The sequence below is a fragment of the Cavia porcellus genome, unplaced genomic scaffold (assembly GCF_034190915.1).
Source record: "Cavia porcellus strain 051 isolate PalLab524CR breed Dunkin Hartley unplaced genomic scaffold, mCavPor4.1 scaffold_18, whole genome shotgun sequence".
NCBI lineage: Eukaryota > Metazoa > Chordata > Mammalia > Rodentia > Caviidae > Cavia > Cavia porcellus.
Genome location: NW_026947501.1, coordinates 45536789 through 45608877, shown reverse-complemented (window position 1 = coordinate 45608877; position 72089 = coordinate 45536789). Strand labels below are relative to the sequence as shown.

General features: G+C 48.8%; 1 long non-coding RNA gene across 1 annotated transcript; it reads left to right on the top strand.

Annotated features, from left to right (window-relative positions):
- The first annotated feature begins 55130 nt into the window (after positions 1-55130).
- LOC134471338 (uncharacterized) lies at positions 55131-62165 on the top strand. Its single transcript, XR_010040732.1, has 3 exons — positions 55131-56059; positions 59264-59403; positions 60487-62165. It is a non-coding gene; the product is annotated as an uncharacterized LOC134471338 (long non-coding RNA).
- Positions 62166-72089: the final 9924 nt, after the last annotated feature.

Sequence of the window (72089 nt, the reverse complement as noted above, 5' to 3'; positions counted from 1 at the left end):
CTCACCAAGGAAACTGGCTGCTCTGACAAAAGCGTTGTCATGGGAGGAATACAACAGAACCCAGGCCTGTACACAGAGTATTCACAATACCCAGAATATAATCCAAAAAAACTCAGTGCATGGACAAGCAAGGAGATGTGACCCTTTCACAAAGCAAAATCTACCGCTCATCTTCAAAATACTGTCTTCTCATTCAGTTATTTTCCTGATGAATTAAATTAAAGCATACATTTTAGATACCAACTGGAAAATACATTCATTATATTTACAAGACATCAGAAGCCATGTACCTCCTCATGCCTGAAAAGCACTGGACGTGTGTGCACGTGTGTGTGTCAGTGTGCATCACACATAGTTGGGACACTGCTGGATGAAATTGAGACTGGGTTTCTAACAGGATCACCTACATTTCGGTCCCTGTAAGAGGTCAAGAGCCTTGTGAGCCCTTGTCCCCATTGTTCTTCACCCTCCTTTGAATTTGTCCTTTGTTCTGGACACTGCTGACTTCCTGAACAAGTGAGGTTGCTTTGTGACAGCTCCACATCCCCGTCAAGGCCTCTGACACCCAGTACCTGAAATGCACATTCAGGTGACCCAGGTTAGTGCCGCATCCTTGGGTCAGTTCAGAGGCCTTGACAGACGCGACAGAGTGGTGGACGGCACAGTCACTGGAAGGCTGCAGAGATGGGCCCGGCCACTCGGAGCACAGCGGGTCCAGAGAGTTCAGTCTTGCTAGGGACAGTGCACCTGCGCCAGGCAAATCTCACATCCGCCCGTACTCGTGGGCTCCCTTCAAGCAGTAAGCAAAACTCCACCCTGGGCGCTCTGGCCCCCAGCTGCCCTTCCTCAGTCCGTGACCACAGCTGTATCTGTGCGCGTCCCTGCTCCACACGGCAGGATGATGCACAGGTGCTTTCATGACTGGTTCCTCTACACATTTCATTTCTGCTCATGCTGTTACATTATAAGTAACTTTATTTTCTGCTTCACTGGTGTGCAGCTTCCCATTATACGGCTATTTTGCCATTTAATTTACAGACACTTGGTTATTTCCAGTTTGGTAATTATAATTAAAGTCGCTGTGCCTGGTCCTGCAAATTCATTCACATACTTTTATTTTACCATCCCACGAGTGACAAGAAAATTGTGCAGATCTACTTTTAAAATATCTACTATTTTTTTATGCTCTTCTTTGGAAGAGTAGATCTCAATTATTACAAGATAATGTGTTACAAAGTAAAATTAATATTTAATCACTTTAATCTCCAAACAGTCTGCTGAATAGCTAAACTGGACATGACTGCTGAGTGCTGTCCTCCCTCCTTCCTCTTCTCCTTTCTTTCTACTCTTCCTTCTTCCCTCCCCCTTCCTTCTTTCATTCTTCCTCATTTAAGAGCAAGCTTCATGGATCTCCCCCATTTTAGTTTCTTTTCTCGTGGCTGTGACAAAATACTCAACACTCAAAATTTGTGCAGGTTTATAAAGGTTTCAGTCCATCTTCAGCTGGCTACAGGGTAGAGGGAACAGTTTGTGGTGTCAGGAAGCCCACAGGGTGGCAGAGCCCCAGGTTTTCTCAGCCCACTGCTCCTGTTCCACTCACACTAAGGCCCGCCCAGGCCAGAAGCCCAGGAAGCCCAGGCCGGAAGCCCCAGGAAGCCCTCACCCTCCTGATGATGTCTGCATAATGACTTGCCTCCTGCCTGCTGTTGGAGAAGCAACCAAGGACCTGCAGCCTGGCCCTTCCCATCTAACCAGTCACCGAGCCATCCGTCACTGCACCATCAGTCACCGAGCCAGCTCAGCTGTGTCCCTGCAGCCCAGTGCCAGGCCTCATTACTAACTGTGACTCCTCCTCCTGGAATAATGTTGCTGATGCTGCTGCCGATGATGATGGTGACGGCAACAGTGATGGTGACACATGGAATCGCTGTGCTGAGCTCTGAGTCTTGCCCCTTGCTCAGCTTAATCCATCCAGTCTCACAGGCAATGTATACTGTTGTTCTCCCAGTGAGGAACCCAGCATAGCATCGAAGATTAACTGCAGCTTCCCAAGGGGAAGCGCTGCTCAGTGAGCAGTGATCCCGGCTCCTGGTCCGGCTTCACACTATGGGTGACTTCTTTGCTCAGTGACTGCCTCAAGCAACTTTCACACCATGACTGCACTGCAGCACCATTGCCCTTCTCTCTCCTCCCTTGCCCTTCCTGTAGAATTCCAAATTCCTCCAGAGCTGTGCTCCTGGCCTGGCCCCTAGCCACTCCCAGAGCACCCTGGTCCCTCTCCCTCCATGTCGCCTGCACTGCCCACTGTCCGGCCTCTAGGACCTCACTGTGTTCTCCTTCCCAACCCCCAGGCACCTCCATCAGCAGGTTGCGTGGCCATTTTCTGGTTGTTTCTCAAGCGCAGATTCGAGTGAGCTTCCCTGGCAAGTCCTCCACTTCCTCCCAAGGCCTCTTGCTGCCTGCAGCTGCCAGCAGATGCCAGGGCTGTGTTTTCCCTCCCAGCCTCCTGTCAGAGCCACCTGCTTGCTCCACTGTCCGAAGGGCTCCAATTAAGCAGAGAGATCAGATCGCCTTTGTGGATGACAGTGCCACAACCCTGCCTGGAGAGTAGATGTGGCTGCCTGGCAGACGTCATAACCTTGGGGAAGCCCTGGGGGCCCAGCCAGCTCCCCAGCATGCCTCCTTCCCACCTGGGAGATCATATTTTGTGCCCCGGGGAACTGGCCATTTCCAGGGATGAGACGCCCCCACTTCGATCACACACACAGTGGGGTCACGGCCACTTTTGTCTCAATTGCTGTTAAAGGAGCCTCAGTGGTAGAGGGACTTTGGAGTCCTCTGTGGAGAAGAGACACACCTGACTTTCCCATGGGAGTCTGGGAGCCATGTCACGGGACTGGGCATGGGAACTAGAGTCTCAATGCTGGATCTCCCCATCTGGTGATATAACCCTCTTTCTGTACTTTCCACTTCTTCTGTGTCAATTAGCAGTTTATTAAACATTCTTTTATTGCCTTGTGTTAAAGTCTTGTATTGTGTGCCAATCCGGACCTCTAAATCAGTGAGCTCCACCCCAGGGCCTCTGTGAGGCTCCACTGCTGCCTCTGTGCTTTATTACCCTGCGTCTGCGGTCAGCGGTCAGCTCTGCACCAGGGCCTCTGTCAGGGCTTCTCAGCCGAGGTCTTTGCAGGAACTGTGGAAGTCATACAAGTCCCATTTTACGTTGTGAGCTTATGTACACGGGATGTGCACTTTCTTGGAAGCATGGGAATAACTGCTTCCTATGATTTGCCACCAGGTAGGGCTGGGTTTGTGGAGGAAAACATTTGAGATTCCCCCAGAACCTTCCTATAGCACCTGCTTCCTGGACAACTCACACCCTCCCGGGATTCGCAGGTCTTCTCTTCCCAACGTTTCTACCCCACATGCAGCGAGCTGGTCATGCTTTCTCATTCTGTGACTCTGCTGGCATTAATTCAGGAACGAAAAGCTGAAACCAGGAAATCCAAGCCATGTCAGTTAAAGGCCATCACTGCTCAGCTAGGAATTGCAGGGGCTGTCACTGAGTCCCTCGAGAGTTGGAACTGCTAGAAGCAGGCATGGCAACATACCTGCCCACAGGGACGAGGCAGGCGTGAGATTGCAGAGTTGGCCTCGTTGCTGACCACTGCAGGTCCTCATGGTCCTCTGGTGGAGAGGGAAGACAGGCAGGAGGCCCAGCCTGGTCCCTGTGACTGGGGTCTCCCAGCTAGCAGGATTGGGCACCACACCCGCATCATCGCTGCTGAGGCTGCTGGAGGCGATACGTCTGCTCAGGAGAGAGCTGCATGCTTCCCACTCTGGCCTGGCTCAGCAGAAGAGAAACAGCATGTGAAATCCTCGGGAACAAAGGAAATCCGTGCCCCCATGACGCTGAGTCACCTCTGTCCTCTGCTAGCGCAGCCTCCCTCCTCCCTCTGTACCTCCAAATGAGTTTGTTATTACCGCTTTAATGACAGAACTGTTTGGAACCAGTTTTCCATTAAAAAGACAAGCTTGAACAAGTCCCCAGCACACAGCGCCATCTTTGTATGCCAGAACATTCCTGTTTGCCAGGGTCTTCATGTCCTCCCTGTCCAGCTGAAGGACGAGAACACATCAGTCACTCTTCAGCTTACTCAGGGAGGAGTCCTCCAAGGCTTAGCATCCATCCAAGCAGCACTGTGTCCCCGTGCCACTCCTCAGTCTCCCCAGACACTGGGTCTCTCTGCATAGCAATCAAAGCAGCAAAGAATCCTGGACTACAGTTCACTTGACTCCCAAAACCAGCCTCATGACCTCAGGGGCTCTCTTTCATCACCCAGGGCCCCTTCCTGCCCACCGAGGGTCCTTTCCAGCTGGGCGTTGCATTTGTCAGGACAGGAAATGCCTCATCTCCTTCCCAAAGGTAACTTGCCCCTGCTCTTCTGCACCTCATTTTCCTCCAGGGGGCAGAAGTAACCAGGCACAACCCACACACAGCTATTTCCTGCAGCCCCCGGATTCTTTGCCCTATCACATTGCTGGCTGCACAGAGGCTGGAGCACTCAGGCCATAGCTGAGTGGACCACAGGACCACAGGACAGTGCTGGGTCATGCAGCACCGGATGTCAGATGATATTTTCCAACAACAATGAGCCAAGCTCAAGCTACAGCTGAAACTGGGCCCTGCACTCCACTCCAAGCAGGTCCCTATGCTACTGTGTAACAGTTCTGGGAAACAGCTCCACCAGGCCATTTGAGGGGTGAGGAAGCTGAGCCCGGTCACAGTCACTGAGGATCGAAGCTCAAGATGCCAGGAAAGCCAGGGCTGCATCGGTGCTTGGCCAGACCCCTCCACAGCTCTGTCCACATCCTGTCCTGCGTCTTACCTCACTTCTCTTGTGGGTACACAGCGTTTCTACTGTATCTGTCTGTCTGTCCATCTGTGCATCCTCCTGTCCCAGGCTGCTGCTGCTCCAACCTCTGCCAGTGGCTCCTGTGCCAAGAGACTTGGGCTCTCTCTCTCTCTCTCTCTCTCTCTCTCTCTCTCTCTCTTTCTTTCTCTCTCTCTCTCTCTCTCTCTCTCTCTCTGCCTTTCTCTGTTTCTCTGTCTCTCTCTCTCTCCTTTCTTCTTTGTTGTTTTTCCCATTTATATTTGTTTAATTTGTACATCTTTAGTTCATTATTAACACCTATTAATTCTACAAAATGTTGGGTCCTACTCTTTACCTCCTTCCTCATAAATGATGTGGGCACCTTCTTCCCATCTTGGACAGGTTACACTGTGTGACAATGCGCCATGCTCCCTCAGTGCAGGCTCCACCTGGACCCCAACTCACTGCGATGTAACACAGTCCAGACACAGCCAGGCACCTCCCACTCAGTGCAGCAGGGTGCTATGTCATATGGCTGTTTCCCTCAGGCCAGCAGGCAGCCCCATTACACCCTGAGTCACTTTCAGTCCCTCCACCAGGCTCACAGGACAGCGAGTCCACAGCCAGCCGGGTTTCCTCAGAACCAGAGGGCCAAGTGTCAGTGACCAGGTAAGCATCAGCAAAGACTCAATTGTGACAGAGACTTGCCCTACATTTTCAGTGCGGCCCTCAGGATTGTTTGAAGCTCAGATTCAACTCATGTCTTCTGACTGGGTTGGGAAACAAAGTCAAGCAATACAAGCAGCTAACAGAGGCACTGTGACCAGAGCTTACTCTGGTCAAACTCCAGCATGCTTGGAGTTTGACCAGCCTAAGCTCCCTGAGCAAAATTATGAAATCCATGAACAACCAAGGACCAGAAAAGTAGGGGCAAATAGAATCACCTAGGGAGGGCAAAAAGGATCTCTGTATGAGATCATCACATATAAAACGAAATGAAGGCGAACAGAACTTACAAGGAGTAAACCAGAGAACTGATAATATAATCCAAAGTAAAACACTGTCCAAGAAAAGCAGGTAGACATTCGCAGTGTGAAAACAACCCAATAAGCGAAACCTAAAATGCTTGGTGGTAATTACATGGCAAAGTAGACACCAAGAATGGAGGAAACAGTGATTCTCTTAAAAGATAAACATGTATTTGAAAGCTAGGGAAAGTAAATGTGTATATACATTTAATGTAAATGCATATATATGAAAGTGAAGCCAGGAGATTGGTGGCTAGGATGATAAGGTAGATCATGTTTCAGAAGAGAAGAAATTAAATGTGGAAGAAAAAATATTTTTAAAAGTACTAGTGACACAACATAGACCTGTAAATTCTGTAAGTAATGCTTATGCTGTAGCTCTCTCCTAGCCTTCAAATGAGAAGGGAGATGGGGCCAGGAGCAGGCGGGGCGCAGGTGGATAGAAGGTGCCATTCTGGCTCAGGAAGAAGGGGCATTTGCTGATCCACATGGCCATGTGAGGAACAGACCTGCACATACAGACTGAAAAGAATATCTGTGCAGAGTCAAAGCTGAGAACATAAACACAAAATAAAGGGTCACACAGGAACAGATTTTAAACATGTGTTAATAGATTTGATCACACAAAAAATGTAGCATGTTTATCAACAGCAGCAGAAAGTTGTGTGTGTGTGTGTGTGTGTGTACATGTGTGTGTAAGAGAGAGAAGGAGAGAGGAGAAAAAGGGAGAGAAAAAGAAGATGAGAGAGCAGATAGAGACTTAACATTGTGAGTCATATATTACTGGCAAAGAATCAATATCTGGTTTATGCTTTAAAAACATACCGAATAGAAGTATAATCTACTCAAGAGGAAACCGAGGAAAAAATAATGGAGATAATAAAGTGAAAGCCAATTTTAAAATGTAAAATCTCTCAAAGTCAAATTTAAATCCATGCTCACCAGAGAGCATGAGAGTTGGAACAGCTAGGAAGAACCAGAGCCCTCACACAGGGCGAGTGGCGGCCAGACAGACACAGATGGGGGTGGAGGTGTTCTGTGTAGAGACACTGGTGTGAGCAGGGAACACAGCTTAAGTCATCTACTCCAGCTCTGGGAGTAGACAGAGGTTCCCAGGTGGACAGAAGGGTGCAGAGTTATAAAAGCGTCACGGCATCCAACTCTGCAACGTGGACACATTGCACCTTTTCAACTGTTGTGCAGAGTCACTAACTCAGCAGGGAAAAAGGAACAGACATGTACTTGTCAGTGTGCGTGTGTCAGCATGAGTGTGTCAGCAGTGTTGGCATGAGTGAATGGGCCTCCAAAATAAAATACGGAGAAAATAATTCAAGTTTAAAAATGAAGGGTTTAAAAACATTCAGAAGATTAAGCATATCTGAAAACTTGTACTTAGCATTATTCTGAATGGTTAAATCTTGAACCTTTCTCCTCCAGGTGAGGGACAGAAAAAGGATTGCCCCAGTCCCAGGGAACAAGCAGGAAAGGCAGCCAGCTGGGCTTCAAGTCCTTCCCAGGGCACCCGGGGACATGAGGCTTTCCCATGAGGCACTATCCAAAGGCCCCACTGCCTCCTGTCAGCGACTTGCACTGGGGCGCATGCCTTTGATTCATGGGTCCTTGGAGACATTTAAGATCCAAAGCACAGCATCTTCCAAACTGACCTGCAGGTGCAGTGCAACTCCTCAAAAGCACATCGGACTTTTTTTAAAAATAGGAATTGGCAGCCTGCTTGCAAATGTCTGGGAATGAAAATGATCTAAAACAGCAAGGTGGTCAGGAGAAGTCAACAAAAGGGGAGGGCGATGCTGCTGATTTCAGACTGACTCCCAGTCTGCAGGAATGAGACAGAGTGCTACATGCAGAAGCAGTTGGGGGCCCTGGAGGTTCAGGAAGGACCACGCATGGGCCATGGGTTTCTCTAAAGGAAGAGAAACCAAAGCAATCCTGTTGGGAGCAAAAGTGTCTTACCAAGAGCAGTGCGGAGAAAGCACCACATCCACCAGGGACAGCCATTAAAACTGGAGTTATAACCCATCGGATCCGCACACAACTACACAAGGAAAACACCAAGGCAAGCTTTGTCTTTACAGAGAGGAAACTGAAGTCGGAAGGGCTGGGTATCTTGACTGAGGCCACAGCTCACAAGAAGCCATCAGCAACCTGAATGGGCAGCACAGAGGCTCAAGACCGCCCATCAGGAGAGGCCACCTGGGGCCCAGAAAACACAGAAAGTGGGCGTGAAGGGCCCTTTTCCCTGGTTTTCCTGCTTCCTTTGCCGCCTTCCCGTGAGCCTCGGGAGTCACCCCTGGGGAGAACTTCAGTGTCTTCATCAGCCTGGGCTGTGGAAGCTGAAAGCACCATAGCTAAGGCTGAGTCCTGGGTCTGAGCTGTTGGGTTGTGGCCCTGCCCATGGGGCAGGCATCGAAGCCTGGCCCCACACTGGGCTCTCAGCAGTGATGAGGCAAGGACCCACCTGAGCCAAGGGAATATAAGGCAGGAAGGGAACCCAGCAAGGGCGTCAGGCATCTCCCCGATCGTGCGCCTCCAAAAATAGGGAAACACACTCAAACAAAGGTCCCTTTGTGAATCACATTCACTTGAAGACTACTTAGAACAAACTAGATGTATACACATGGAGGAATGGCTGTGCAAGCTGTGGTCCTGTTAAAGGGAATACCGAGCAGCGGCACTAAAACGCATTACTGTGTGGGAAAGGAAAGAGAAGGTGTGCCGAACCGCCCTGCACCTAAGAAGGAAGGGAACTGAAATGATGGCGTGCAAAGCATTACAGGAAAGAGAGCCCACACGCGAGACGCCCTGCTCTTGCAGGGCATGGAAGAACAGAGTAGGGTTCAGAGGGAGGCGTGAGGAAGAGGGAGAGGACGTCCTGTCCCCCACGCAGCCTTTTTAATGCCTTTGATGCCTAAGACCACAGTAATGATTCACATTCCCAAAACAATAAATGACAATAAACCAGATGTGCATGGAGTCCAGAGTAATGTGAGCTGTCGCTGGTGAGCACCACTCTTTTACAAGTAAAGCACACAATCACAGCCCAGCGGGTAAGGAAAAAGGACTGATCTACGTCACTGCGGGAAGATTTTTAACTGTGCACTGTGGGGCACGGGACAGTAACTGCACACAGTAACTGTGTTCAAGGTAGTAAAGAAATTCCTCAAAGGGGCATGGATAAGAAACCAGGGAACCCCTCACATGGCAGGTAGTGCTGCATAGGAAAGGAAATCCACAGTGATGGTGAAGCCAGGCCTGTCACTGCTGAGAAAGAAGTTACAAATACCAAAAGGACATGCCATGAGAATGTGTAAGGAAACTGCAGTGGATTCTAGCCAGGCTCCAGGATGATTTACAGTTTTTAGTTCAGATAATATCAAAGCACAAATAGAGAAGTGGTGTGAAATGCAGGTGCTTGGAAATCTACATCAGCTTCCTAATTCTCTCTGCTGGGAAGGCCTAGAAGCAATGATATCCTAATCGCAGTGAACATACCTGACACCCAGCATCTGTCCACAGAGCCCGCTCTGGAATGGCATCTAAAAGCCCTGTTTCATGAGTATCTACCTACCAAAGAAATGGGGCTCACATACATTCACCCCTGGGAAGGCAATGGAATCCTGTATTCCTCTCTTTTCATGAAGTTACTCAGTTAAAAATACAACTTTTTTCATTCAAAATTATAGTTTTTAAATGTATTTATACAGTGCATGTAGCCATAATGAATACACTGTGTTCACCCATTTAAACTGCTACAGGGAACCTTATGCCAGTTAAATAGTGCACATAACTATAGTGAATACACTGTATTCATTCATTTAAACTGCTACAAAATATCTCATGCCACTTAACTAATCTTTATTGGTGGAGAACTTGGTTCCTTTTACTTTGTATCCATTATAAACAAGATTGGGAGGAGAATCCTTTCTATGTTTCCGTGGATCCTGTCGGGGAACTGTACATGTAAACAAATGAACACAATGAACAATCGAGAACATGTTCTGTAATCCTATCTATCACATTAGATGATATAGAGAACTGGCCTTTACCTACTTCTTTACTTCTTTCACATAGAAAAGGAGAGAAAAAAAGGTAAAGGGGAGACCTAAGCCAGAAATTTAAAATTGCACTTCTTTAACAAATACTCAGCAGAATATGTCAAAGTGTTAACATATGTTCAATTGGAGTGGTGAATAACTGAGTCTGGTTTTGCCCCAGCATGTTTAAAACATGTAATGATTAGAGAAACATACTGCCAGCTGGACCAGAACCATTTGGATCACTGTTGACCATTTGACAAGTCCTTTTCTCAGGTCCTTGAATCCTCAGCACTGACCCCAGATATCTCTGCACACAAACCTGAAGTCTATTTTCCACAATGCATTTGCAAGGCAGGCCTGGGAGGGTCCTCAGGAGACCCAGGAGCTGTCTTCCATCTGCTCCAGAAGCACCGCTGGAAGCTGCTCTTCCTAAGACCTGATGCTGCATTTCTGATGCACACAGCAAACTGAAATGGGATAGGATTTGGTTAATGGAGCACACCAGGAGTAATTCCATTTTGTGCTTTATATCATAGCAGGTGGTGGGGTTTTTTTGAAACAACAACAAATTAAATAAATAAACAATGATAAGCCTGATGCAAAATAATTGTGCCCTATCATTCAATTAAGCGCCTTTCAGTGCAGCCTTCTTTTTGTCAGCCCTGAGAACCTGAATTTCATGACAACAGCAACAAGAGGCTTCTCCTCCTTTTAAGTAAGTTTACTTTTTGATTTAGAGCGGATCATACTGACAGTCTCTCTAATTCTCTGAAAGGTCCACATTTCACTTTGTATTTATCTCCTTCATACTTGCAAAAGTTGTCCACAGGAAAATGTCCTGTGACTGACCCCACAGGAACACATGGTCTGCCAATGAGTCCCACGCAGCAGGCAAACACTTCTCTGCAAGGCATACCCTGCTTCTGCTCACAGACCATAGCACGGTTTTCTGAGAAAGCCAACATACCACACTCACTTAGTTTATTCTGCTATTCTATGTGACATTGGAATCATCGTGTAATTGGTCAGAAATCTTGTGCAAGCCTTGCCAGCTAGACACCAACATCCCGTTTCCCAGTGTCCGTGGTCCCCTCTCCAGTGCACAGCAGAGAGACACACAGGTCTGGCTCTGAAGGTACCATGCCTACCCAACACATCAACCAGGGCGTTTAGATGTGAAAAAGTACTTATGGTGCAGCTCAGAAGAGGTACTCAGTGAAAGCAACGTGCTTCAAACTTCAGGTCAAGTGACAACAAAACACTAGGTTAACACAGTTTTCTTATGAGCCCTTCCCCCTCATTCAGGCCATGCCCATAGGTCAGGGCTGCTTGCTATGGTTACAGAAGGGTCCCAGGGGCCCAGTCCAAATTCTTGCATCTTTCTAGGTACAGTATAACTATTATGGTATGGAACAAGGCCCTTTCTTCTGCAGTGACAGGTAAACAACTTTAGTGTACATGTTTTGGAGACAGAAAAAGCAAATCTTTAATAGCATTTAACCAGTCTATGAAGCAGATGATTAGAAAAGCAAAATATGCCCCCCTCTCTTTTGGAGAAGAAAAGGAATATAGTGTCCCCACTGTGTGTCCTGTAACTAGAAGACCTTCTATTGTTCCTTTATGACAAGGGGGCCCCCTCTGAGATCAGCACATGACTTCTTCATTCTGTGCACCACACTGAACGTCCTTACAAAGGATCCAAAGAGCTCAGGCATTTGGTGGAAATCAAGGCTGTATGTGTGTATGTGTGTGCTTGTGCATACACACAGGCACAGTCTTCACTTTGAAGTTGGGAGGCCTAGAGAATCTCACTGCCCATCAGAGAGTGGAGGAGGGCTCCAGACCCCGGGTGCCTCTCTCCCACCCCCCTGCACTGGATCCAGCAAGGAATCCTAGCCTCTGATCCACCCCAGGTCCCCTGTACCATTTCCCCCACTGTGAGCACCGTGCATGTAGGAGACATCATTGCTGTGAGTTCACAAACCAGCAGAAACCAGGTGCTCACGGTGTTCACATAGAAAGGACGGCAGACATCTCAGAGCAGAGCAAGTCCTGCCTGTGGACCCCACCAAGGACACAGTGCTTTCAAAGAAGAAATGGATCCAGAGACCCTCATGCCTTTCTGGCCCATGATAACACAGCATTTGCGTCTCTCTTGAACTTCACCTGCTCACCCTGCTCTACCCTGAAGTATGGGTCAGGGCGCCAACAGCAGCCCCCAGGGATGCAGCATCTCCATGCATGCTGCTCTGCCTTGTCTCCTCAGGTGCTGCTCTCCATGATCCCACACAGCCACCACGACAGTGCCCAGATCAGAGGCGTGAAGATGTCAGGGTCACCTTCAGCAGAAGACTAAGGTGCCAAACCCAGGTTCCCCTACTGCCCCAGAAGCTCTAGTCATGGCTCAGCAGGGACTCTGGGGGCTCTGGCCAGTGCTGGCAGGAAAAATCCCCACCTCGTGCTCGGGCCCCTTCATCTCCTCCATTTCACACGTTCCGTGCTTCTGTCCTCCACCCCTGGCCACAGCCTGGAGTCACCTGGGTAGACTGTTTTCCAGAAACCCAGACAAGTCACATAAAATCTCAGACACATGGGATCTCCTCCTGGCTCTCGGGTTTTGCTTTGAAAGCTAACAGCGTTAACATTGAGATGGAAGCAACTCTTAAAACTCAACAGCAGAAAAGCATCCCACTAGCAAATGGGCAGTAAGTTCATGCACACATGTGCAGGCCCCCAAATAAGAAATAGGATGCCCACGAAGGGTGCAGGCAGGTGCTCAGCTCTGCCAGGCCAGGAAATGAAGGGCCATCAGTCCACACCTGTGAGGAGGGGAGGGAACCAAGGCATTCAGACAGATATAGCCATCATTGGATTCAGCCTGCCCTGTGACACAGCTTCCCTGTCCTGTCATGGCCCAAAGGTGAAGAGGCCACCACCTGCGGAGGCACCCGCACTCCCCGGTCCAGTGCAGCACTGAGCACAGCAGTCACAGTGAGGAAACAACCTCAAGCCCATCAAAGGATCTGTGGATTTAAAAAGTCTGCATAGATGCAGTGGAGTATTATTCAGCCTTCAAGAGGGAAGAGATCCTGCCATTCACCATGACATGGACCAGTCAGCCCAAAGGATATTATTCCAAGAGGAGTGAGCCAAGCACAGAAGAAAACCGTTATAAGGTCTGTATGACTTCACTTATATGTGACATAGGGGACAGAGAGACAAAGGGTCTGAGACAGTGAGCTGGGGCACACAGAGGAGAGGGGTTTGTTTCTGCAGCAAGGGAGGAGGAGGTGTGGGTCTCTGGCTGTGGGGTATAGGTGCCCAGGATGGTGAGCCTGGAGCCTGGAGCTGAACGAAAGCAAGCACATGGCATGCAGAGTCATTAAATGAGTAGATTTCACCTGCTCCCTTCAAACAGAAATCAGCTTCCTGGGAGGGGAGCCTGGTGTGCTGAGTTGGCTCCCCCACCACGGCCCCACAGCATGGCTCTGTGAACCCCGAAGACTCGTGGTACTATATACCTCCAAAGAACAGACTTCCGCCTTTTCTCCCCCAGTGAGGCCCAGTGAGTGGCCGTTGCTGGACAGTTCCACGCTCTTGACAATCAATGACTGCAATGATTTGCAACTCTTGCCTCAACCTCACAACAAAGGTGGACTTGGACAACCCTCAAGGACCTCACCTGTGTTCCCATCCCCTGAGTGGACACTGGTGGATGCCATCTCCCTGGGCCCCTTCTGCTCTGTGTGTGCCCATGTCCATGTCACCGGGGTCCTGCCCCTCACAGCACCATGGTGACACCATTTTCCTGGGTGTCTTGGCATCTGGCCCACGTCTTTGCTTTCTCTTCCCATGCCAGGCCACATGATGCCCATCAGCAAGCCCATCCCTGGTGGCACCAGAGAATGATTAATGTGTGTTGTTTCCACAATTAGGACTTAATGTCCCCTTAAGTGATTTACTCTGTTAGTTCTGGGTGAGTTGGTTTTGTTTTTATATTTTCTCATTACTAACTTGTATTTTTGCCAGCTTTCCTTAGGAGAGTATAAAACAGAGCTGGCACATGGCAAATTACTGCGAGATGTGATTCAGATTGCATCTGGATGCATATATTTTAATTTACTACAGGGAGGACAGAGATTCCTGAGGTATTGGCTCAGTGTGTGGCCCAAAGGCCCCTGGGTATCTACAGGCCAAACACTTACCCCCTGCCCCCCCTGCCGGGAGGCCCCACACCAACCATGCATCTTCTCTGAGCTTTCTCATGGCCTTGGCCTGTTGGGCGGCACCGTGGGCCTCCCGAAGGATGAGCTGGACGCACCTGCCCACTCTGCTTCCTCACCCTACCTCCCAAGGAGCAGCAAATTCGGCTAACTGAGAAGCGGAGCAGGTTCTTATTTGTCCTCAAAACCACCACCACCAACACAGAGGTCTGTGCTCGGGTCACTTAAATATTTCATGTAGTAAGCAAGTCCAGGGCTCCTGCCAGCCTGGACCTGTGCCCCCTCTCTGTATCCACAGACTCACTTAACAGGTTGCATCCCTCAGGACTCCTAGAGAACCAGAAGCAACAGGCAACAGCTGTGTCTCTAGGTCTACCCATCTCCATGGCAACAGAGACGGGAAAGAGATCCGGGTGAGCTCCTATAATTCTGGAGTGGTCAAGTCTGGACTCCACAGCTCTACAGTGCCAGCCTGGGGGTCTCACTGTCGGGCTGGCCCTGCTGTGGGTCTGAGAGCAGCGGACACTCCGGTTTGAAGGCCCAACAGGAGAATCACCTCTTCCCTAGGCAGGGTTGGGGAGGACAGATATCCATCTGTTGTTGGCTGGACCTCTTCGGGGCCTGCTGATCTCCTCCATACCTCAGGACACACATACGCAAAACGACAGCTGGCAACAGGTGGGCTCCTGCCAGCCCTAAAACCTACCCTCCTGCAGGTCTGCACCTGCCCCCTGCCCCATGTAGAAATCACACCTGCCAGGGCAGCAGAGCTGAGCAGGAATGGGCAGGGCGGGGGAGCCTTCTGTGTAGCCCAGCGAGTCCGGACTCAAGTGCGAGAGAGCATAGTGCATGGGATCCGCTTGCCTCTGCCAAGTCTGCTTAGTCACTGCCATCCTGGGCTGTCCACCCTGGGGTCAGCAGGTTAGCAGGGACAGAGTCCAAGGCCCTGGACCAGCTGTTTTATTTAGAACATGGAGGTCCATCAGCCTAGGAATCACAGGCCATCTCCTGCTGAGACGCCGGGAGGCACTGGAACCATCATGGAGCTGCCTCGATTTTCCCGGGATTCATTCCACGTCTGGATCACCTGGCACAGAGGGGTTCCTGAGCCTCCTCTGCAATGCTGGCTCCTGCTGCTCACAGGCACAGCCCTGGGCCTTCACCTCAACTCGAGCGACAGACGGGAGGAAGCTGTAGAGGGCTGCGGACTTGTGTCCAACAGGAGGGCCTTGGGTGTTTCCAGATGTGCTGGAGGACAAAGGAGCCAATCCTGTTATCCAAAAAACCCTGGACATCACCATTTCAAACAAGCCATCCTGGAACCAGGCAGTGCCCAGAGGCAGAATCACATAGAGCTACCTTCTTATTCTCGGGAAGTGAGCACAGTGACATGGGCCCAGGCTCGCTGTCAAACCTGCTCTCCTGAGTACCTCAGGAAGTGAGCAGCAGAAAGGGACGCTAGCAAAAGATGCAGTGAGCAGTGGAGGGGGAGGGGGCTCCATGGGAAGCTTCCCACAGGTGGGGGGGGGGGACTGACAGCCAAGAAAGGGCAGGGCGGCCCCAGGGCAGCTAGAATCACAACACTCTGTCCTCTCCCCTTCCTAGAAGCAGGACCATGAGGCAAACCACTATGACAAATTCCAAGAAATTCTATTATTTCTCATCAAGGAGGCCCTGGACCACAGTGCTGAGTGGATGTTCATGTGCCTGTCCCATGCTGACCCTCAGAGGCACAGAGCCCTGGCCGCATTGCTGTCCCCGGGGAGCCTGGCAGGCCTGGTGAGCTGGTGTCCTGGGAAGGCCAGGACCGTCCCGCACACGAGGGGGCTCAGGTCTCCCTGGTGGCCTCAATCTGGCCAGAGAAGATAAAAATGGAATGACACAGGCCTTCATTGGAGAATTAAAACAGGAAAAGTCACCCTCGCCACACTGCACTGGACAACTTCTAGCCCCGACAGCCTCCAGGTCAAGGCCGCACAGACAGATGAGAGTTGGTGTCACATTGTATAACAAGACGTGTCCCTCCAAATGATGCTGTGTGACTTGGGAACAAGGTTTTCCAAATATCCACTGCTGGGTAGGCAGCATCAATCCTGAGAAAGGATCCATTCAAAATGTAGGACAACACACAGTTCTATTGTAACAGGGAAGGAAAAGGCTGATTCCACATTCTACACCGAAGCCACCTTCGAAAACTACTATCAGCCAAGTTTTGGTTTTAGTATCAAAAAAGAGTGCACTCATCGATCTAAAAAGCCTGTTAAAATCCAACTTTCTCCCAGCTACAGACAAAGAAGCTGAATTTTCATCACCTTCAATCAAGCACACATTGCAGTGGGCGGACCCCAAAGAGCTGGAGGTGATCAGCTGCTGCCCAGCGTGGGGGGCTTTGTAGTCTACCCAGGGCTCCTTCTTCACACCTTGTGTTGTGTTGTGTTGTGTTTTGAACTGGCAAAGTTCTTCTAAGAGAATAAAATGCTTGCACTAACGTATTATTTTTGCTCTACAAGAATTAGTGTTTAGAACAATTATGCTTTGATTTGTAGTGCACTAAAAATATAGATGGATACAAGCAGCTAAGCAAAAGCTGTTTCTGGAGCTTCCAAGTTTGCAAGGGAGTGAAGGGGTCCAAAGGCCAAATAGCTTGAGCAGTGTCAACCTCAGAATAGATGAAAACCTGTACAAAATTGGATTTCCAGCGCCGAGGGTGCTGATCAAAACCAAAGAGAGGCTTTAAAACCTCTCTTTATTGAATCTCCAAGAGGCCACCTAGAAGTGGATATTATTATTGAAAAAGTATTTATCTGAAGTTTAGTAGTTCATTTTCCATCAATTTTGTTTTCTTTAATAAAAGTCAGTAAAAATTGTCCCTCTCATTTCCAGTAAAATCAAATGGCACACAATTTATAAAAGGAATATATCTCAGTGAACTTCTATACAATTCTTTTTTCTGCCCATTTATCTGTCAAGCTGTGTTTCCACTCTTAAATGTGTACAGACACAGGATTTGGAAATATGTTTATGAAGTACCACCAGGCATTGCCCTATTTTTGGGTCTGGGATGATTTTCCCTTTTCTTTCCTGGCTTCTCTGCACTTTTTCTGAATGAGTTAAAGTTTTTGAAAAAATGAAATTACAACATTTGAGTGACAACTAATTTAAGCACACACACATAAAGACACATACCACTTTCACACACACACACAAACACTCACACACACATACACACACACACAAACACACACACACACACACACACACACACACGCACACACACACACTGTAATGACAGGTCAGACACAGGTCCTATAACAGACACCTTTCCTCTGCAACAGCCCCCACTTAGCACCTTACTCATCCTCCTAGGTGTTAACTAACGATGACTTAGCTCCAGTCACAGTGACTATGTACCAAGCCTTTCCAGAGTAGCACCTCCCATGGACGCACACCCCTGACCACCTCCACTTTCCTAGTCCTCTGAGGCTCTCGTGCATCTTCAGCCTTGTTGACTTGGTTTTCTAATTATGATCATGTTCTGGTTGGATGACAGGAAGAACTGTCTGTGTAATCTCAATGAATGCCATATCATTTCTGTAACTCAGCCCCTAACAGAGAAACATTAGGAATTTAAAATTCTGGAGGAACTTGCTTGGGTGACACCACCACCCGATAGCTAGTTCTAGGTGTGGCCAGCTTGCAAGAAACCCAAGGGTTGCTAGTGCTTCTGTGGTCACTTCAACTCTACTGTGTTTTTCTTCTGAAAGCAATCAGCCATCAGTCAAATATTCATTTATTCAAAAAGAAAAAGAAAAGGAAAATGTGTGAGAATGTTAAAAGGCAATGTAAGTGTGCCATTCCTCCCTGACAGAGAAGACACTGTTACCAACAGGATGCTTCAATTACTGGGCACCTGGTTGGCTGGGTGAGCACTGAAGTTCTGGATAGTAAGAGAGGGCCAGGACTTGAAGAACCACAGTGACCCACAGGGAGTGTGGCAGGGAAAGGAAGGAGCAGGGCATGAGAGGACTGGTCCTCCAGCAGCTTCTCCATGGAGTCCCCTCCAGGGTCATGAAGTTTCCTGACTGATGGTCACTGGTGCTCTGACAGGCTCAGAGTTATGGCAACTTCTCCAACTTAGCTCCCTGCTCTCTTCTTGTCCACACTCGTGTTCTTCACGGGGCAGCCAGGGTCATGACTGAGATCCCACTTCTGACAAGACCTCCACTTCTCTCTTCACTTGCCCCCAGCAGCTCCTGTGTCACTCAGAGGAATGGACAAGGTGTCTTAAGAGCCTGCAGGGTTCTTCATCATCTTCAGCCCCTCCGCTTGCACTGAACCATTCTGACTCTGGCTCCTCAACATCTCCCATACAATTGCAGCACTTGTGGCTTGTCTTCACGACATTTCTACTTGCTGAGACAAAATAGTTGAAACCAAAGTTAAATTGGGAAAGATTCATTTAGCTCCTAGCTTGTAGAAGTTTCAGTTCATAGTCAGCCAAGCCAGGGCATCACAGAGGAGAAACAGTCCCTAGCAGAGCAGGCAGAAGGCGGCAGCAACAAGCAGTAAACCTTCCATTCCCCTTTCTCCCATCCAAATTACAGGCCTTTCAGGTGGTGCCACTCACACCTGGGGTGGAGTTACACTTTACCCACACCCAGAGCTATGATAAACCCATTAGAGACTAACACCTTAATCCCAGCATGACTTACCCTAGATCCGGTCACCACTGAAAAGCTCCACCTGAGCACAAGAGGTTTCGGGGAGGTCTCTAGATACAGCCATAACACTGGCTTCTGCTGCCCTGCCGTATGGGCCACATGACAACCTCCCCACTTCTGCCCTTGCTTCTCCTTCTGATCCGAGGGGTTCTTCCCAGTTATCTCTAGGGTTGGCCTCCTTATTATCTCCCATTCTTGGCTTCCATGTTTTATTCCTATCAAGCCTTCCATCCACATTCCTTAAAAAATATTAATTTCCCCATGTTTGGTGATCCCACCTGTTGGGGACTGAGCTGTACAAGAGTTAAACTGCTGACCACCATGCTCTGAAGTCAAGATGACACCACAGCTGAGGCAGCTGAGGACACAGGCTCTCACTCCCTAGTCCGTAACAATAACTGTCAATCTTAGAGGTAGGACAGTTCTCTTAACTGGCAAAATGTAATGCCAGAAAAGTATTTGTCCTGACTTCTCAAAGTCCTGCTCAGTTTCTCACCTTTACCTGAGTTTTTCCTTTCCTTTCCCTTCCCTTCACAACCCCTGAATTTGTTTAAAACTCAACAAATGCAGACAATCAAAGAAGTCTTTGTCTTAGTTCCTAGAGAGTTCCAACCTTCGTGGACTGCCCAAACATACTTCTTGTCTCTTTACTTCAAGGAGACACTCATGGTGGGAGACTGGGAGCCTGGCCCTCGGTACACATCAACATGGCTTTGCTGACTTTTCAGCCTAGTGCTTTTCCCTGATCCAACCCATGCCCAGATGCTCTTTGGAGGTAGTTCCTTGAGGACAGAGGGTTTGTCTTGTGATTAACAAAACTTTGCCACATGACTGGAAGAGACAATGCAGGCAAGAATGAAGGAAGTGAGCAGGTGGGCGGGAATGTGAAGTGAGGATGAAGGGAAGAATGGAAAGTGCTGCACTGACACAAAGCGCTCTGAAGGAGACCTCAGCCCTTGTGTAGCCTGGTGCTGTGCGCTTTCCCTTTCTCCAGATCCTCAGCAGTCTTAGCTATGTCATACTGAATAGGGGGAAACTGAAGGTGGGGGCTCAAGGAAGACAGGATGCGCCATCCCAGGAGGGGAAGAGAGGAGTGAGGGAAGGAAGTGTGGAGACTGCAGGCACTCCCCGTCTGCACCTGGGGAGCCTGTCCTGTGCTTCCTGCTTGTCAGAGATGTGTGATTTCTACCTCACATGGCCAGAAGGTCTTTCCCTCCCCAGCTGCTCAGAAATGTGGATCACACTGAGAATACATGCAAGCTTCTGGTTAAGATAAACCACCACTCTGAATCTTATAATCTGAACAATTACTTTTACGATAACAATATGCAGTATATCTACAGTGTTAACTTCCTATTTTTTTCTTGAATTCTGCATTGTTTTTATCCTTTTGTTTTTGTTTTAAAAAAGAAAAAGAAAAGAAAAAAATTGAGCCAGGAAGGCAGAAGGAGGAGGAGGAGGAGGAGGAGGAGGAGATGATGATGATGAAGAAACCACTCAGATAGAATTTTCAATAACAACAGGTACAGGAAAACTGGGAAATATCCCTCATCATCAGAGAATGCAAATTAAAGCCACATCAACCATCTGCTCACAGCGGTTAGGATGGACATCATTCAAAAGGCCGAGCAGGCAGGCAAGGATACAGGAAGGCCGGAACACTCTTGGTGGGGTCAGTCTGGTGCAGCCAATTGTGGAAACAATGAAATCATCTCCACAAGTTAGGATGGAACCCGACCCCACAGTCCCCTGCCAGGTACACATCCAGAGGAACTGCATTCCACCACTGAGAGGCGCTGGTGCTGTGTTTACCACAGCAAGATTCGCAGCAGCCAGAACAGGGCCAAAATCAGACCAGGTGCCAACAGCAGGAAAGCACGTGGAGGAAACACAGAGGCACAGGCATGATTGCCAGTGAGCTTAGAAAGAAAGATCCTGCCACACACTTGAGGCAATGCAGAGACCTGCAGGAGCTTGTGCCAAGCGGCTGAGTCTCCCAGGGGGATTGCGAGGTGCAGACAGAGCCAGTGGAATAGCAGGGAGCCCTCCTATCTGTTCAGCCGCCAAACGCATCCCTCCTTTGCTCTCTAGCTGTGTTCAAGATAAGTGAGATGCAGCCAGTGGACCTGTTTGTTTTCAACCCTAAACACAGTTCACAGGGAATGGAAAGGTTGAGGAACGAGCTTTGAACACAAAACAACACCAGAGGCTCTGCACTGAGATCTTTATCTTGTTACTGATACTGTGAAGGGAAAAGTGTAGGTGTAATAAATCAAACTCTGAAAGAAATTCCAGGAAGAATCCACTATCTGGTGAGTTCTCTCATGCCCAGGGATGTAGAAGACCAGGGCTACACTGGCCTTTAATTACTTAGCTGCCTAGGGTGCAAAAATACTAAGCTAATCTAACTCTGGGTTTTTCTGATGGAAACTAAGGGGTCAATAGTGGCTCAGTGGGTGAACTTTAATGCTGTTTTCAGATCCAAAACGGTGCTTGTGGGACATCTTGAATGACAATAGGAGAAATGCATGTGAAAAGAAAAGCTTCAAAAGGCATTGAGGACAGCAGAGTCACTGAGTCATTGCAGAAGTAATCACAGGAGGCTACAGGCATCCAGAGGGGCTATGTCCCAGGCTGGGAGCAGCCACCTGAGCAGGGAATGAGGGTGGACTTGGAGAGGGTAAGGTGGAAAGGCCCCAAGCAACAGTGAGCTGAGTGAGGCCAAGCTGGTGCCAGAGACGATGGTACTGAATGCTGGGAGTTTTTTCAGCTGAGTGTCTTGGCCTCCCTGCAGCCCAGGGACCGCCAGCCTGGCACTCACAGCTCCCAGCCACAGGGGACACATAGCACAGCTGTGGCACCACTGTCCCTCCAGGGAACAGGCCTAGGAGGGGGAGGAGGGTAGGAGGGTAGGAGGGGTTGGGGCTGCAGGGAGAGCTGATGAGGAAGGGCTTTGAGAAACCCAAATTTGTCCAGAAAAAGACTTTGCGTGGATGGAAAAAGAAAGAAATCATTATCCAAAAATGAAAGCCTTACACATGCAGAGCTCACAGGATTTAATCATGGACCAAAACAGAAAGAAACGTCAGCAATGAAGCTCAGCGATGCGTGTTTTCTAAAAATCCAGGACAGGGGCAGCTCTGGAGGCCAAGCACCCCATATCTCTTCCCCCCAACACCCACCACCCAAATGTAGCAGGACCATCACCTCTGTCCTGAGCTGGCTCTCATCTCCCCTTTCCTTCACTGTGGCTCAGGTGACTGTCAGCAAAGGTGCCCTATCCTCTCTAGGAACAACTTCATCAGGATATTGTCAGATTCCGGGACTTCCTCCTCTGCCTGGCCAAGACCCTGGCCCTCTGCATCCTGCTCTACCTCATCCCCTTCATAAAACCAGGAGAGGCCCCAGCCCAGCCCTGAGCACCCTGTTCTCTGTGCTAGAATGTGACACCACCACCCTATAGCATGATGGCCAGACACCACTCTCCCACACAGGACCACATGTCACTCAGACTGAGAATTTCATCTTTTTATGTGGCAATTGCCACAGTCCACAGATTTTGTTTTGTGTCTCAATATGTAGGTTTCCTCTGCTCTGTTTTTTAAAACCAGAAAATATAGTTTAAAAAGGTATAAATATCAGAAAAATTAAAGCAAAATTTATAATAATAGTGTCTAGAAAATGGACAATTTATTTTCTCCAAGTGTATTTGCATTCAACAGAGAATAGTGCAAAAGTCCATGCTTGCAAAACTGCAACCATGACAGAGGGAAGTAACCGTGTCACAGGAGGTAAAGAAAGTAACAGTGTCACGGGAGGTGAAGGAAGTAACAGTGTCACTGGAAAGAAGGAAGTAACATTGTCACCGAGATGAAGGAAGTAACATTGTCACAGGAGGTAAAGGAAGTAACAATGTCACCAAGATGAAGGAAGTAACATTGTCATCGAGATGAAGGAAGTAACAGTGTCACAGGAGGTGAAGGAAGTAACAGTGTCACTGGACATGAAGGAAGTAACAGTGTCACCAAGATGAAGGAAGTAACAGTGTCACAGAAGGTGAAGGAAGTAGCAGTGTCACAGGAGGTGAAGGAAGTAACAGTGTCACTGGATATGATGGAAGTAACATTGTCACTGGACGTGAAGGAAGTAACAGTGTCACAGGAGGTGAAGGAAGTAGCAGTGTCACGGGACGTGAAGGAAGTAACAGTGTCACAGGACATGAAGGAAGTAACCGTGTCACTAAGATGAAGGAAGTAACAGTGTCACAGAAGGTGAAGGAAATAACAGTGTCACTGGACATGATGGAAGTAACAGTGTCACCAAGATGAAGGAAGTAACAGTGTCCCAGGAGGTGAAGGAAGTAACAGTGTCATGGGAGGTGAAGGAAGTAACAGTGTCACGGGATGTGAAGGCTATCAGAGCAGCTTATCCAAAGCACCCTGGGAAATAGGTGTCATTTTTCCGTTCCAACCAGTAATAAACCATGGCTGAATAGAAGCATGTTGGGGAATTTGCTAGCAAGAGCTGAAAACCGGAGCCACTGGGACAGCCACCACCAAACCTCCTCTTCAATGGTGGGGACACTGCTGAGCAGCTGGGAAGTGAACCTCACAGCCCTCTTTGGGACTGGGGAGCCACACGTTGTCAGTAGCTTATGCACAGAGCCTGGCCCAGACTCCTGGGAGCAGCCTGGTGTTTGGCTATGAAACACAGCAGCCCTGAGTTGTTGGGGCCCGGAAGCCAGAGGTGCCATCTAAACCTAAATGCAAGTGGCAGTTCAGTTCCTCATGGCACCAAACCTCCTCAGAGCCACATGGGGAAAGACTGGGGTGCTGGAGGGTGTAGGTAGGCAGCTCCCCCACCACCCAGCACCTCTTAGACTGGCTGCCTAAGGAGCAAGCAGCCCAAAATAGAGCAGGCTGTGAGTGATCTGAACACCTCCAGCTCAGGGAATGGGATGTGGTAAGGACAGAGGGCTCACGGCTCCACACTCAGAAGAGTCCAAAGCGCTCGAGGCCACGGCTCTGCCTTGCCCACAGCAGAAAAACCATGAAGGACTCCTTTACCTTTGCCCACAGCTATCCGCTTCCTGTCCAGGCTACAGTCCTGGGAGTTTTCTGGGGTCCACAAGCAGAGGTCTCCTCCACCTTCATCTCTATGGTTGATTTTGGTGTGCATGATGTCTCTTCACACACACAATGTTCTCTGAAAGCTTTCAGAAAATGTATTGTGCATAATCTTTCCATAGCCAAATTTAATGACTTTCCTTAACGTGAACAGCTCTCTTAACTCAGATGTAGTCTGTGGTTCCAGCGTGGGAGAGGAGGTTTGCCAGAGGCCTCAGCTTCCATCCCCCCAGGACTGCCTGCATCACTCTGAAAACTCTGGAAGACAATGGTTGTCAGCAACACAGGACTCAGAGCCAAGGAAGGGACGGCTGAAAGGCCCAGGAAAGCTCTGGCTCTCCTCACCTTGCCCAAGCCCACAGACCCCAGTTCAACCCTAGCTTGGGAGTCAAGCAGATCTCCTCAGTTTTGGGGGCCACTGCAGGGGACCAGACCTCTGTGTCACCAATCTGGAATTCACTCAGGCCTGCAAAGTGGGCATCCTGGGTTGAGCACTGAAGGACACACCAGGACCACCATCAAGGGTCAGGAAGATCCCTGCAGCCTGGCAGGAGCAAAGTGTGGAGTTTCCTCAGGAAGATCAGGGTTCAGAAAACCGATTATGGGAGGATAAAGCCACATACATTCTCAGACAAGGCCAGAGAAGACCCTAAACCTTCGGGCCAGGCTGGCCTGGGCTGCAGTGAACTCCTGGCCACAAAAGGGTACCTTGTGCACAGAGAGGCTGTTTTCTCTTCCCCTGTGTGTGTGCTACCTCCTTGCTCCTTCTCTCTCTCTCTCTCTGGCTCTCTCTCGCTCTCTCGATCTTTCCCTCCATCCTTCTCTCTCCCTCTCTCTCCATCTTCCTCTCTCCCTCTTTAGCTTCCAGAGTCCATGGAAATCTCTGTCCGCATTGCATGACCATAGCCAGAGAACAGAGACTGCAGCCAGCATGGTCTTTGCAGAAGTAGGTTGCAAAAGTTACTAAACACCAACGACCAGTGTCACCAACCAACTAAATGGGGAAGCAGGGAGAAGAGGACAGGAGATGGTGGTTCACAGACACCACATCATCTGGGAGATCAGCCTGCAGCAAACACCAGGGGACCCCGAGGAAACAGGAAAGGGGGCTGTTAAACGGACCTGATGACTCTGTGCTACTGACTGAATCATCCCAGAGCCAACAGGCTTGAGATTCCTAAAGAACTCAGTCAGTGAGAAACACAGATGCAGAATGAACAGAAGTCAGGAAACTCGTGTGTCGCAATAAGAGTATTAGTCAAAAGGTGGAAATTAGTGCTTAATGTGTACAGACTTTTGATGCAATGAAGGAAATCTCTGGGAAATACCTAGCAGGAAGAATACACAGCTTATGAACATGATTAGTGCCCTGCCTGTCCCACTTAAAATGGCAATTTTTACATTATCCCACATCCACATAATTTACAACTAAGTAGAGTTACATACGATATAGTATTTTACGTAGGTGTGTGTAATTACATACAATGCCATATATAAGCCACAGTATTATATATATATATATATATATATATATATATATATATCATCATAAATGTATGATCACGAGACACCAAGCATGTGAGCAGACCCAGTGGGGACCTGGGAAAGTTCTTTCTCACATGTGGGAACATGGGCCCAGTGATTGGACAGCAAAGAGATTTATGCATTCATACCAGAGACTGCCTAACAGAGTTCCTAGCCCGTAAATAACTGCTGGATTATGTGGTGCATAAGTGTGGACACATCAGCCAGGGCCCAGGCTGCCCCCAGGAGTCCGGACACTGGCCAGGCCAGCCCTGCCTGGAGTCTCCTGTCTCCACACCCTGCACTCTGCTTTTCCTGCCCCCTATCCTTCCAGTTCCATGCTGAGCAGAACAACTGCAGACTCAGGAAAAATCTGAAGATGGTAAATGGACATGTGTCAGAATCTGGGCCAGCAGCAGTGTCTGAGATGTGTTTGAGCGTCTGAGAGCCCGGAGCTGGCAGCAGGCAGAGAGCAGGAACAGGACAGCCAGACGTGGCTGGGGGGCACACACAGAGTGACAGACTCAGAGGGCACTGAGGCTCGTGATAAGGGTGAATTCTACACCACTGCATTCTATTACATAAGTCACGAAATTGTGGGTGCTTATACAAAAACAAGAAACAGAACCTCAAGTTATAAAATGTTGATAGAAGCCTAGAAAGCTACTGAGCTCACCCCAAGCTAAATATTTGACCATTGATTAATAGATTGGTTTGTAAATTCTTAAAAAATGGTAAAGCCTTTTAGTCATGACTAAAGCAAGAGAACAGAAAGGACCTCAGCCAGGACCTATGATTTATGTCACTCTGGCTTGGGGACCTGAGGACTGTGTGCAAGAGCCAGGAAGGACGGGGCAGGTGGCACAGTGAATGGCCCTCAGCTCCTGACCCACAGCCCTGGGCAGGGGAGCTGTGCTGGCCCTGGAGGCAGAGGCGGAGGTGCAGGTCCAGCGCACCCCCACATCAGGCGGGGAAGACAGGGAGGCAGCGGGGCCGTGACAGGAGGATGGGGTGCAGCCAGCAGTGAGCACCTGCCTGGCGGGGTGTTGAGGCCCGAGTTCTGCACCCATCACTGCTGTGGAAGTCAGTATGCAGAGCCTCAGAAAACTAACACCAGAAAGCCCACTCAGCCCAGCTACTCCTTCCGGGTCTCTTCCTAAAAGAATTAAATTATCTTATCAGAGATTCATGCATAGTCCTGTTTACAGCAGCTCAACTCATAATAGCTAAATCTTGGAAGCAGCCTAAGCGTCCATCAACAGGTGACTGCATAAAGAGAATGTGGTGTTTATACAGCACCAGGCTGCCCCAAAGAAGGGTGCACTTGGTCAGTTACAGGAAAATGCATGCCCCTTGAGGACACAATGTTAAGTGGAATAAACCAGACACCGAAGCTTCAGTATCATAGTTTCTCCTATATGATAAACCCAAGGTATAAGCAAAGAGCAAAGTAAATGATTCATAATGGAAAGTGAGGAGATAACTGTTTCTCAAGAGAAAGGGGACCAAGAGAAGGAGGGAAGGAAGGAGGGAGGAGACAAGAAAGGAACCAGGCTGCAGCGCCACACACATGTGCCAACTCCACACAAGGGGAGATCACTGTGCACCACAAACAGCCACCAATAAAAAGCAAATTTTAAATTTGTAAAAAATAAAGCATCAGTGTGAACCTCACAGCCAGAGATTCGCAGAGGCTGAGGTGTGGGAACATCTGCACCCCGGAGGAAGCTGCTGCTGCTCGTTTCCCTCATCTTGGAGCCTGAGACACAGGAGCTGGTTCCAAAGGACTGAATGTGCACACAGAGAGTAAAGCAGGTGTGATTTTAATTGTTTTGTCAAACAACTGGATTATCTGCCAGAAGTCTCCATTCACAAAGGCGGAAATGGTGCTGAGTATAAATTCTAACACATCGTTCCTTGGGGAGACACAGGTGCATCAGCAGAGCTGACAGCAATAACAGAAATCTGGATTAGAAGCCTCCTTTAGAGGCTCCAGGGAGGGGGCTGATGTTGGGGTGCTCCTGTTTCTTGTCCCCTCCTTCCTCCTGCAGGGTTTTAGGGGCGTAATTTTGCAAGAAGGCCCCTTTCACCTGAAAGTGCATAAACTGCGGGGTCCGCAGTCTGCTTCTGCCACATGCTGCAGCCGATGCGGATCAGCCGATGCAACCCTGGGGATGAGGGTCAGTCAGGAAGTCAGGGAATCGCAGCCTGGACGGCCTTCCTACAAATGCACGGTTTAAACGTCTCCTTGAGAGGACCCACAGGTGCACAGCCATTCTGCAGTCACTGATGCTGGTCTCGCGCCCATTTGTGCCTGGGGGAGTCAGGCTGTCCCAAGCAGTCGTGTCTTGCTCTGGGTAGCCCAGAGCAAGGGGAGGGAACTTTACTGAGCGGAGATGCTGCCCGCTGCCCAGCCAGCATGGAAAGCTGCTAGTGCTAAGCCAGTTCAGAGCACCAGGTGACTCCGTGACACTCGGAAGGCACACAAAGCACCAAGCTGGACAATAATTGAGGGAACCCAAGGAGCCCAGGCTCCAAGGCTGTTGGTCACCATTCACGCAGTCTCAGCACCCAGCTCTGGAGTGTTCTCTCCAGCAGACGGTTACAGTCCACCGAATGCCTGACTGTGGCCCTGAGTGGGACACTGCAGATGGATCTTCAGGGTCCCTGCCAGAGGCCCACTCCATTACCAGAGTCCCCATGACCAGGAGGCCTGGAGCAACAATTGGCCAGTGTCCAAGAGTAACACACCAGCAGGGTCAGCACCACCCAGGAAGTGCCGCAGCAGCTCATGAGTAACCTGCACCTCTCAGACTGTGGGAGAACAGGGACTGAATGGATGCAAAGGTGTCTGTGGAGGAAAATGCTTTTCTTAGGCCTTACTTTCAGTCGGCATTTCCTAACTTAGGTTCTATGAAGCAGTGATCTATCTCCCTTATGACACTTGTGAAAATGAAAGTTTCCAAAAAGGAAGGAAAGTGAGTTGGAAGGAAGGCAGGAGGGATGGAGAGAAAGGCAGAGTTTCTGACAGATCCCTGCAAAGCTTCCAGGAGTGAGGTGAGCTCTGAGCTCCAGGGGTTCCCCTGCACACCCTGGGGCTCCTCAATGCTGCTCACCTGGAGGCTTCTCACTGCTTCTTTTCCAGACAGCACAACAGGCCTGCCCTGCCTGGGGCCACAGCACTAAAACTGGCACCTAATGCCCTCACGACTAAAGCCTGTGGAGTTCTATTGCATTGCTGGGTCAAACTTCCGGTTCCTCACTTCTTCAGAGCACACTGAGAACAGCAGGACTGAACAGGACCATTTCGGTTCCACTTCACCTTCCCATGTGAAGTTGTACCAGAATTGAAGTCAACACTGTTACCAGGGCAATGGAAATACTGTAAGATAGAAAACCTAAGCTGTAGGAAATAAGCAATTCTGCATATATCAAAGCATAAGATGGTGACCCAGAGCCAGGGTCTTACGGTGCTGCAGAAGACAGCACTATTTCCTCAATAATTTTGTGCTGCTGCTCTGTGTTTCAATGTTTAAATGTGGGTTGTTTGTTTCTTAAGCCATGGGTAGGCCCACAAGGATAGATACGCAAGAACACCAATCTGTGAGGAAAATTAATCTCCACGCATAAATGATGGGATGGATTAAGGATATCGTTGGCTCTGCCACAAATCAGCCTTTGCTTGTTAAATGGGATTTGTCCAACACTTCCCCAGGCAGAGGAGGCTTCTCACCTAGGTGCGGAGTTGGAGTGCTAAGGAGGGTTCATGCTATTAGGGCTTCTCCTCATCCCCCGGCGTGCACAGACACCACAGCACTTAGAGCTGCGTGTTTCAATCATCATCTCAAGTGGGAAAGCCAGTGTCTGGCACCACCAGAGACACAGGCCATCGATCAACCATAAAAGGGCTCTGATATGGCCAGACCTAAGTTTACAGTCTGTTTGTAGAGCCTGGCAGAGGAACGGATGAATAAAATCTTCTGACCAACCAGCAAAGTGAAGTGCAGAGGGACTGGCAAGTCCTGAATGGACACTCAGATTAACTCTGGGGAAATTTCAGTGGCTTCTCACCACAGACACCTGGCACCATGCTCAGGAGACAGCAGCCGGCCTCAGGGTCACCACGATCAGGTGACAGGGCCGTGGGTAGGTCCACAGTCTTTCAGGCCATCAGCTAAACCCAGCACTGAGCAAGGGCTTCTGTCTGCCTCTGGTCCTGTCTTGCTGAAGGTCACATAAAACATAACGAGATTGAGAAAACCCAACTCCTATGGCACTGGGTCCTAGTATTTTCTCATTGCTGGCACTCAGGACCCAATCAGCTGAGAGGAGTTCTATTGTGGCTCATGTTTCAGAAGGGCCAGTCCATGTCTACCAGGCTTCGGTACAGGAACAGCAGGGCAGAAGGGCCTGGATGGAGGAAAGCTCTTCACATCATGGCAGCCAGAAAGCAAAGAGTACAGGGAGATGCACCCTTGGGGGCTGTACCCCACGACCTGCTTCTTCCAGACAGACCCTGGCTCCCAGCCCCAAGCCAGCTGCAGCACCACTGTACCCCAGTCCCTTCCCACAAGTCCCATCTGTGAGCCCATGACATCCAGATATGAGCCACAGCATTTCTCCCCCAGCCTTCAAAAGATCCATATACATCCCTCTATGAAAACGCATTTTATACATCTCTAAGAGTCATCAAAGTCCTGACAGCTTCAGCATTGCTGAGAATCCCAGGTATGAATCTATCTTTTCAGGAACATTCTGGTCCTCTGAGCTCTGACCAGAATCTCCCATCAAGGTGTTTTCCATGCAAAAGCCCAGAACTAAAGGTAGTTCCATGGGTCTGGAGTCCGGATCTTATCCCATTTAATCCTTATGAAACTGCAAGTAAAATGTGCTCTTCTCGACTTGAAGTTGAGAACTCAGCAGGTCATGCTGAGGTGACTCTGGGTGCCCACTCAAGAGGCAGAGCCTGGAGGTCATGTGCTGGGACACAGACCCAGGCCCTGAGGGCAAAGGTCTGTCTCTGGCCTCAGAGAGAGTACATATCTGCCTCTGAGCTACATAAGAATTGATGCTGTAAATATTTAACAATGTAAATCATTTTAAACCTCCTTCATACAGAAGCAGAAGTACCAGTACTATTACAAAAATGCTCAGGTGTTGGAACTCACTTTCTAGTGGTATCAGAGTAGTTGTCAGGCTGCTTAAAACCCCACACTAAGGGATGCATAACTGAGAACTTTTAGAATTTGTGCAACATCTTAAACAAAAGTAGCAACACTTCTCCAAACAGTTTCCAGTAGCATCTACTCAAAGGGACAGCAAGAAAATTTGTTACTTCACCTTATCTTCTATACTTTTTCCTAATACTTTCCTTTGGATCTTGCTCATACAAATCAGCAAGACACCGTCAAAAGATCCCACAGGGAGTGCCCTTCCTAAATTCTTCAGCTTGGATTCCGTCCATCCATCTCATCTTTTCCTATTACATGCAGTCTATTAAAAGTCATTCGGCTGACTTCTCACACACACAGCAATTACCAGGAAAAGAACTCCCTGCCACAGTTTGTGTCTTTACACATTTCTGAGAAATGTCAGTTTCTCAGGAAGGACAAAGATAACCTGTCATCTCACAGGACTTGCTGTCTGAGAAGTGATTTAGCACCCTTCCTTCTCACATCTGCTGAAAGTGGCTGGGCCCCAGCTACATGCTAACTGCTTTAATTACAAACAAAAGGGATGGACATGATTTTCTCCTTTCCCCTTCCCAGACTGAGTGCCACAGGAAAAGGTCCAGAAACCAGTGTGTCTGCAAGGTTACTAAGGTTAATTTCTACCCATTTGCAAACTTCTTGGGCTTGCTTTGATTTCCAGTCACTGCCTTTGGGTAAACATCTTGAGGTGCACATCTGGGTGCCCATGTGGTCCAGGTGTCTGGAAGGATGGCTCCAGATTAATGGTCCATTCCCTTCTGCAAGCCCTGTGATGGTATTTCCAGCCTTTCACACTGGTTTTTCATTTAGGGCCCTTGGCATCACAAAATAGAGCAGATTTAAAGTTTAAACCCACATTGATGGAACACTTGTGCAGACAGAGTCTCAGGGAGCTTATGGATAAGGTTTTGCACAGCCAAACAAACTATAACTGCAAATCTTCCACAATTTCTCTCTTTCCAATGCACAACTTCTCCTTATTCCATTAAGAGTTGCCAAGGGGCTGGGGATTTAGCTCAGCGGCATAAGCACCAGCCTTGCAAGCACACAGTCGTGAGTTCAATCCTTGGTACCGATAAATAGATTTTAAAAAAAAAAGAGTTGCCATCCTCTCTGCCCTCTGTGCCCACAGTGGAGTTCTCAGCTCTGGCCTCAACTCATGACACCCCCCCGGGGCCATCCACCTGTTCCCCAGTGTCTCTGTGGCATTCCAAGGCAGCTGCGCTGACCTCTGTGGCTTGGAATTTCTTCCTTGCCCTTGTTTGGGAAGGGCTCCCCTTGTTTCTCACCAGCTCCCCTCTTCAGTTTAAAGTGCATTGATCCAGCTGTTATGGTTGATACAGTGTGTCAACTTGAGAAGTTTAGAACTTTAAGCATCCAGCAGAAAGCCAGGGGCCTTACTTTGCAAACATCCTTATCCTGTGTAAGAGGAGGGCAGGGAGATGCTATGAGTGCTGCACCAGCCTGGGGGTGGGTACTCTGCTTACAGTACAAGAGAGGAAATGTGGCTTGTTCTCTCCTCTTTTGCTCTTGCTACTTCTGATGTCTTCTGCCACCTTGAACTGTTGCCCCTGTGCCATGCTACCCTGGCTTGCATCTAGTTGATTACAGACTGAAACCTCCACAAACTGTGAGCTAAATAAACTTTTCCTTCCTTAAATTTGGGTATTGAGTATTTTGTCTCAGCAATAAAAGAAAAATAACCAAAACAGAATTTGGTACCAGAGAAGTGGATTGTTGCTGTGACTGTACCTGACCATGTGGTTCGAGAGCCTCTGGGAATGGCTTGTGGGAAGAGTTTGGAAAGGTTCGAAGATGTTACCTGAAAGAGCAGTGCTGACACACTTTAGTCTGTTCTGTGTGGGAGATCCTCGTCAGAGCTCAGAAGACCAGAAGGCTGATAGAAATCCTGCTGGTAAAGACCAGGCTCAGGAAATCTGGGAAGGATTGCATTGGCTGTTGGACTCCAGACAATGTATGTCATGGCTTGGCTGAAAATTTGTCTGCATTTTTCTCATGTCCAGAGACTGCCTGAGACCAAGATTAAAGTCAATGGACTAATTTATCTGGAAGATGAAAATTTAAGGCAGTCAAACATAGATGCTAGGGTATAGTTATTGTTGGGGACTTTTAGTCAGATTTATGTTGCGAATCAAGAGCAAAGAGCCCAGCAGGATTATTTAAAATGCCAGAAAGGAAGCGCTAATAAAGCTATGGACTGCAAAGATAGAGCTGAGGAAATCTCAATTGCTGAAAAGAAACAGGAAAATATAAAAGATGACCTATAAGACATGATAAAAAGCATCCACCCTTTGAAGCCTTAAAACTGCAAAAGTGAAAGACTGCTTTGAGGAGAAAGTCACAGAGCACCGTGTTTTAGAATGGCAGTGGCATAGAAAATTTGTTCCTCAGAATTGGATTCAGAGTGCCCAGCAACCCAGGCACTCAACCCCCACAGCCAAGAGAGAGGGAAGCCTGGTTGCTGCTCTAGCTGGTGACAGACTTTGACATCATTCACAAGGTGCTGATTTTAGATACATGCAGAATGCAAGATCTGAGGGGTTAAGAAGACTTCCGCCCACATTTCAGAAGGCCTGGGAGGGCAGGCAGGGTGCCTTGAAGAGGCAGGTTGTGAAGCTCTGTGTGAAGCCAATGGTGCAGTGGAGAGGTCCTGCTGTCTGAGTTATACCTAAGTGTTCTAATGCTGAGATTCCCCAGGTCCCACTGATCCCACAGGTAGTCACATCGACAGCATTGATCAGATGCCTTTTCCTGTTTACATTCTCACTTCACAGCTCTCTGGAGGATGCCAGGGAGAAGAGTGAGAAACCCACTGACCAATTCCTCCAGGGTTAGGAGAAAAGTTTTCCCAATAGAAGCTTTGCAAGTGATTCCAGGTCCTGTTTTCCCTGTTTCCAGCCATTAAGTATTCAGAATGAATGACCGGCACAGACACCCCTCTCTCTGATGTGTCTCCGCCCAAGCAGACTTCACCCACTGCCCAGTTGAAGAGGCTGCCTTGCTGCACCCAGCAGAACAGCGGCAGATGGGGCGGGGCAGCAGCTCCTCTCCAGGGTGGTGCAGACTCGCCTGGCCTTTGAGCAACTTACAGGTATAAGGGGATCCCTTTGCTTTCTGCTTCTGAAGTTACAGATTAATACCAGGCAGGGCCCAGCGCGTGCACTGCCTTTGGCACCAACAGTGGGAAGGTGACTGTCACCCTCAGGGCAGGCCAGGATCTGCTCCACACAGACACAGGCACAGGTTACAGGGCTGAGCTGCTGCAGAAGCACAAGCAGGACTCATCTTAGTTCCGTCTTCCGGCGCCAGGTCTTGCTCTGAGTCCCCCGTACTGTCTCTCTGGGTCTTCAGGCACCTCGTGAGTACTGTATTTTTTGTTGTTGTTGCTCTCTAATAGGCTGTTGTCTCTAAATTCCTGCATGCCTGAGGTGCTGCCCAAGTGAACTAGGAGTAGGTTTCCTTCTGTGTGGCTTTAACCCCAGCACCAGGGGAGTCTGACAGAGATGGTTCTGTGAAAGTCTTTGACAAACATTGCATTTCATATGGAGGGAAAAAATGAAATTTTCACATTAGAAAACATCAACAAATTAATTGTATTTATTAAATTAATCAATAAATTAACCAGAGCATTTCTTGCCTTAAAAGAATCAGAATATCACAGTGGAGATCACATACATTGAGATTACAGTACAAAAACCTAATTTCTGTCTCGGCAGTGAATTGAGCTTTGATGAGAAAAGGTACAGTATGGTTTTTTTCAAAGTCAGTGCTCAGGAATGCGTTTCTGATAGGATCACTAGTTTACAGCGCCAGCAATCTAAGACAGTGACCCCCTGGCTTGGCGAGGAGTCAGAGACAGGGTGGTTTGTCCTCATTCAAATGGCCTGATTATAAACTACTCCACCTGCTTTGCAGGAGCTACTCACACACCTAGGCTCATCATGGCTACAGTTTCTGGCTTCCGTTACCTTTTTAAGTTCATCCTAAATTCTTAGCCAAGTGGCTGATGCTCAAGGTGTGAGTGGGAAGGAGGTGCAAACCAAGGGTTACAAATTGTGTCTCATGACTTACACTGCATTTCCCTTCATAAGGATTTCTCTACCACATCTGTCAAAGGAGGAGCCTTTCTGGCTGCATCCCCTGTCCCTGGACAACTCTTGTTAGCACCTTCCCTGTGACTCCATCAATTGTTATCATCAGCAAATTCCCTGCCTGCCTTGTGTAATGGCGTCAGTGCTGTACCTAAATCTGGAGTCAGATCCAGGTGTGGCACATTCAGGAGCTCATCACCAGCAGCCTCACCTGGCACCAGGCTTTCTCCTGAAGTCACCCCTGCTCAATGCCCTGATGACACAAAAACAGGACATAGGGGTGCAGCAAGTATGTCCTGTGTCCTGTCACTGCCCATCCACATCTTACCCCATCCACAGATGGTGAGTACCATCGCAGAGAGATGCTGTCCCTGTCTTCACTTCCAAACAGTGCACAGGCACAGAGAGACTGAGAAAATTGCCAGTCATACATCTGAGAAGCAGCAGGAACAGGACCTGCCCTGGGGAGGTGGGTCCTACTCTTACCCACGAAGCCCCGTTTCTCAGGTGACATCCAGGACACCACACAGCCATCACATATGACCTGTCTTCAGGTCTGTGCTGCTCTGTGTGACCAAGTGCCCTGCGATGAGATAGCTGTGCTGAGGAATACATCAGACAGGAACCCATTGCCCCGATGTCCCTCACCACTCACCTCTGCAGCTCAACTGCCTCGCTTAACACTGAGGGGTGGGTCCCCTGTCACTCCTAGGCAGGGTCCACAGAGATGTAGTCTGAGCCCTGTCTGTCTTTCCAGCTGCTGTTTTCAAAGGGCCTGACGCAGTTTTTATAGTGACCCGCGAGCTTCCCTTTAAACCATCACCCTGAGCAACAACTGCTCGGAAAGCGGCAGAAGTGTGAAGCTGATGTGATGATTTCATTCCGGGACTGCTGTGGGATTCCTGTGGCTGTCCAGGGATTGAGTTTGAGGAGGACACAGCAGCTGCTGGGACCAAGCAAGTGAGCGAGAGCTGCAGGCTACACCTGCCAGGCACAGCATTCATGCACCTCCAGGCCAAAGACAAGGATGGCCAGAGGAAAAGGCCCAGGCTTTGGTCTTTGGTTTCCTTTGAGAAACTGCAGAGCATAAAACTCAGTGACATGGACGTTCTGTGACCTCTCTGTTTCCTGAGACTCTGGATGGGGAGAGGGGTAGAAGTGGGGTGCCCCAGTCCTCCTCAAAGGGAACCCTGGTGTGCAGTGATGGAGGAGACTTTCTCAGCTCCCACCCCACCGGGAATACTTTGAACCACCCAGGAGCTGCGTGTGTGTTAACGCATCTTGTGTCTTCCCCAGCAGTCACCTGCTCACCCTCATCACTAGGAACCTCTTCTGGCCTGTGTGCTGCGAGCTGCCGGCTCTGCATTTGGCTCATCCAGAGGCAGGGGCACCAAGGGGCAGATTGTAGCTCAGTGACCATGGCCATGAAGCTCCGTCAGAGGAAGGTGCTTGCTGATGGAGAACCCTAGACTCGGTGCATGGTTCTCTCAGGACTGATATCTGCACTGACAGTGCCCATGTGTCCAAGGCAGTGCAGAAGCTGGCATCACCAACACCATAGTGATAACAGGAACTGGAGTCCCTCCTGCAGCTTCGCCCCTACCCCAGAGCTGGGCATCACAGTGCGTGGCTGATGGGCAGGCACTGATTAGCAGCAGACACTAAGCTCAGACACATGTCATGGGGACTGTGGACTGGCTGTTAAATGCTCACACTCTCATCTGTTAATTTTAGGTCCCATGTGTCAGCCAGTGTCATTTACAGAAGTCACTCTGAGCATTTGGATACATGGCTGATAGGTTCCAAGTGTGGTCTCTGGTGTGACACCCCAGGGCTCCCTCCATAGAGAAAGGGTCAAAACACTGCTCGGTAACCACTCTGGGGACTTTTCCCTCCTAATACTGAATAAATCATATTGTCCTCCAGATGTGGGTGCCTGGAGCTCCCGGAACTGCTTCTTGAGGTCCAGCTGGCTCTGGCAGGGAATGTCACTCACCTCGGGACCTGTGACTTCCCAAGAAGACACAAAGACTTTGTCCATTGTAACAGAAAATCCATCACCCCAGCCAGGGTACTTCAGTTTCTTAGTTGCCCAGGCAATAGCTCCTGTTCCAGTTCTGGTTGCTCCTGTCTCTTAGAAACAGCTGTCACTGTGATGCACAGCTGCTGATCACTATGATGTACACTGTATAAACCAATCCCCAGTGAACAAGCCATCCTACCTCTGCACTGCCTGCCTACTTATCTCATAGGAGCCCCAGACCATGAGAGATCAGGGCCTGATACTCTGGGAATGATCCTGATCAGTGTTGGTCGATGTAAATAAACCTGCCTCCAGCTCTTGGGAGTCCTTCTGGTGTTTCTGCTCACAGTAGCACTGTCAGAACACCTGCACTCAGTGCATCCTTCAGGCCTATGGCTTCCACATATTGCACAAACAGTAATGTTCTCCCACAAGTTCCTGACCTCAGGTCCTAGTAGAAAATGTCTTGCTCCTCCTGGAGATGGAGACAAGGACAGGGAGACTGAGCCCCACGGAGAGATCCCTGATCCCACCTCCCCAGCTTCTGAGAGCTCTATCTACAAGTATCACCCCCCTGGGAGTCATAGGCATGTCCATCTCTGGGGTGCTGTGAAGGGTGACCCAGGGCACTGTGGTCCCATCCATAGGGGGCTGTTCCCAGGCAAAACTTTCTGCATTGGCATCTCCAGAATCAGATCCCCAATCCCCAAAGGTGAAAAGAGAGATGGGGTGCTCAGGCCACAGTATCACTGAGATTGTATCCTCTGTCTCTTAATACCACCTCCAGGTGCCTCAGATCTCAGGAGTCACCCTTGTTTTGTGCAGTCAAAGTCCAAAAGGCAGGTGCCTCCAACCTGGGGTCACTGAATGTTGGTGTCCAGGACCAGGAACAGCACCCAAGGGTCTGCACTCTGGGTCCATCTCCCTGGACTGTGAGGGTGCTGACTTGCCATCATGGGGCCTGACCTTCACTGAGCCTTCCTGGGGGCAGGAAAATAAGCAATTTGCTTAGTCTTGATCCAGGTAAACAGCACATGAGGCAACCCTTAAGTGTCTGGCTTGGACATAAACCCAAGGAAAAAGAGTCTCATCTCTGGACACCAGGCCTGGTCACCAGGAAATGTGCTCTGCTCTCCTGTTTACAGGTGCAAGATAGGGTTTGGTATATTCAAACATTTTTTATATTACAGTTTCAAAGCTCTACAATTTTTACCTGGCCACGAGCAGCTTGTTCTGTGTTTCATGGAGGATTTCTGTAGTTTGGACCTCACAGCATCAGAACCTGCTGCAGGAGTCTTTGCAGGAGGCAGCAGGATGGAGCCCAGCAGAGTCCCAAGGAGAAAGGAAGTAGGAGAAGTGGCCTCAATGGGCAGGAAATCAGGACAGAGTGGAAAGTGCTGGGACAGCCAGCTGAGGGAAGAGCTCTGGGCAGCCTCAGTGTCTTCCTCTGCCCCGTAAGTGCTCAATTCTAGCTGTATCCAGCTCCATCCTTCAGTTCCTGAGCTTGGGGAGCAGCTGTAATGCACGGACCCGATGTGGGGCACAAGGGTGGCCAGCCCCATGGGGCAGTGCAGCATAATGAGGGCCCTCAGTCTGTGTTCCTCCCTGCCACTCCAGGCCCTGCTCCTCTGCCCCAGACACAGTCCATGTCCCTTCCAGATGAGTCAACTCAGCAAGAAGCAGGACAAGCACACAAAGCCAGAGCAGGAAGGCGCCGAGCCCACAGGGCCACACGTGGCTGCTCAGCAGGACGTAGCTGCCTTGGTCCCAGAGGCGACAGGAGCAGAGAGAGCTGAGAAGCCACAGTTCCACGCAGAAGGCCAGAGGTCTCTGGATGTGTGCAGTGTGTGTTTCTTTCCTCCAAAGGCGTTTTTATCCTCCTGAGTCTTATGGACCCATCCAGTGCCATGTGGTTGCCTCTCAGTCGCCTTCTCACTGTGAAACACAATTTCCAACAGCTACAGTGTGCAGCTACTGGTGGAGGAGAGCAGCTCCCAGCATGGTGGGCAGGAAGCAGAGCATTTTAAGGAAGGAATGAGGACAGGGACTGCACCCTCTTGTCATGATGACCTGCACCCACCTTCACATTTACCTGTGAAGTCACCAGTGAAGGAAGCTATGGAGGATATCACGCCCTGGGGTTCCAATCGCTGCCCCCAAGGTCCCATCTAAGAGTCCAGGAGGCTTGGGGAGGATGTCTAGATGTTGACAGTGGCAGGTTTCCTTGCCTGTTGATGATGGATAGTTTGCATGGTCGTGCTCATGGCAGTACTTACAGGGCACTGTGTACCAGGTACTGGACTTGGCATGGAAGTTTCTTGGCAGGATGATCTTGGTCATGGCCCTACCAGGTGGTCACTATAAGTCTGTGTCACCATCAGCAAAGAGACACCATCCCTGGCCTGGCCAGGAATGCAGAGCCAGGAAACAGTGGATCCAGGTCCAGTTCAGGAGTAGCTCCAGTGGACAAGGCTCAAAGCCCAGCACCAGGCCACTTCTGCTCAGGGTCCACCCTCCAGCCAGCATGTGCACACTGTGAAGTGCACTGTCCTGCTGACACGTCCTCCCCTCATGACAAAATGCTCTGCATGAACGCCTGTCCCAAGCTGAACTAAAAACAGCCAGTGTCCATCCAGCAAATAATCCTAGGAAGGGTGACAGCACGGCCCAAGTTAACCATTGTCATGCATGGAGTGCTTCCTACATAAAACTGAGCACGTGTAACATGAGCAACCTCAGGAGCAGTGCTCACACACTTCTAACACACTTGAGGAACGACCACCACCAAAGAGCCTCCTGACACCCCCAGCACAGCGCACTGAGAGTCTACGCAGGAGACACATTTACCAAGATAGTGGCAGCTGCCTGACTCTTGGAGAAGACATCAAGGCTCCTGCCAGACAGCACTTCTTCCTGCCGTTAAGTTATTATGATTGCTCAGGGTTTGACCAGATGGCAAATCATTTCCAAACACCAGGTGCTGAAGAAGCAGAGATAATCACAGAGCTGATGACTGTGGTGAAAGTCATTTAAAAACCTGGAATGGTGACACAGTGGTGCTTCCTGTGACAATGGAAGAAGAGGGTCAAGAACAAACTGACCTTCTAATGTGCGTGCAACTAAACATGGTGCAGACTCGGTGCTCCTCCCCTGAGCCTGCTGCCGAGGCCCCATCTGTCAGCAGAGGCGCTAGGATGTCTGCTTGGGACCTGGGAAGCACAGCAGCAATAAACACCTAGCAGGGCTCAGATAGCACCACGGCAGAGGTGTCAGCTCAAATAAGTCTCAAACCTGGACTCAACCTGCCACTTCTCACATCCCAGTCCCAGGGCAGCAGCGTGGATTTCACAGTCACAGCTGGAAGTCACAGAGTCCTTAATTCATTTCCAAGTGAAAAGCTTCCATCAGGCAGCCATGCAGCCTCCCACTTACCCTCTGGGGATGAACAGACTGACACTTGAGAGCTGCTTTGGGGACCTCCTCCCCACTGGGGTATCAGGACGGACCTCCTAGGGCTGTCAGGTGGGAGGCCCCACAGATTTTCAATGGGATCATTTGCACTGGTGATGAGGAGCTGGGGCCACCAGCTGCACTGTGTAGCCTGCCTCTTCTCTGCAAAGGCAGTGATGCCTGGTCTCAGTCTGCTGTGCCACACCACTTTCCTCGGTTTCACTTTGCAGTGAACCTTGAAAAACAGGGATATTCTCCTGACTAGGGGAGCCATTTAATCTCTCCTAAGTGCAATTCAATGATTCTCAGCGTGCAGCAATGACCAGTAGACCAGTACTCAGCTCCCGGGATAGGCACTGCAGGAGACCCAGCTCAGACCCATGCGGAGTCAGGTCACTGTGCTTGTTTCCTTCATCATCGGCCTGGTGAACGCTTCACTGACTTCTGCTCAGCAACGACCTCCTGAACAGCTGCACCCCCAGACTGGAGGACACTGCCTCGCCTCCCTCCTGACCCTCCTCCTGCTTCTCAGACCTCTCCTCCACTCTCGGTGCTCACTCCCTTCTCTCCAGCTGCTTCCCTTCTCTCTCCCTTTGCCATTTTCCACCTAAACACATCAGGCTGAGTACCACACCCACAGATGTGGGAAGCATGATAATAATCCGCCTCAACTGGCACTTGGAAGTCCTGACACCCCTGTATGCACATCTGGATGCCATTGTATTTGGAGGTGGGCATTAAATGAAACTCCACACAGGCAGGGCACCAAACCTCAATACCTGGGCATGGGGATGCCTGGGATTTGAGCTGGGACGTGTGCTGAGGAACTAGTCAGTGAGTATTTGCTGAGTGAAGCGTGCAATGTGTGTGAATCTACCAGTGTGCAGCCCTGTTCCCCACACACCTCACACTGGGAAGCACGCAGTCCTCTCTTGGCATGGATAGCTGGTCCTTGATGAGCTGTGACAGGCTTGGGAGACTCACTGTGTTTTCCAGGAGAAACTGCAGAACACCACATGTGGAGCATCGTCCTAGCCAGGGACAAGGGGGAGAGCTGCACCCCCTCGTGTCTATGGTGCACACAGAGGTGGCATCTCGCATGCACAGTGCAAGGTGCAGAGCTGCCCTACAGTCAGTTCCCAGCTCACCCAGCAAGCCAGTCCTGGCCTAGTACCACACAGCCCCATCGCTGTCCTTCCAGCCTCCCAGAGCCTGCAGTGCCCACGATTCACCCTGGAGCTCTCGCCTGGCTCAGGCTTCACTTCTGGGGTCCACGCTCTGGTCCACAATGCCATGATAGGAGCCCAGTGGGTTCCCCTGGCCCAGCAACGCCGGTCAGCTCAGAAGGTAGAGGCGAATGAGACATGGCCATGCTCTGCTTCCCCACCATGGAGGGCAGTGTCACCTCCCCGGGGATGGGAAGAGTAGGTCACCACACAGCATCAGGGCCTCTGTCATGTTTTCCCATCTGCTGTTGTCCAGCGTTTGTCCTGCATCATCTGCGTGGATTTGCTCCATGCCCTCACCCTGTCCTCTGAACCCGCCATCCATGTGGTCTGTGTCCTTCACCTTCAGAGCTCGTGTCCCCCTGGGCGTGGGTGACCCTCTGCCCCTGAGTACTGTCCTGAACCAGAGTCGGGTTTTCAGTTTCCGACCTGTGTGACAGCAAGCAAGGGACACAAGCCGTGCAGAGGGACAGGCCTTCAGCATAGGGAAGGCCAAGGCTGGCACTGCTGGGCTGCATCCCAGCCTGCTGCCCTGCTCTGGGGAGGAGGTGTCCTTGGGGTTAACGTCCAGCCCTGCAGTCCAACTGCTCCCTGCACCTTGTTCTCTTGGGCATGCACCTCACCCCAGGGCTCCGGATTCAGCGCTGAGAAGCCTCCCTAGGGAAGAGTGGGCCACACTTGCCACTGTGGAACTTCTGCAGACAAAGCTGGTGCCCACAGACTTCCCCTCATCCTCAAACCTCTCGGGCACTTTCCAGTCAAGCAGCAAGAGCGCTTACTCAATGTGTCAGGCTAAACTTTTTCTAAGCTTCTTTGAGTCTCACTGGAATTGACTTTGGCCCCCAAAGCCACGTGTGTGACTGTTTCAGGACCAAGCTCTCCACATGTAGGGTGTGGGAGCCCACGTGGGGCTGCGCACTCAGGACCCCTAATCGCTGCCCTTGGTTCGGAGTTGCATGTCCCACTGCCACAGTTATTCCAGTCACTCAGGGATCCAGGCAGGGTTTTATTCTGATTTTTATATTTTTGCAGAGCTGAGGATCAAACCTAAGCCTTCCTTCCTGTCCAGCAAGAATTCCATAGTGCTGTGTCCCCACCCAAGACCCCACCTTTACATGAAGAGAAAGAAAGGAAGGAAGGAAGGAAGGAAGGAAGGAAGGAAGGAAGGAAGAAAGGAAGAAAGAAAGAAAGAAAGAAAGAAAGAAAGAAAGAAAGAAAGAAAGAAAGAAAGAGAAGAGGAAAAAGGAAAAGACAAAGAAAGAAAGATTTTCTGTGTGTGTGGCAGTGTCATGAGAAAGAAGAACACTTGCTTAGTAGCTGAATTCTGGAAATTATAAGTCATTTCCACTTAAATTCTTACCTACCTAAACCTCAGAACAAATTCTTTATTATCAGATCAAGAGTTTTAAAAGTTCTCTTATTTAAATTCATAAAACGCATGAGTCTTAGAGAAGCCTATATTCAGGATTTGGAATAAGATATCAGATAGCCCTGAAATGCACAGCAATTCCTAAAATTAGATCACACTGTCTTTTTCATAATCTTATGCCATAAAAATTAATCCCTGTTCACCTACCATAGCAATAAATACAGCAATCCTCTGAAACTAAAAGCTCCACTTTTTTCTATTAAAAATAGTTGATCAATGGTTCATTATTATTATGAACCAGTGGTGATACAGGATTGTGTATTTCAAGATCATATAAAAGTAGTGTCTATCTAATGTACATATTTGGCACTAGAAAACATCAAAAGAAAAAATACTAACCCAAATAATTGTTAATAAGAAGCATTTAAGATTGAAAAGTGACACGAAGGGTATTTGGTATTTAAAAATTACTCTTAAAATGAAATATTAAAACAGAATAGTGATTTTCTGCCATACAGTTTTGACCTTGCTTTGTGACAAATATTCCAGAGCCAAAAAAGTATCTTTCTTTGTTTTAGTCACATCACTTCAGTGCTCTGTGTACTGGTCTGATTCTGGCTCTGCACCTGGACAGGCTACTGTTCTAGATAATTCCCATCCCTTTGTGACTGTCACTGAATCCGGAGCTGTCCCTGTGCATTTTTTCTGTAAGTCAGTAAATGACCACTGCCAGGGCTGAATGTTCAACCTCAGCAAACATCAGCAACACAGGTGCTTGGAGTAAAATAAAACCAGGCCCCTCCGCCCAGCTGACAGCAGGACCCACAGAGGTTTGGAAATTTCCAGCCGTGCTCTCCTTCTGTCCTTGCTGTCTCTCGTGTGTAAAGTGTGCTCCGAGGGTGAACCTTGGGGTTGGTTTCTTTGTCAGGACGCCTTGCAGCACAGCAGCCCAGACCCCTGACCACAGCATGGATGTCCCATCTCCTTCCCCAGCGTCAGCCAGACGTGATGTGGCTTGCAGGGGCAGTGTCAGCAGGTCCTTCACGGCGCATCTCCAGGCAGATGGACAGCCTTAAAAGTTTAAGTTTCACAGGGAAAGTACTGCCTTCCCATTTGCCTCAACCTTTCAGTATTTTTCTTCTGCACTTAGTTTTAAAAGACAGATTTCTCAGGAAATACCTAGAAAGAAACCTCCACCTGGAAGCATTGCCCTCACTCCAGCATCTGCTACTCCACGAAGCCTCTGTTCATGCTCTAAAGCGATTACCGGGTAGGGGAGTCCTTCCACCCGATGGACACTGACAGACGCTCACGGAGGTTACTCTGGAGCAAAGTGGAGATTATGATCCTCGGGGTGAGACTGTGTGTCTGTTTCATATCCGGCGTCTCATTGCCTCTCCAAGCCGCGTCTGCTTTGTAAAGGGAGGAAGTCACCTTTGTGCCTCCACCTTATGCGACTCAGATGTCTACAAAGGTTCCAGTGGTCCAGTATTTCATGCCCACATTTTGTTAGCTCTCCTGTTCTGAAAACAGGTATTTGTCAGCATCCTGTCGCTAGTGCCACGCATGAGTGAAGAAAAGCCTGAGTAATAGCCAATTTCATTCAGTTAACACTTTAACAAAAGGTCTTCACTCCATTCAGGTAGGTAAAATAGAACACGATTTTTGTACCTCTTCCAAGAGGAAATGTTTTCTCTGGTTTAAAATAATGCTATTTTTGCTGTGACTGTGTTGTTCAGTTTCTTTTGTTAGTGAATATCTCACCAAAATGTCTTCGGGAATTTTGAGGATCTGTACCATGGAGAAAGTCTTCATGTTTTGTTTTTCTACTTGCTACTTGCTACACTGTGACACTGATTTACACAGATGGCTACTGCTCAGAAGCCGATCCTGATGACCTCCCTCTCCGGGTCCCAGGAAATGTAGACAGTCCTCCTGACTTCAGCTGCCAAGAAGAAGCCCCAGCCCCAGTGTCTCTCTGTGAGTCATTCTTGGAGGGGCATGGAGGGGAAGTCCTCCTGTGTGAAGCCAAGTTTGAACCTCAAATCATCGCCAGATCCCTGCTCACTGCAGAGGCTCTGCAGGATTTGGTGCAAAGGGTTCCCATCTTGCTATGTGTCAGTGATGACGTTCAAGTGGTGGAGCATGGGAGGGAGGGGTCCTTTAAGGCTCAGAGAAGATGCAGACTGGCTGGATGCCACCAGGGAAGGCAAATCTTGTTTTGGGGGCTCCTCTGAATGTCCACACAATCCCTTTCCCAAGTCTTCAGGGCCTGTGGCCACAGTGTTCTGGTGTCCCCCGAACCCTTGGCTAGGGCACAAGGTTGCAGAGCTGCAGTGAGCTGCTGGTTGCTCTCTCCCTACTCCTGGAGAGCCCTACTCTTCCTCTCACTGCCCTAGCCAGAACTAGCAGGTCAACCTCCAGAGAAGCTGGTGGTGTCAACTTCCTCGCTTCGGGTTTCCACTGTGCCACCAGCTGTTAGTTTTTTGACTACTCTCAGCTTCAAACTCTGAATCCTGCCACTCACCCGGGGCTGTGGGCACCATCCAGGCAGGGTGGGACCTCAGAGAGCAGGAGTTCACAGCGCCTGCTCTGGGATCTCCAAGCCTCAGTTAAAGAGTCCAACTTCCTTCAAAGAAGCGTGATGAATTCCAGTCTCAAAGCTCAGACTAATTGCGGGCAGCACATGTGCGCTCTGCACGTCACCCAGACAGCCAGCACACTTCAAGCAAAATGTAACTCTTCAAGATGCCATTAGTCTGTGACTCTATGCTGCTTCTATTAAATATATGCAGATTTGGAGCAGGAGGCCCTCTAAATAATCACAAGATGCATTTATGAAAATAAAAGGCACAAGAGCTCAAATACACAGAGAGTATTTTTAAAACAAATCCTTAAATACTGTTTTGTTTTGCATTTACTTTTTCAAACTGTTTTTCAAAGGCTAAATGTTTCTTATCAGCACTGTCACTTTCTGGAAGTTGGAAATAAAACAGCTCCGATCACACTGATCTGTGCCCTTCCATAACTTTACTTGAACTTGGGGTTCAGCCTGATTTACACTTTCTGGGCTTCTGCAAATGGCAGGGCTGCTCAGGGGCTTCGGTGACAGCACAGCCCTCATCTGGGCCTTGAAAAGTTAGGTCTGGTGTCAGACGGGGGCAGGTGATGACCCCAGAGATGGTCAGGAACACAGACTTCATCTGCACTCCTCCAGCCTGGCATCTCACTGCTGAAGGGGTTTTCAGTGAGGAGGCCTTTAAACAGAGCAAGGATTCGCAAATATTTAGCTGGAGGAAGGATAAGACATATGACTTATGAACCAGCCTACACGGCTTCTTTTCTTATGGCTATAATGACATCTCTTGTATGGTTTAAAAAAGAAAGAAAGAAAGAAAGAAAGGAAGAAAGAAAGAAATCATGTTTTTAATCTTCCATCTTGTCATGTGTAGCATTCTCCTTTTTCCCTCACGAAGGAGAAAGATATGGAACTTGGAGCGATACGTTTTCAAAGAATAGTACCCAAGGATTCACCTTGACTGTCTCACATTTGCAAAGTGAGTTTTTGCCTACATGATTAATGAGATGAATATTTTTAAATTCATCATTAAAAACCAACAGGCAAATAATCTCAGTAATTGTAACAGCACCTGGGCCTGGGCCAAGGGAACCTGTCATTTTACTACCCAGCAGCATAAGGCACCGTCCCCATTGCCACCTAAATACTGTGCAGATCCCTGCAACCAAAAGGCTCCTATGACTGCGTAAATAGGCATAGTCAGGGGCCCGGACTCTCCAGTCACCAAGGATTTCTGGGCGCACAGAGCTCCCTCCTCAGCCTTCTGAGGGCAGCATCTCCAACAGTGCCTATCCACACCAGCGTCAGGTTCTTGCCAAAGGTTTTCGACACGGGGAGACCTAACTGGGCTTAAACCCTCCAGGGATTCCTGTGAATCTGATAAAATCTTGAAGCCTCACCCAACCTCTCCAACCCCCTTTGCTGGGGATTTCCCTGAGTCCCTGTGTAGTGGGCACACTGAATGTTCTCCGCACCTCTGGCTTTCACTTTGGGAGGCCCTTGCTGGTTGGTGCCCTGGCCAGCCAGGTTCCCTGAACCCTGGGGGTGGCTTCTCCAACAGCATTAATGCCCATGTGTGTCCAGCCTGTGTCCTCCCTGATGGGTGTGAACAGTGGGTAGGTGGTGGTGACCTCAGTCTTTCTGTAATTGTGGCTTACACTTGGTGGCCAGCGCTGAGGACGTATGCCATGATTCCTGGATTGGTAGGTTCTAAGTCTCTGGAATCAGACAACCTTAGGGCCAACACAGGAAAAACGATTGCATCTCTATTGGACAAGCATGCATCTGTCCTTGTCATTACTCCCTAAACAATAGAGTGTACCAACTGTTACATAGCATTTACACTGTGTTGTTTTATAAGTGATGTTGTTTATAATATCTGGAATGTTGTGCACAGGTAACACAGAGATACTATGCCTTTGGATCTGGGGGACTAAGTATTCACCTCTTCTCCAGCCAGTTCCCCAAGGGAACCAAGGAACAACTGTGTTTATTAACTTAAAATTGGATATCTGATTGACCAAGGTGACTTGCTTCCAGTGATCATTTCTGAATTGTGTTGTGCTGCTTCCCTAACATAAAATTCATTTGACAACTATGTAGCAGTGCATGTTTATCTTTGCTGCCCAAATAGCTTGGCTTGGGCCTTTCTGTAATTACAGTGACTGCAGCAGCTGTCTCCGGCCTGTGGCTCTGTGTCTCCATGGGCGCTAGGGTAGATTGAATGCAACGCTGCCTTCCGAGGCTCTCTCCTCACTGCGGGTCCAATCCACCCCTCAGCAGGGTTTGCCGGCTATTTTCTGTGGTTCTGCCCTTGCCGACCATATTGCCACTGAGCCTAAACAGCTGTCAGGCTTGTGCTAACTGAGCCAAGATCCCTGCTTCTCTCTCCTGAGATTGAGGTAAAAGGAGATAGTGTTGCTGGCTGTGGTCAAGGGGAAAAGGCGTCATCACTGTTTACTAGAGAAAATCACTGAAAGTTGGTTTTGGTGCACAGCTCTGGAGGTCTCCACGCAGACCGGTGAGGCAAACACTTGGTTCAAACACATGGTTAACTATTTGCTGCCTGAAATGATTGAAAAATTACATCATTCTCCTATTACTGCTTTGAGAGTGGGAACCGGCCTAAACAGGAAAGAGTAATTGCCTTTGTGTTTCATTTGTTTTTTCAATTAAGTTGTATTTGAGAGTTTTACAGACATTTAATGAATCACTGTAAGTTTAAACATTTTCCTTAATGAGAACGAACGAATTCCTCGATTGCAGTACAAAATGAAGGAGCAAAATAGTTCCAATATAACTAGTTATTCTCAAAGCAAACCTTTCCGATTCCTTTCAGAGATTCATGGCCAAGGGACCATGACTTCCAGCATAAACTCCCACCAAAGGATGAGTGAAACCAGAAACCCATCAAGCTTCATCAAAGCTGCTGTGAACGGCAGAGGAGTGGCCCCTGTACCTGTGAGGGCCAGCGCAGTGTAGTCAAGGTGAACCCCGTACCCTCACCCGCCCCCACGATACCACCTGGAGCTGCAGGAGCAGAGACTGCGGCAGTGCCTCGACTCAGATCTCAAAGGTCATGTGCAAGGTCAGAGAAGTGTGCTCCTGGGAATCACAGGCCCACTACAGTCCCTTTAGCACCTCTATGGGCCCAGCCCCCAGACCAGCAAAAGCACAGCAAGGTCACCATGCCCCCAGATTCTCCTCTGAAACTTGGCTCAGGGAGCGCCCTGGGGGACACAGGAAAGGGAGGTGCATTTGCCAGGAAGGAAGCAAATGGATCCTTGGAAAGAAAACCTGAACAATAAATGCTCAAACACAGAGGTCGCTTTTTCTTCTGGGGACGATTTAAGTGAAAACTAGAAGAAATGTAGCAGTTCCTACTACCCCATCACCCAGAAGAACAATCAATTAATACTTTGATGTTTCTTTCACAAATCACCTATGTTTTCCCCACATAGCCTCAGCTGTTTCATGTTTAGCTAATGGGTTCATTTTCTTCACACATCTGTGATCTAAATCCATGTATTCTTGGGTCATTAAATTTTTCCTTCTTTAACTTATTTAGCATTATTATGTGAAGGCTTTTAGAGTATCAACACAGTCACCATGCTAATTCCTCCCAGAGAAAAACTCATCTCAGGGACTCAGACACTTAAGTTTATTCTGGCTTTAGGACAAATTGGTGGGTGTGAAAAGGATACAAAACGCCTTCCTGACAACTATGTATATGTGACATAATTGGGAGGGCACCCTTGAAATATCCTCTCTCCAATGGAGCCCATATGGTGACTATTTTTGTATTTGTCTCTGGATGATATTTTATAACACAGACTTTAATGGCACCATGCATTGCTCTGCCTAATGTTGTATAACTTATTTGGCTAATCTCTACTGTGGCCCTTTAAATATTATAATTTTAAGCTGTTAGATGTAAAAAATAAATTCAATGAATATTCTTGAATGTGAATTTTGTTTTGTATCTCTAATTATTCCTAAGGATAAATACTTCAAAGCTGAGTGGTCTGAAATATTTTAAGGCTCTTCATACATTCTGCCAAAATGTCCTCCAGAAAGATGTCTCCATTCATATTCAGAGTCTCACTCTCACTAATACATGGCACTAAAAGTGCTCCATTTTAAACATAGAAGTGGTACGTGCTTATAGCTCAGGAACTCAAACAGTCCCGTTACTTTGATGGAACGTGCTTGGCCAAACCTACCGATTAGTCCTGTAAACTTATATAGTATGTTTTAATGGTTTCTATATCAAATATGAATTATGTTGGTTAATATATGTACTATGAAGTAAGAAAAGCAGTAATACTATCAGGGTTTTCTAGAGACCCAGAGCCAACAAAGTATGTGAAAACTGGTCTGGGAGGGGATTTACTGGGAACCAGTTCCCACCATTTTGGAGCAGCCAGCCACCTGCAGCCTGAGAACCATGGGAGTTGGTGACAGGGCTCAGCCAGAGTCTAGGAGTCTCATAACTGGAGATGCTGGCATGTGACTCTGCGTTTGAGGCCACAGGCTCAGGAAACTGAGGAGCTGCTTGTGCTGAGGTGCCCGGGCCAGAGAAGCTAGAGTCCTGGAATGAAGGGACGGGAACAGCAGAGCCTGTGGCTCCAAGCTAGAGCAGAAAGCAAACCACCCCTCCTCCTGCTGCTCATCTGTTCCACAGAGCCTTTGAGACAGGCTGGTGTGGCCCACGTGGCCACAGGCAGCTCTTCCTCAATCCGGTGCTGAGGCAAACTTCAAACCCTGACCTCATCAGGCAGCAAACAGGACAGCTGCGACCAAAGCCCGGGGTGAGGAGGGCTCCTAGAATGGAGCAGAAGAGTTCTGGTGGGTGAGCAGACAGCAGGGCATCATTGACAACAACACATTGCAGCCAGAAAGAAGGGCACTGAATGTTCTCACCACAAGCAAACCATCAGAGGTGGAGGTGACAGACAGGTCAACTACTCTTGGCTGGTCACACACAGGGAACCATGCCATGCCCCATAAATACATGCAATGATTGCAAGTCCCTGAGAACTAATACCCATAACTCTAAAGGATATTCTCTTCCAGAAAGAGTCTTATGGTTGCACTTAGAAAGAGGACTTTACCAACTATCTGGGTGTTATGGTTTATGTCCTGATGTTTCCCCAAAGCTTCATGCAGTCATGGGGCTGGGGGCCTTTTTGGAGGCTGCAGAATGTAGAGTTTAGGACTGGTCCATTGTCTAGTGCTGGGATCTTGGGCCGATACTCTGCATACAGTATAAGGGGCAGAAAGAGGCTTGTGTCCCCTCTTCTTGCTCTTGCTGCTTTTGTTGCATTCTGCCACTTGGAGCTACTGCACCATTGCCATGTGTCACCCTGCCTTGGAGTCAGCCGAGTGTGGACTGAAGCCTCTACAAACTGCGAGCTAAATAAACCTTTCCTCCCTTAACCTCGGGCATTGGGTATCCTGTCTCAGCAATGAGAGAAAAGTAACTAAGACCCTGGGCACCTTTAGTCAGTAAGGTTAACATGCAAAATGCCTGTTATAGTAGTTTAATGTACCTATGCAAACTCCTCCCCACACCTTCTCCCACACAGAATAAAGTATAGAATAGACAAAAATTACAGATTAGATATTTAGACGTACATATAGATACAGGAGATATAGATTATGGTTATAGATGTGGAGATATAGGTTTAGATATAGATTACATTTATAGATTATACACAGAGACACAATCCCAGTGCTTGGATCATACTCAGAGCCTTGTACACATTGCGTTTTAGACAAGTCCTGTGCCACTGTGCTGCACCTTCAGTCCCTCCCTGCACTCTAGCTTCCTAACACAGAGAATACTGACTCCTACTTCATGGGAATTTATCAAATTTTGGCAGAACCTTTGCCCTCGCCATTGATTGTTGGTCTGTGTTGTCTAGAAATCAACTGTCAGGTAAAGGAATGCAGATGCCCCAAATTCTAATGATCCCAGGAAACAGAAAATCCAAGAGTTCTTTACAAACTTCAACCACAAAAGGGAAAGAAAGTGCCCAAAAGGAAAGAACAACTGGGATAGCAGAAAGGAGAGAAGAAAGAAGGAATATATATACATGTATATACGCACATATGCATACATATATATGTATGTAAATATACAAACAATAGGTAACTGTACTACTAATCTCTGTTCATCAAAAAGAACACTTGTGTTTTCACTGTCTGATTGTCTGATCATTTTTTATGCCTAAACCTTGTAATCTAAACTACTTTCAAGATAGCAATGTGCAATATACTAGCTAGTATTAATTTCCTATTTTTTGAAATTCTGTATCATTTTTATCCTTTGTTTGTTCTTAAAACTAAAAAAAAAAAAACTTCAGCTATAATTTCACTAACTTGTGTCCATTGAACATGAGACTCAGTAAAACAATCTAGTTTTTATGGTTTGGCTTCATTGGCTCCAAATATTTTGTGCATCGACATAACATTCTGAGCTGATTTAAACAGCGGGAGATTTGCAGGGCCTGGCACGTGGGAAAGTCCATCTCCACCTTACTGTTTACAAATTATCACTAGAGACACTTTTTGAACACTGACTGCCTGTGAGCAGCGCAGAGCGATGCTTAGAGATCAGTGCAATGAAAATTCACTTTAGGGGTCTCCACTCTCCCAGCAACTGGCAGATAGAAGGCCCTCTTGTGAGATCCCCATGTGTGCAGAGCATGGAGCTACCATGTTACAGCCTCCACTCAGAAATACTGTCTTGCTTTATGGCTTGTCAGATACCAAGGTGGCCTCATGCAGCTGCAGAGGTCAGGAAACCAGAGCATCCAGACACCTGCAGACGTGTGTGTGAACCCTGAGCACGCCGTGTGACACACGTGGGCTCCTAACCAGGCGCCACTGCCAGCCTCTGTGGCAGGAGAGAGGAGTACCTCCTTGGGGAGGAGGCCTGAGGCCCGGGGAGGTGGGTGCTCCAAAAGCCACAAGAGCACCCAGGTCTGCCACTGGACCACAGCCGGTAAAGTCAAGAAGACGCCCATGCTGTAGGCTTCGAGGGCCCAAGAAAGCTTTGGAAACCACCAAGAGCACCCCCCTCAAATGATGAGGGGCAGCATAGTGTCCCAGGCCATGAGCTCTGCTCGCTGGCCAGCTCCACCCTGAAGAGAGGACCTTGGCTACTAAGCCTCTGTGTCCACTTTGACCTCTGTGTTCTGCTTTGTTCTGTGCTTGAGATGTCAAGAACCCTGGAGCCACCCTACCATGCCCCGAGTGAGTCTAGGTCACTGTGACCTCGAAGATCCAAAGTGGCTGGAGATTCCTCCTAGTCACCCTGAGAACCAAGGAGACCTCACATCCCAACCTCGCCCTGTCGAGGGAGCGCCTGTTCCTGCACACAGGGCCAAGGGGTTATGGAGAGGGGAGTACGGAAGGATGTAAAATCATCTTCAGCGGGTTTGTGCACCTCTTAGTAAATATGCTCTTCTTGTTATTCAGGAATGAAATTTCATCAGTTTACTAAATGCAGTGAAAAGGGTACCCTGGTGTTCCTCCCACTCAGTAACCCCAGCAATGATGCAGAACTTTTAGTTTGGGTTGATTCTGGAAAGCAAGCGGTGTGTTTAATCTTCTGTTCTACTTTCAACTTTAGTTTTAGTTTATTAAGCAGGAGCGAAAGAGCGCTCTTCAGAATACAAGTTAGGTTTTCATGAACCTTGGGAGGGCCTGCAAAACCACAAATCTTCCAGGGAAGGAGACTTCTTCCTCTGTGAGACCATAAAATAAAATCCTGATTGTGTTGAAGAGTGTTTTCAATAAGCTCCCTCTGTGGACCTCAACCACATTTCATGAACGTGTGAAAGATTACTTGTCTCCTCTTTGCACACGCATGTGAAGGATCACACGCCTCCTCTTTGCACACCTTTTTGTTCACTGGAAGCCACATATCCATGCTTCTATGCAACACCTCCGTGCAGAACGCACACTTGGCTTCCCTGTGCTTTGAACAAAGCCCAGCTTGCTGGTGTCAGGAAGGTAGTGCCACGCCAAGCTGTCCACCCTGGAGTCCCGGGGCCTCTCCCTGGGTGGACAGGGCAGTGGGCACAGGCGTGCAGACCCAGTACAGGTTCCCGTTGAGTCCAGGCTGCTCCTTTCCACAGTTCCAGGCTGGCTCCTTTGGGCTGAGCCAGGACCTGTCACAGGCAGGGGAAGTCAGAGCTGTCTTAGAAGAGGCCTCTGGGGTACACACATCCATTTCCCATGTCATAAAGCCAGCACAAATAATTTAGGTAGGGTTGGAAAGACTGCAACTCACTGCTCACCTGCAAGGCCCGTGGGTGATCCATATTTTATGGGATGTACATATTTCATGAAAGAGGAGCGGATTTCATTTCAGAATGAGAGGAAATGAATCGCTGGTTGCTCTGTAATTAAATGGAAGGTGCTGGCCTGGGCTCGGTGGTCATCAGGTTCTGTGTCACCTTCCTTCCACCTTCGCCCAAGCAGCCAAATGGGGACCCAGCGGGCTCTGGCACAGTGCTCTGCCATGTCTGGGCAGAAGGACAGGTAGCTACATCCTGGCCTTGCTCCCCCAGGGATGGGGACAGAGAAAGGGATGGGAAGGGGGACAGGCAGGCATGTCCTTGGCTACTCTTGCCGCAGCCGGTTTTGAGTTCTTTTGTAGAAGACCTTGGCCCACAACTGAGGCCAAACCAGGCAAGTCTTTGCCAGAGCCAGGTGAGGGGAGAAGGCACCCCCAGACTGAGGTGGGCCCTGGGCTCCTCAGAGACTGCAGCCCTGAGTGTCGCCGTCAAGGCTTCACTGAGGAAAAGCATAGCTTTTGTGGGCACAGAGTCCTTAGGACACCCAGAGCCTGGCCATCCCAGGGCAGAGTGCCCATTAACATTGAGGCTGCCCCCTAGAGCAGGGCCTTGCAGGTGGCCTGGCAGGGCAATTTGAGGGTGCTGGCCGGGGTCAGTCCTCGCAGAGGGGCAGTCACAGCCTCATGGGCAGTGGTGTCCAGACACGGGCATGGGGCATAGGCTCTCGGGAGGGGTTGGGGAACCCAGAGGTAACCTTTAGGGCAGCTCCACGCACATTTCCACCGATGCCTCCTCCTGAGGAGAAAGGAACGGGCACAGACGGCCCAGGGCGGTGCTCCACCGGCCCCACTTAGAACTGGGTCCTCTTGGTGAATGTGTGGGTACCAAGAAGGGGGGCAGAAGGGAAGAGTTGTTGGACCACCCTCTAAACCCTTGTGTCAATCCATCCAGAGCAGCGGGGTCACTGCAGCGGGATGGTTCCCCCTGTGTCTCTGGAGCAGGAGCAGGGGAGGTCACCTGGGCAGAGCTGCACCCCAGGGGGAGCTGAGAACTTTCCCGGAGGATGGGGAAGATTCGGCCAAGCCCCAGCCCCTGCCTCTCATCCAAGACTCTCGGGGTGTGCATGAATCAAGGGCTCCCCCTCCAAGGTTATTCCGCGACCTTCCAGAAGGGAATGTGGGGAGACCAGGAAAGCGGCGCTCCTCACTGTCATGGAGAGCAGCGCACCGCTCCGGAAGCGGGAGTTACCAGTAGAATCCGCCGCTGTCGCTGTCGCCAGGGGGCGCTGTGGTCGCGCCCCCCAGTGGGCCCCCCTGAGCCCCGGGCTGAGGCTCCGAGGTCAGCCCCACAGTTCAACCGTCCAGCCCAGCCCGCAGCAAGCTCTGGGTCCCAGGTCGCTCTCTCCCGGCTGCGCGCCTCTGAAACCTTTCCTCTGCCTCCCTCTAGTGGCCCCAAAGCGGAGGCACAGAATCCGCGCCAGGTGAAATGCAGGGATCCGCAGGAGTCCTGGGCCGTGGGCCTGCAGCAGGTCAGCCCCACGCCGTCCTCGCAATGCCCACTGCCGCTATCTTCCCCTGGCCTGGTGGTATCGCTGCGCAGGGTCAGTAACGAGGCACTGTACAGTCGCTGAGGACACGCAAGAATCGCGGCCAGGCCAGGCAGTGGCGGCAGCACAGATACCATCTGGAAGTCAGCACCAGCCGTCTTTCCTAAGGCAAGGCTGGCCACGCCATGGCGAGCGTTTTCTTCCTGGGAATGCGGGTTCTGGGCCCGGAGGACCTGTCAGTTCTGCAGGCATACGAAGACCGTGTGAGGACACACGGCCACGACCACACTTTCTGCCCCACTGAGCAGGGCCGGCTCTGCAGCACAAATCCACCGCCCAGCGCCAGGTCGGCCGCGTTGGGGTTCACCTCAGCTCCTGCTGCTCCCGGCTGCAGGTGGGGAAGGGACAGCGGAGTCCCGGGGCTGCTGGGAAGCAAGAGGTTTGAGGCTCTGGCAGGGGGGACGGTCGCTGCCTCCGCTGCATCTGTGTCCAGAGGGCTTCCAAAGCCAGCACTTGGTGGTGTGGATCCCCCACGGAGGAGGGGGAGCCCAGTAGGTGCGATAGAGTGCAGGGCTCAGCCCAGGCAGCCATAGATGAAGGAAAAGCACGCGTGGACAGAAAAAAGCACGAGAAGGGTGCAGCCCCGGGCACAAGGACAATGCTGCGGTGCGGTCAACCAACACAGGTTGGTATGTGTGAGTGTGTAAGTGTGTGAATGTATGAGTGTGTGACAGTGTGTGGCCATGCTGTCATTGTTCAAGGATGTTCCACTCTGTGTGGCCCGCCATGGCCTTGTCCATTAAAGCACATGAAAGCTGTTCCCATGCTTACCCGTCCACGAACCCTCTAGCAGGAGGTGTCAACTCACAAAGAAGCAACCAGACCGGATGGAATGGTGGGGAGGTCATATCAGCTGTGCCCCGTGTGTGACCAAGCACACATGAGACTGAGCCAGCTACCAGGAACCACAGTAATGGAACTTGGATGACGCAGGGTCTCACCAGATGGCAAAGTAAGTACCTCCGTTAGCATCCTCCAGTACACAAGCCCTGCCGGTGTTCGCTCTCAGCCAGCATCTTTCCAGGGTCTCTGAGTGGCAGCATGAACCGGAGAGATGGGGTCCTTCCTTGACAGGCCTTTTCCTGGGGATGGGGAGCCCTGAGAGAGCACAGTCCAGGTTGAGCTGACTCCGAGGAGCTCTGGGAAGGGAAGAAGTGGGGCGATGCACTGAGGAGCAGAGAGGACAGGTGGGGCAAGCAGCTCTGGAGGAGAGGGGGCAGCCCTGGAAGAGTGAGGAGCAGCAGGGTGGCAGTGGCAGTGTGGTGGGGACTGAAGACTGGGACCAACAGGGAGGGTCAGCGGGGCCACAGGGGCTAGGGAGCATGTCAAGCACAGCCAAAGCCACTGGAGGAACTCAGGAGAAAAGTGCAGACTCTGGTTTACTTTTGAAGACATCACCCTGGCAGTTGCTGAGGAGGGAAGCTGGAGGAGGGGCAGACTGGGGGATCCTGAGGTCCCTGGACCCTCTGCAACAGCTCCCACAGAAGGTGGCAGCAGCCCGGCTTTTGCTGACAGATGAGGGGAGGGTGGACGAGAGAAGAAATCCACTTGGATGCCCTGGCAGTTGAGAGAGTGCCTGGCCGGACCTGGTGCTCCTTGTGGATGTGGATCTTGTTTGGGAAGTGGCTCATAGGGATTCAGAAGGGAGCAGAGGCTTGGCAGAGAGAGGCAGACAGCTTGCTGTTCTCTGAGTCGCTAAGGTCCGGCGATGTCTCCGACCCGGGCCAGAATGAAATGCAACTGAGTAGCCTGGCATGTGGTGTGGCTCCCTGAGGCACAGGAGCTGAGATACCACAAGATGGGGTCCTCCTCTGAGTCTGAGCTGAGGCCCTTCTCCGTGTCTCCAGTGAAGAGGCAGCACAAGCTATTTGCAGCCGGGGTAAAGCGGGGAACAGCTGGTCCCATTGGACACGCATCTTCACTGATTGCTAAAAGCAAGCGGGAGGAATGGGCATCAGCATTTAAACCGGAAGACAGGCAGGCCCTCAGCCCCTTCCGATGAATGACAGAGTGCACTGGTATGTGATTTGTGATGCCCACACATGCTCAGATCCTGAGCACGACACCTGGCTCGAGGGTACTTCCTCACCTCACTGAGTTACTCAGCTCCACTGTGAGCAGCAGTCATGGCTCTGCTGATTTTCACAATACAGGGTTCAGAGGAAGCAGGAAAGAGTCTTTCCCCTCCCACCAGGCACGCTGTCTACACTTATCCATCCTTGAGATGAACCGGTTAGTTCCCACTCAGCAAACCATACAAAGACTAAGCAATGAAATTGAACATGACTGCGCCAACAGGCCAAGACTTAAAATCATCTTGGCAGGATGGGGCACTTTGATCTAGTTTGTTCTAGTTGACAGCGATCACTAGAACAGCCTCTGAAACCTTAACCAGCAGAGGGCGTCTGGGTTCCACGCTTTGCCCCAAAATAGTTTAATAGTGGCCAGAAAATCCAAATCCGCTTGATCGATCTGAGAGTCATCTATGGCCCTCAGCAACAGGGCATGGGGACAGCGGACACTCGTGGCACTGAAGTGGGGGCTACAAGCTGTGTCCTACAGAGTGTGCTGATGCTGACCCGATGCCACAGGAGCTGCCAGGGAGGGACCTGCTGTCCTGAGATCATGTGGTTGGGCGTGGAGACCCTGGTAAGGGATGTTTCATAACTCATACATAAAATGAGTGCTTTCAAAGCTCTAAGGGCTAAAAATTGGCAAGTTGGGGTTTTCTTTCTGCCTTGCTTTGTTCCCAATCATGGGGCATCGAGTCCACTACCCTCACCTTCATGTCCAGTCCCTTCCATGTTTCTATTCGTTTTATTTTTGTGTTTTTGAGTCAGGGTTTCGCTAAGTCACTAAAATACACAGACTGGACTTGAGTTTGCAATCCTCCTGCCTCCCAGAGTGCTGCAATCACAGAATCCTCCACTAGTATTTGGTTTGATTTTTGATTTAAAAAATCAGCTATATTAATGTTGTTTGCTTTCAGCCTACTTTAATTGGTAAATTAAACCTTTACAGCTCAGTGTGTTCTCACACTGTCTTCTCAGGCAGTGAACTATTCTAAACTGACAGACAATCATATGTTCTGAACTCCACTTCATATCTACCTGGTGACCAAGGGCTGTGCTAATTTCCCAGGGAAACTTTGTGGTCTCCAAACTCTGATGTGTCTTCGTGCTCTGCAGGGTGCAGTGTTGGTGGGTGTGTGTCACTACACATTTCCAACACTCAGAAAACTGTGCAGCACAAAGAGCAAGCACTGATGTGAATTAGACTTGAATCAAGAATGACACATCAACATGTTTACCGATTCGCGGACCCCCAAGCTGAGGCAGTAATGAGATGATGGCACACTCAGTACCATATGATCAGCTTTCCCATAAAACAATGACTTCTGGAAACAATGAATCTTCTAAAACCTAGAAGTGTGCTGTAGCTTGGATCTGCAAGGTCCCCAGCAGTCATGTGCTAAAGCCTTGGTCCCTAACCTGCCGTGCTTCTGGGAATTGGTGGAGCCCTTAGTTGGTGGGGCTTGTGGGAGGAAGTGAGGTCACTGAGGATGTGTCTTATGGGAGGAAGTGAGGTCACTGGGCGTGTGTCTTATGGGAGGAAGTGAGGCCAAAGGGGGTGCCCACCCTCTCCTGTCTCTGGCAGCCATGCATGAGGTGAGCAGCTTTTCTCCACCCTGTTCCCCACCATGATGAGCTGCCTTGACACATGCCCAGAAGCCAGGGGTCTGGTCTTCCATGACCTGGAACTTTCAAAACTAGGAGACAAAATAAATCTTTCTTCTTTCTTAGCTACTTATTCCAGATATTTGTTATAGGTGAAGAAAGCTGACCAATATGAAGAAGAACTAGAATTGGTCTTATGATCCCTACCCATCCCACTTTTGAAGGAAGGCAGAATGGTAATGGGTGCCCACCCCTCCCTGGGAAGAGCCTCTGTAATGTGGAGCTGCCCAAGGTTTGCAGTTTTCTGTGTTTTTCTCTGAGCTGCTAATTTCAAAAGTTGGTGAGGAAGCCTTGACCCTTGCATTTTAAAAAGTTCTTGGCATCACTTAATTTCTATCGAGTAAACAGGCTGCCTCAGAGATCTCAGTCACATCGCATGGCCAGGCAGCCACATGCATTGCCAGCTAAAGACCAAAATACTAACACCAGAGTGGACAACAAACATCTTGGGATTCCTGTGGACCAGTGAGCCCAGGACCTGCTGTCTTCCTCTCCTCATGGTGTCCTTTCCAGAATCTCCCAGCCGTCCAGCAGTCTGCAGGGCACCAGAGAAGAGGGCCTCACATGGATGAGATTATGTCAACATGGCAGAACAGTAACTTCAAACAGAGGGTCCAGTTACAGAAAACTCCCATTTGTCACACTCATGAAAAGCTGAAGTTTGGTAAACTTTTTTGCACCAAAATTAAGAATGGAAAAACTCATGAGTAGTTTAGAGCCAAGTTCAGTTTCCCCCAGTTTGTGACCTATTGTTAAAATTGTGGTAGAATTTTGATTATGAATAGCATGTTCTTCAAGTGTCCTGAAAGGTGAGCAAACATTTCTGATAAATTTTAACTTGATAAACTAATGATGTCTTGCAACATGAGTAGTAAGTGATGCCAAGGGTCACGATATCACAGCGGAGACAATTTTGTAGAAAAGCATTACTTGAATAAGGCTGTAGCAGTACAAGTAATAAATCTTTAATCACAATGCAGTGTCACATTCCCACAAAAGCCTGAACAGGAGGCAAAGACAAGTGTCATTGCCTGGGTTCCTTGCTAAAGTTGCACAAAAAGAGATTCTGTGGAACCGGTAGACAGCGGTGATTCTGTTAGTGACGGTGAAATTTATCCTACATGATGCCCCTGCTCTCTTGTCTCCTTCCCACCTGCCATGAAGGTTTTCAAAGGTAGTGCAGATTAGGTTGCTTATTTTTCTTTATTTTTTATTGTCTTTACTATTTTGTACTACATTGCAGTAATGCAATTATTTTATATGAATATTTTGGGGTCATGGAATGAATCCTCTGTGTTTCCATTGTTTCTTATAGGGAAATGCTGATACACAAATGCTTCAGATTGAAGATCTACGTCCAGAATGAACTGGCTTGGAAACCAAGGTTTCATTGTGATACTGTCGATGATTACACGTCTTTTGGGTTTACATAAACATCCTTGAATTCCTGCACATAGATAGGTAGAAGGGATATCTACAAAGTGGTATTCATTATAAAGTTCAGTACACACATCCAGTAGAGACAATGGCAAAAAGCTTTATCATCCAAACCATATAAATAATGTTTCCATTATTTAGAAGTTTTTCTTATGCACAGAGCAGTCATTGATGTCATCTTGTGAATGTCTGCATTTGTTATTCTTCAGGACAGGACTGTGCTCTGGCATTCTGATAATGCTGACTTACATAATTGGTAGAACTGTTCAATCCCTTCCCCATGGCAAAGGGGACATGATGCTAATCTCCAGCCAGCATTGACAGGGAAATTTCGCTCCAAACACGTGCGGATATTCCTGGCACATGCCAAACTCAGTCCCTGCGAAACTGCAGGGGACAGACATAGGAAAGAACCAAAGCTCTGAGGCCAGGGTAAATTTCCCAGCTGGGCCCTAGAAGTTGCTCAGCTCAAGTGGACGGGGAGGCACCCCGCACTCTCTGCCTTCTAGGGAGCTGATGTTTGTCCCCATCAAAGCCCAGCATCTTCTCAGACCTGATGGTTCCCGCATAGAATTATTCTATGTGTGTGCAGTGACTGACAGCAGAGAGGGTGACAGAGCTTTGAGAGGCCCTCCTGTCACCCTAAAGCTGCTGTCCTCTCCTCCTCCCCAGCACAGAACATTTCAGGAACAGCAGCAGCCACATATGCCCAAGAAGTCCTGGAGACACCTGTGAGCATCTGTGTAGTCTGCCCAGCCCATGGCAGTAGCTACAACCACTGCCACCATCAGCTACAGGACCAAGCCCAAAGTTCCACCCAGAGACCCAGAACACCATGATGACTTGATATTCCTGGAGCTCCGGAAACTTCTCTGATGATACAGGCAAAGAGGAAGAGACTGTGGTGTGATGCTCAGGAATCACCTGAGGCCCTGACTTTCTGTTGAGAGCCCTAAAGAGCCTACTGAGCCACTGCATGTGGGACACACAAGTGGGGCTGTATTGGGACTTGCAAGAAGCAGGTAGCAAGACAAAGGAAGAGGCTTCCAAATCGCTGGCTAGGTCAGCTTTGTGGACATATTTGGTTGGAGACCTGTGACAGCTGGGAGCCAGGGGACCCAGCCACATTCCAGGAGGATGTGCCGTTCTCCTCCTTCCATGCTGTCTTTCCCCCCTGTTAAGTTATTATTCTGAGTTGTTTACTTTCCAAGATGCAAACTTTAATATCTTCTTTTAAACTTAGTCCTTCCACAACAGGTAGGAGGAGGCTGAATGAGCCTGGAGACCACAGTCTGCACCCTCTCAGTGTGCAGGGAGCTCTCGGGAGGACGGACACTGGGACAGGTGTTCCTGGTACCTCTTTTCTCAAGCACTTGCACTGCTGCTCCCCCCCCCCACCCACCATTTTATTCTGTCTGGAAAGATGAAAACAGAAACAGCATATTGATCTCCTCTGATGATATTTCCAGGCTTTATTTAAATCATACATTTCCTCAGAAAGATGATTTTTGCCTTCTGCACAGGTTACTTTTGAAGAATAAAATCCAACAGATGTTATTTGCTTGCACTTTTTATGTCTTCAGTGTCCAGATGTTTACTCCTTTGCACTTGTGGACTGTGATGTATTGATTTTCTATGATGAGCCTTTCTTCCTTAGGATTCAGGGGGTTTAAGAAGAGAGCCTTATGGAGATGTGCAGAGTGGGTGGAAAGGGGGCTGCCGTGCCTCAGTGGTCAGAGCCAGCACTTGTCGAGCTCTGCTGGCCCTGTGGCTCCTTGGATGCAGCCTCAGCAGCTGACACTGCTGTATCCTGGTACCTCAGTCTCCTTCCTTAAACCGACTCCTTCACAGCCTGGCCCCTGGTCCCTGCAGCCAACGTGCTCCTGCACAACTCCTACACACAGAGGTCCACACGAGCAGTGGGCAAGCTTTTACATGAGGACCAGATCATAGTACTGGAGCCTTTAGGAGTTGTAAGTGCTCTGTTGTGATTCTTGCCTTTGCCACTGTGACATCAAAGCAGCTGCAGACAGCAGATAAGGATGAGCAGACTTCCCAACCAAGCTGTGTTCATGCCTCCAGACCCTCCAGGCTGCTGGTTTGCCAACCACCATCTACACATGCAGTAAAAGACCTTGGATGAATTGAAGTGTGAAACACTCTAATGGAGTCTAGCACAAGCTACGTTCTCTCTAAGCTGGTTAAACTAGAACACAAATGAGTGCCTCCCCTAAAAGCATCACACCCTCTGAGCCCCACACACTGCCCTCCTTCCAGGCCCTGTCTCCAGGTCTGCACCTGGCAGCTCCTGTGACCCTAGGGACTTGAAGGGTGCTGGCCTCCTCCTCCAGACCCTGCCTGGCTCCAGGTCTCAATGTAAGTTGACACACCTACCATCTGCCCTCACGGTGCCCTGCACTACCCCAGGAATGGCCCTGCCTGCCCTGGACCTGTGCTCTGCCCATCCCCACCTGCCCCACCCAATACAGCCCTGATGAAAGTAGACGGATTCTTCTACTCATGACCCACAACACTAACAGAGGACACGATGAAAATTTAAATTTGAGGGGTTGGGGATTTGGCTCAAGCGCTTGCCTGTTAAGTGCAAGGTTGTGAGTTCAATCCCTGGTACCAAAATTATAAAAGAAAAGAAAAGAATAGAAAACTTAAATTTACGATTGAATGTGTGAAAGAATGAATGGGTGAAAATCCTCAAATGAACATACAAAATTTCTGTCTGTGCACCAGAAACTGCGTTTGCAATTGCAGCAAAAAGTCATAAACTTTTCTCCCAGCTTATTCTCATTCATCACAGACACAATGGGAGGGCAGGAACTTCCATCCCCTGGGGAGGAATCCTGTTTCCTTAAACTTCAGGCTCTAAAGGAAGAAAATGATTTGTGAGCAGAATCTCTAGAAGCTGGGAATTAGTAATATAAATAAAGGTGAAGGAAGGAAATCTCTTAAGAGCTGAATAAAATGAACGTTAAGGAAGCGGTGTGTTAGTCCATCAGAGCTGCTAGAATAAAATACAACAAGGGGTGGTTTTTGAATAAGAAAAGTCCATTTGCAGCCCTGCTGGAGCTGACGGCGGGGGGCGCGAGCAGCAGCTATGTGGGGTTCAGCCAGCGTATGCGTGGTGGGAGGCAGCCCCCTGCACCTCAGTCTCCTCCACAGCACCCTTTCCTACCGTGGAATTGCCTCACAGCTTTGATTCCCGTCTCCCCGCTGGGCTGGTGCTGCCCATGTTTCGTGCACTCTTGGCTAACCCTGTCTCTTTTGAGAGACATCGGTTCAGAACTTTCACCCGTGTTGCAGTTGGGTGATTCAGGCTTTTGCTGCTGAGTTCTTGGAGTGGTGTGTTCAGGATGTCAAGCCCTTCCTATCTGATCGTTTTACAAACAGTTTTCCCATCCTACTAGCTGTGTGGCCCTCTGTTGATTGTTTCCCTCGCTGAGCTGAAGCTTTTCAGCTCGATGTCTCCCCCACTCCTGCATTTCTCCTTCTGCTTCCTGTGCTTTGGGGCCTCATCCAAAAACCCCTTTCCATTCCCACCCCGGTGTCCTGAAGCATCCCCCTGGTGCTTCCTTCTAGCGGTTTCATAGGGTTAGGTCCTACATTTACATCTTTGATCTATTCTGAGTTGAGTTTTTCCTCTTTATTTTATGAAAAAATAAAGCAAGTTTCAAATAATAAGAGAATATCAATAGTTATAACACTGTGTGTTTTTAATCTTCAAAGTAGTGACTCAGTATAAGACTAAACCAAAAAGATTCTTACAGGAAAAAAAAAAAAAAAACAGAATAACACCTGCAAATGGCATATTCCATCATCTCAAAAATGTTCCAGCATATGTGAATTTGTTTCATTAATAGTAATAGCTTCATTTAGTTCCCTGAGTTGATTTTTCGAACAGCCCAGAGAGAGGCTCTGTTTCATTCTCCTGCTCTCCGCCACAGAGCCTCTTCCTGACCACGTCTTCCCTTGCCTGAGTCAGAAAGGCCCCGCTGCCCAGGACCCAAGCCCCCAGCTGACCCAGGAAAAGCAAAGTCCCCTCTGACAGCACTGCGGCCCAGGTAAACCTGAGGAACAGCTGGGATTTAGACACAGAGTGGCAGAGAAGATGGCTGTGCACAAGGTCGGGGAGGCAGGAAACGCTGGAAGAGGACAAAGGGCTTATGTGACCTAAGCAGGGAGTCTATAAACAAGAAGACAGGATTAGCAAGGCTGAGAAAAGCAGCACCATGGTGGCTTAGGGCAGATTGATGGCCAGGGGAAACTTCCCTTCTGTACTCTGTCGAGGCAGGGAGATGGGGCCTCGCAGGGGCAGCTCCCTCCAGGCCTTGTGCCAGAAGGGGCCATGAAAATGTCCCTGCAGTCTGCTGAGCCACAGTGGCCTAGACTTTGAATTTTACTCCCTGAAACAACATTTTCTATGTCAGCAGTGCCATCAAACCTAATCAGACAATAATAAGAAATTCTATCACAAAGGGGGAAAAACAAGAAACTCTAGAAATAACTCTGTGTGAACCTAAAAGATGAAAATTTGAAATGTGGGGAAAGCAGGGGGAGCCCAATAGAGATTGATAGAAATTATGGAGAGTTCAGTGTTTCTTTAGTTATTTTGTGTAACAAACTACTTAAATTCAGAATTTTAGTTTTACATTTCACTTTAGTTAATCTAAAGTGAACGTGAAAGAATAAATAGACAAGACCATTGGAGGGAAAGCTAATAACTGGAAGGTATTGGCTGTGCTTGAGGACAGGGGAAGCAGAGGGGTGACAGGTAAGGTGACAGCTCAGGCCAGGCAGCGACACATCCCAGAGGACAGAAGGCCACAGAGAAGAGGCACAGGCACAGAACCTGCACCAAAACCCCAGAGGAAGGAACAGACTGCTCAGCTTGTGTTCATCTCAAAATTTCCCAGATAGCTAGGAAATAGTTATTTTTATATATCTTTATATATTCAGTGATATAGCTTAAATAAGAATAATTATAGAAAAAGTCTAGGCTAAGAAATAGTTAAATCTTGATTCAGACTTCTGTGGAATAGTTTTCCAGTTATAAATACAATGGAAGAATTCCAAAGTGAGACATTATAATAGAAAAATAAGCTGAGAAAAGCAGCCTTCTATGAAGATGAGAAGCAGAGATGGCTGGTGCATTTCATAGAGAGAGAGGAAAACAAACAGAGCCACTGGAATGCTAGCACCTGCTATGAAAAGACTGGCCACAAAGAGGAATTTAAGCTGAATAACACATTCACATGAAAAGAAGGAAAGTCCAGTCAGGGTTCCTGTCCATGACACCAACACATGTGTCAAGCGAGGTAACAGTCCTGTGGGTAACGTGGTGCAGGGGTGACTCGCACTGCTAACTGAGCTTCCTGAAGCTGCCTGACTTTTTCCTGGGAAACAATTTGCCATGTGAACTGAAGCGCAGTGACTGAACTCGCCCGGGCTATGGTGGGCTGTGTACCTGAAGGTCCCCATGGAGGCTTGTCCAGGGTGGGGGCAGTGCTGCGGACCTAGAAGAGGTTGCCTGGTGGAGGTCGTGGGTACCTTCAGAGGGCGGTGGGGGCCAGGCCCCTAGGCTCTGTGCCTGCTGGCCACCAGGTGCTGTGGGACCCCACACGACCCCTGACCTGGTGTCCCTGCCCAGGCCCTGGCTCCTGGTTTTGGACTCAAAGCTGCCCAGATGTGCCCAGCACAGCCCTGCCTTACTGCAGGTGTAACTTCTCAGGTTCAGTCCTGGATGCCGAGTGAACACACTCGCTGACCAAGGGACTTGCTGCGGTGGGGACCCTTTGATGAAGAGAGGGTGCCCCTGGGCATTGCGAGTGGAAACATGAATTCTCTGAGTGGCTCCTACACAGGCCACGTGTCCTGGCTGTATCGGCTAGAAGGCTGCTACAGACCTGTGCCAGGCTGCACCCCTGCCACATGGGAAGCCACCCAGTGCCACCCTGGGGCACTGCGTCTGCAGCAGGTCAGGCACACACTCTCCACAGCAGACAGCGACAGACAGCATGGGCACCAGTGAGGGCAGCACTCATCCCCAGTTGCTTCTGCCTGGCGTCCTCCACCATTCAGGCTTCTGTCCCCTGCTGCCCCACAAGCACATCTGTCACCAGGCTCTTCAAAGCTATTGCTCCTGCTGCTTCCATCTCCCTTTTTGATTTTTGTCTTCTCTTTCTCTCTATTTTACCAATGTTGCCCTGAAAAAAAAAAACATGAATTCTTCTTAGCTAAATATTAAGGTGATTTTATTTTGTCTGAGCAGGTTAAACACATAGCTCTTGAAGCAAATATCAAGAAAATAGTTCCTATTAGATTAAATAAATTCATAATAAAAATCCTTATTGTCATCATTTCTAACATACTCATCACTTACAATAGTGCTGTGTTAGCTTCCGAAAGGCCATGGAACTCTGAAAAAGAGAGTGGTGAATCTCGGCATCAGCGAAATCTCCAAGAGCGTTACTGCCAAAGCTGCCTAAGAGAAGGAACAGGGAGGTGGGCCCTGTGGGGCCCACTGTCTCCACTCTGGGCCTGCTTACCAGTGTCTGAGACTCAGGAATGCATTCTGGATGCCACGTAAAAGAATAGAGTGAGCCTACTTCAGATGGCTCCCATGGACTGTGGAATGGGAAAAGCACATTACTCTTCCAGCTACTAACTCACAGCGAGAGGAGAGCAAAAAGCATGAATGTCAAGGAAAAATGAAAGTCAGTTAGAGTGTTAGCTCATATTACTAATAAGCGCCCTGGAGCACTACTGGTCTTAAAAGGAAACTAATGCTTCCATGCACAACTTGCACATACAAACACATGCACACACACACATGTGTGCACACCTGCATGCACACACAGTAACTGCACAAGAAGACAGAGATATCTATGGCAGTTACTTCATAATGCACACCTATGTCACAAGTCCACATTGCGCAGCTTAACCCTGTGCAATATTTTTGTTGATCTTATTCAATGAAGCTTAAAAAATGACACATTAGGGTAGCAACAGACAAGTTATAGAACAAAATGAAAAATAAAGGTCAACAAAATCTGCCTCCAGATAGCTGAGCAACAGTGACCAGAATGGACTGACCAGGTCAGGAGGTGCAGACTTGAGAGATTCAAGGTGCAGAAAAGCACCATTCAAGGATAGAGCCACAGAAGTTACCAGTAGCTTAAAAATACAGACAGAAAAATGTGAAGGATTTATGCATCAGAAATTTGTGCAACATTTTAAGACACAAGAGAAAGAAATCAATATTTGAAGAAATTGGTGCCTAAAACTTCCCAGTGTGATTAAACCATTAATCTACACCTCCAAGGAGCCCTTGTGGGGTAACTGCATAGAGAAGCAAATGAAGGTGCACCATGGCCAGTCCCCTAAAGTCACAGGCAAAGAGAAAATCCTGGAAAAAGAGAGAGAAAACTGACGCATCACGTACAGGGGGTGGATTCAGAAATAAAATTAAGAAAAAATTCCTTCCCAATAACATTAAAAAATAAAATATCTAGGAATACATTTAATAAAAATAGAGTGCAAAACACTGATGAGAGAAATATGAGGTCTGAGAGGGGGAGGGCTGACCTATGCTCACACAGATATCAATTCTTTCCAAACTGATTCAGTACTGGAACTGTGTTTGAAATTTATGAGGCAGAGCAAACTCTGAGTAACTCAAACAACTTTTAATGCTTAATACATATACTACCTAACTTAACAGCTAGTTAAACCACAAAATCAACTTGATGTTGTACTGGCATAAGAAGAACCATGCAGAGCAGTCAAACAGACAGTCAGGTAACAAAACCTCCCATTTCAGGTCAAGTGGTCAACAAATGTTACAAAGTCATTCAGCAGAAGGAAGGACAGAATGATAGTCAGCTTTCTGTTACTGTAAGAACACTTGATGTAACTTTGTAGAAGAGAAGGTTTGTCTTGGCTCATAGATGGGAAGTTCTGTCTGTTGCTTTGAACCCATGGTGGATGGAGCACATAGTGAAGAAACTGCTCACCTCATGGCTGCAGACAAAAGTGAGTGCGGAGGTGTCCAGGGCTCCACTATTCTATGAAGGGTTCACAAAGCCCCCTCGCTGGCCCTGCTCCCTGGAAGTCCCTGTATCTCCCAGTGGTACCTCCCTGGGGATGGAGACTCCAGCACCTTGGCTATGGAGGACACCTGAGCCATGCACTGCAGCAGAGTTCTCAGCAGGTGGCTCTGGGTCCATTTGCCACAGACAAATAGTGGCCTCAGGTCCCATTTCACATGAAATTTCAGTGAGTGACAGCCCCAGCTCTAAGAGCAAGGTGTACAAAATGTTCCACTGAAACAGGAGAAAATCTGCCTTCTTGGTGTGGAGGTTCAGTAACATTAACTTCTCTGCAGAGTGTGGGTCCCACAGTCTCAGAAGCAGAGCCTTTGGGGCAGGATTGGGCTCGATCAGACAGAGTCATCACGCTGAGCCCCCATGATGAATTGAGGGAGGTGAAAACACGGACCAGCCGATAGACGCTCCCTCTCCCACCATGAGGGGCAGGACTGCGTGGCCTCTGTAACCTGGAGGTGAAGAGATGCCTGGACTTGCCCATCCTCCTTCTGTTATTTGCTGGATGTGGTGAGTTTTGTATGTAAACTTGTGGGATCCTACAAGCACCCCACACCATGCTCCAAAAATTGCCTGGCTGCAGGGTGTTCAACCTGCCATCTTCCAGCCTGCAGGGCCACAGCAGGGTCAAAAGGGCCAGGAGCAGGAACCAGCAGCCCTCCATACCCACCCCTCCCTCTAGCAGAGCAGCACTGTTGTGGCTTTGTCCAGTGGTGGCTCTGCCCAGTGACCATGCAGTCCTAGGTTCTAAGTGGGTGGACTAAGACTGGCCAAGGGAAGCCCGCCCCTTGTCTAGGCCAGAGCAGAAAGAGACAGGAGTGCAAGGACTCCTTCTCTGCCTTTGTTCCCCATGCTGTTCTCTGAGGCTGTCCCTTGAGAGTGCATGTGCAGGAAACCTGTTCCCCATCATAGTATCTGGAGGCAGGAACGAGGGAAGAAACAGGAGCATAAGAGGCCAGTGTTATACTAAGATGCTGAAAAATTAAAATAATTCATTAAAAGATAATTAGCAAAAATAGTTAAAAGGATAGTTATTAACAGTATTGTCATTCTGTACTGAGCTCGTTACCCTAGTAACCAAGCACCAACCATAGTTATAGATTAACTGACCACACCATTATGCTGTTCTATATGCTTTGCCCCCCCCCCAAGTAACCTGTGTGCTATCTCAACTTTTGTTCCCCCTTGTAAGAGGCAAATGATGTTGTGTCAACTGTTGTGCCCTTTATGAGAGACAAATGTTCTTGGAATTGGCAGACCAAGGGCTATGTATTGGCTAACCACCCACTGTGAAATGCCTCTGATCTCAAGCAAAGGGGAACAAAGGCCCAGCTTGTTTCTGTTTCTCATCACTATGTACTTAATGGTCAATGAGCTAATCATAAATGAACTATAAAATCAGTCAAAATTATAACTCAGTTGCACAGCTTTGCAAATTCTACCTGCACTGTGTTGCTGGGCCAGCTAAAATAAAATGCTTCTTCCTAAAATGATGTCAGTTTGCCCATCTTTTTTCCATCTCGGGAGTCTTGCCCCATTTTTCATCTTGGGGGGCCTTTTTGGGGAAGTACAACATTTGGGGGCTCGTCCAGGGTACTCTCTCCCCACATTTTTTTTCACCAATTGATTGTCTTGAACCATCTGTAAATATTTGAATCTTTTGTTCTTTGTAATTTGAGTGCACACGTTTGAAGTTGCAGACAAGCTTGGCTGGATCTTTCTGCACCAGAGCGGGATGCCCTCCAGGAACGGGCTTCTAGCCTATTTGTGATTTGGGACTTTTTTGCCATTTTGGTTTTGTGCTTGGTATATATATATATATATATATTGTACTATATTATATACAATTGTATATATTATATATATACACAATATATATAGTACAATATATGTAATATATTGTATATATTATATATATAATATATATATAATATATATAAATATATTTGTGAAGCCATTTGTTCATTTGAATTTAAATGTTACCTCAGTACTAACATTTAGGTTTCTTTTATTTTTCTTAAACTATTGTTGCAGGTTTCATATGGCTTCTTGGACTTGGGGGTTATAATAAAAATTGCTTCCCTATAGGTCTCCAGACAACTGTGGATCGAGAAAACTTTGTGTGTGTGTGTCTTGTGTTTTTCTTGTCTTCTGTGGCACCTTATGTTGTGTCATTGTCATTTACCGGTTATTAATAATTATGGGCCAGGCATCATCATCAGAGCCCTTGTCTCCCCTGACCTTGGTTTTTAATGACTTCAGAGATTTCAAGGATTGAGCCCAGGGATATGGAGAACCAGTGCATTCTGGGAAGCTCCATATTTTCTATGAGCTTGAATGGTCTGCTGGCATTCCTAACTGGCCTCTGGCAGGTAGTTTTAATTTCTCCATAGCTCAGGTTGTCTGACAATACATCTTTGGACCCCCAACCCACTCAGACCAGATTGTGTACATTCAGGTTTGGATCGATCTCATTTGTGATTCACCTTCTTGGCTTAAAAGATTTCTCAAGGCTTCTGAGCTTCAATTTGAAAAACACTCTCTCCTGGCACCTTTGAAAATGAAACCAAAGCCTGAGTCTGAGTTATGCCCAATTCTCCCCTCCAAGGAAGAACCTTTGCCACTGCCTTAGCAGCCCTCAGCACGGATGCCTGTTCTTCCTGAACAGTACCCCCTTCTCACCCCTCTAGCCCTATCTGAATCAGAAGTTATCAGTGTTTGGAAACGCCTGATTCCTCCACCTCAACTCCTGCCCTTCTTCCTCTGTGTGAGATCCCTAACTCTGAGGATCCCCCTCCCCAATATTTACTTATGTCCCATTTGCTACTTCTGACCTTTACAATTGGAAACAACAAAACCCCCCTTTTTCTAAGCATCCTCAAGGCATTATTTCTCTTTTGGAATCAATCTTTTCCACCCACCGTCCCACTTGGGATGATTATCAGCAGATTTTGCAGGTCTTGTTCACAGCAGAGGAGAGGGAGTACATCTGAATGTTAGAATGAAAAGCAGTGCGTGATCCTGATGGGAACTCATCCTCTGATCCTGAGCACCTGAGCCATGATTTCCCTTTGTCCCAACCTGACTGGAATCCTAACACACCTGAAGGTAAGGAGGCTCTCATTTGGTATTGCCAGTTGTTCCTAGAAGCCATTAAAGGCACTGCTAGGAAACCCACCAATTTGCCCAAGGTCTCAGAGGTAAGGCAAATAGCTAATAAGTCTCCCTCAGGGTTTCTGCAAAGGCTACAGGAGGCCTATTGCATTTATACCCCTATTGATCTGGTGGCACCTGAAAATGCAAAGGCCATTAATATTGCCTTTGTGACTCAGTTGGCCCCAGACATTACAAGAAAATTGCAAAG